General features: G+C 45.1%; 2 protein-coding genes across 4 annotated transcripts in view; one reads left to right on the forward strand and one right to left on the reverse strand.

The window, feature by feature from the left end:
- The first annotated feature begins 22,886 nt into the window (after window positions 1-22,886).
- On the forward strand, window positions 22,887-52,211 carry LOC110532096 (protein bassoon). Its single transcript, XM_036988011.1, has 10 exons — window positions 22,887-23,325; window positions 23,963-30,631; window positions 33,339-34,959; window positions 36,303-37,141; window positions 38,368-38,476; window positions 43,857-43,988; window positions 44,137-44,192; window positions 44,414-44,562; window positions 44,850-44,942; window positions 48,913-52,211. The coding sequence occupies exons 1-7, from the start codon at window positions 22,921-22,923 to the stop codon at window positions 44,175-44,177; spliced, it is 9,816 nt and encodes a 3,271-aa protein (XP_036843906.1). The 5' UTR covers window positions 22,887-22,920; the 3' UTR covers window positions 44,178-44,192; window positions 44,414-44,562; window positions 44,850-44,942; window positions 48,913-52,211.
- An 11,736-nt stretch (window positions 52,212-63,947) lies between these two features.
- Window positions 63,948-72,089, reverse strand: part of LOC110532099 (oxysterol-binding protein-related protein 2) — a 26,712-nt gene continuing 18,570 nt past the window's right edge. For all 3 annotated transcript variants that reach the window (XM_036988012.1, XM_036988013.1, XM_036988015.1), the window contains exons 11-14: window positions 67,987-68,112; window positions 67,418-67,541; window positions 67,023-67,113; window positions 63,948-66,822 (exon numbers count right to left, since the gene is read on the reverse strand). In XM_036988012.1, coding sequence (XP_036843907.1) covers window positions 66,720-66,822; window positions 67,023-67,113; window positions 67,418-67,541; window positions 67,987-68,112 — 444 coding nt within the window. In that variant the 3' untranslated portion in view covers window positions 63,948-66,719. The remainder of the gene's footprint in view (window positions 66,823-67,022; window positions 67,114-67,417; window positions 67,542-67,986; window positions 68,113-72,089) is intronic.

Raw genomic sequence — 72,089 nt, forward strand, 5'->3', positions numbered from 1 at the left:
AAGGACGGAGGGGGGGGGGGGGTGCTCTCTCTCTCGTCTCCCTCCACACTGCCATCACCCCCTCCACCACCTTACCCTGCCTCAGCTCAAACTCTTCCTGAGTTTCTGTCAGTCTCTCCCCATATTCTAAATACTCACTTCGTATACACTCTCCCCACCACCCACCACCTCTGTCTCCCTCTGTTTCCTTTGAATCACCTCCTCCCATACTCATACCTCCCATACTCTGCTGTTTGAATTCAGCCGGTAATGTCTTTCTACATAGCTGTTGCCTGACACCCCCCCACTCCACCTACGCACACACACGCACACACAATACTCCCTAATACTAGGGTGTCGCGGGGAGGAGGGAGTGTGTGCGTGTGTGTAAAGAAATATCCCATGGTTTAGACTCAGTTCTGTGACGGACTAGATACACCGTAGGCACACACCCGCGCGCGCGCGCACAGACACACGGACACACACACACACACACGGGCACAAACACAGTGTTCTGGCTGTCAGATAGTGAGTTACGCAATCCAAGTCCCTCTTTTGTTATGATAATACCAGTCTTTTAAATCCCTGAAATGGAAGCTGAACCTGCCATTGCGTAAGCCCACTACTCAGCGGGAATGGATGGGGAGTTTGCTAGCTATAGCTAGCTAGCGACACTCTCTGTCTGAGAACGCTCTCTCTAAGCCAAGTCTGTCTTTCAGTGGCAGTAATGCACTAGATAGGTGATACGGTGCCCTTTCAGGTGAAGCCACAGTCTTCTGTTTACTACTTCCCTTGTTCCTTTGTGTCTGGCATGGAGTAGTAGCGTTTTGACTTTGAATGATCCTGATCTGGTTCTGTTCCGATGTTTTAAGGGACCCACTTACACGCCCCCATATACACGCAGTCACAACAGACTGGATGAGTCACTGCTACAACCCCTTCAACCCTCCCTCCGTTCCTCCCTCTTTCCCTCAACCCATCCAGGAGCTGAAGGAGGTGTTGGATAAAATCCTTTCCTCCTGATCCAGCCTGTGTGTGTGTGTGTGTGTGTGTGTGCGTGTGTGTGTGTGTGTGTGTGTGTGTGTGTGTGTGTGTGTGTGTGTGTGTGTGTGTGTGTGTGTGTGTGTGTGTGCTGGCAGCAGGATTAAGATTACACGCTGTCTCTGAAATTCCATAAACCCTTCAGCATTTCACTGTGTGTGCGGCGTCTCAAATGGCGCCCTATTCCCTATGTAGTGTACTACATTTGACCGTTAGGGCTCTGGTCAAGAGTAACGCGCCATCTAAGGAGTAGGGTGCCATTTGGGACACAGACTAAGTCTCCTCCTCGTGGGCTAGTCTGTCACATGGACCAGCGGGCTCCGAGCACACTAGTCTCCCCGGCTGGGCTGCCTCGGCTATGTCAGCATTTCCAGTCCAGCAACGCCTGCCTGTCTCCGCTGGGCTGCTGTCTCGGTCTCTGGATCTGTAAGAGGGTGTGCGTGTTTGTAAACATGTGTGTGCATGTACAGTATTTAGCATTGGACACGTCCCATGAAGTCACGGTGCAGCTCTGCGGACTGTGTTCTCCCACATGACGCTGGCTGGTCTTCGTAATGGCTGTTCCGTTTAGTCTCTCTCCACAGCTACAGGTTTACTATGTCATTGTTGTCGTTATCTAATCCCCCCCCCCCTTATCTCTCTTTCACTCCCTCGCTCGCTCTCTCACGCTCTAGCAACCACTTCTTTGCTGTTCTGACTCCCTCTAAGTCCCTGGGTCTCTTTCTCTCTCACCCTCCCTCCCTCTCTCCCTCCCTCTTCTCTGTGACTAACACTTCTGAGGTCTGTTGAGAGCGGCTGTACAAGTGTGATGAATAATTGGATGGCGATGTCCTGTCCTCAGTGTGCGGCAACACTTGCAGCTTCAGTGCAGATCTGCTGGCCTCAGCCAAACACTTTGATGGAGTGCAGTATAGGGAGGGAGGGAGGGAGGGAGGGAGGGAGGGAGGGAGGGAGGGAGGGAGGGAGGGAGGGAGGGAGGGAGGGAGGGAGGGGAGATGGAGTGTCTCCCGTGTCGCTGCAGGCAACTCTCAGAAGCCCTGTGATCTTGTCGGACACTGAAAGGTTGACGACCGAGCAGACTGAGCAAGGACATCGTGTGTGCGTGTGTGTGTGTGTGTGTGTGTTTATGTAGCCATGTCACACCACATTCTCCTGGTGACCCTGACAACCGTGTTGGGTAAACACTTTCTCTGCCTCTTTGTCAGACAGACGGAGGAGTTCAGCGCCAAACCGCTCATGACTTCACACTTTTTAGAGAAGTGTGCAGGCTACACTGCTTGCGAAACAAAGTGGACTGTGAGGACACATGGTTTCACAAGAGTTCCATTTTCCTTCACTTTTTGCTTATCTTCAGCAATCGAAGTATGTTTTTTTTATAGATTTTATCTCTGTACTCCAGAGTTGTTTTCTCAGTGTTGTTGAGTTGAGGGGGAGCAGTATGCTCAGTCTTATTCAATTCAATTTAAGGGCTTATTGGCATGGGAAACATATGTTTACGTTGCCAACGCAAGTGACAGATAATAAACAAAAGTGAAGTAAACAATTTTTTTTTAAATAACAGTAAATATTAAACCAAAGAATAGAGACATTTCATATGTCATATTATGTGCAAAAAGTAAAGAAGGGAAAATAAATCAACATAAATATGGGTTGTATTTACAATGGTGTTTGTTATTATTCACTGTGGTATTTCACCCAATAGATATGGGAGTTTATCAAAATTGGGTTTGTTTTCTAATCTTTTTCGGTCTGTGTAATCTCATACATTTGGCAGGAGGTCAGGAAGTGCATCTCAGTTTCCACCTCATTTTGTGGGCAGTGTGCACATAGCCTGTCTTCTCTTGAGAGCGAGGTCTGCCTACGGAGGCCATTCTCAATAGCAAGGCAATGCTCACTGAGTCTGAACATAGTCAAAGCTTTCCTTATGTTTGGGTCAGTCAAAGTGGTCAGGTATTCTAACACTGTGTACTCTCTGTTCAGGGCCAAATACCATTCTAGTTTGCTCTGTTTTTTTTGTTAATTCTTTACAATGTGTCAAGTAATTATCTTTTAGTTTTCTCATGATTTGGTTGGGTCTAATTGTGTTACTGTCCTGGGGCTCTGTGGGGTCTATTTGTGTTTGTGAACAGAGCCCCAGGACCAGCTTACTTAGGGGACTCTTCTCCAGGTTCATCTCTCTGTAAGTGATGGCTTTTATGGTTTGGGAATCGCTTCCTTTTAGGTGGTTGTAGAATTTAAAGTTTATTTTCTGGATTGTGAGAATTAGCGGGTATCGGCCTAATTCGGCTCTGCATGCATTATTTGGTGTTTTACGTTGTACACAGAGGAGATTTTTGCAGAATTTGGTTTGTTCCATTTTGTGAATTCTTGGTTGTTGAGTGGACCCCAGAACTTACAACATTAAAGGGCAATGAGTTCTATAACTGATTCAAGTATTTTTTTGCCAGATCCTAATTGGTATGTCGAATTTTATATTCCTTTTGATGGCATAGAAGGCCCTTCTTGCCTTGAATCAGAACAGAAATTACAAGATTATGTTATAGTACTGTAATTGCATCAAATGGTTGTTTAATGCAACAGAATAGAGGGTTCTTATACAGTGCATTGCGAAAGTATTCGGCCCCCTTGAACTTTGCAACCTTTTGCCACATTTCAGGCTTCAAACATAAAGATATAAAACTGTATTTTTTTGTGAAGAATCAACAACAAGTGGGACACAATCATGAAGTGGAACGACATTTATTGAATATTTCAAACTTTTTTAACAAATCAAAAACTGAAAAATTGGGCGTGCAAAAATATTCAGCCCCTTTACTTTCAGTGCAGCAAACTCTCTCCAGAAGTTCAGTGAGGATCTCTGAATGATCCAATGTTGACCTAAATGACTAATGATGATAATTACAATCCACCTGTGTGTAATCAAGTCTCCGTATAAATGCACCTGCACTGTGATAGTCTCAGAGGTCCGTTAAAAGCGCAGAGAGCATCATGAAGAACAAGGAACACACCAGGCAGGTCCGAGATACTGTTGTGAAGAAGTTTAAAGCCGGATTTGGATACAAAAAGATTTCCCAAGCTCTATCACTGCAGTAATTAAATAATAAAATTGACTTGTTTTGAAGAACTGTAAAAGTCTCTCCTTTTGATGACAATAATTCTACGACACTCTCGGATCGTGTACAGCTTCGTGGAAGTTACCTGTGGCGCTGATGTTTAGGCTGAGGTATGTATAGTTTTCTGTGTGCTCTAGGGAAGGTATTCCCAAACTGCAATGCCGTCGGGGGTATGCCAAATAAAAATGTGATTCACTTTTTTTTTTTAAAGAAGTGAAATACAGATAGCCTAGTCAAATAATTAACATCCAATCACATTAACCGTTACTCTCTCGCGGGAAACCTTCACTCCTGCGCAGACATTTAGAAACGAAGCATGACAATTTGAGAAATAAACCACGGGAGTTTTTTAATGGGAATAAAGACGACTTTTGAGTAGTAAGACATTTATAGAAGTAACAGATACCATTAATAAGAAGGGGCTAGAAGCGTCTTATATGGTCAGCAAACAAGATGATGCTATATTCAATAAGTATTCCATTTGGGGAGACAGACGGCAAGTGTCCTTAAAAAAAACAAAACATCTAAGGTACTTTTAATTTCTACTGAACGACGTCTGTATAAAAACTAGGACAGGCAAGCCCCATACTATTGTGGAGGACTTTTTTATTCCTGCATCCGCGGATATGGCTGGGACAATGCTGGGGGGAAAAGGCCAAAAAACTATACAGACAATGCCTTCATCAAACAACACTGTTTCACAATGCATCAGTGACATGGCAGGAGACGTTTTGAAAAAATTTCTGCTTCGCATACAAGCCAGTGAATTATTTGCGTTACAGCTGGATGAGTCAACAGACGTGACGGGCCTGGCACAGCTCCTGGTATATGTCTGTTACGTTTATGGGGGGGTCAATTAAGTAAGACATCCTCTTCTGCTAACCAATGGAAACCAGGACAACAGGAGAGGATATTTTTAAAGTACTGGACAGCTTTGTGAGATCAAACGGACTTTGGTGGTCAAGATGTGTTGGTATCTGTAATGATGGCGCAAAAGCCATGACAGGGAGACATAGTGGAGTGGTAACACGCGTGCAAGCAGTTGCTCCCGACGCCACTTAGGTACACTGCAGCATCCACCGAGAGGCTCTTGCTGCCAAGGGAATGACTAACAGCTTGAAAGATGTTTTGGACACTACAGTGAAAATGGCCGCTGAAGTCTTGTGTATTTTCTGCATTATGCAATGATATGGGCAGCGACCATGTAACGCTTTTACAACATACAGAAGTGCGCTGGTTATCAAGGGGCAAAGTATAGACACGTTTTTTTTAATTGAGAGACGAGCTTAAAGTTTTCTTTACTGACCATAATTTTCACTTGTTTGACCGCTTGCATATGAGGATGAGTTTCTCACACGACTGGCCTATCTGGGTGATGTTTTTTGTCACCTGAATGATCTGAATCTAGGATTACATCGACTCTCTGCAGCTATATTCAATGTGCGGGACAGAATTGAGGCTATGATTAAGAAGTTGGAGCTCTTCTCTGTCTGTATTAACAAGGACAACACACAGGTCTTTCCATCATTGTATTATTTTTTGTGTGTAAATGAACTCAAGCTTACAGACAACGTCAAACGTGATATAGCGAAGCACCTGAGTGAGTTGGTTGCTTAATTACGCAGATACTTTCCTGAAACGGATGACACAAACAACTGGATTCGTTATCCCTTTCATGCCCTGCCTCCAGTCCACTTAAAGATATCTGAAGAAGAGAGCCTCATTGAAATTGCAACAAGTGGTTCTGTGAAAATTGAATTGGATCAGAAGCCACTGACAGATTTCTGGATAGGGCTATGCTCAGAGTGTCTTGCCTTGGCAAATCGCGCTGACTTCTTCGGGATCGGTGTCACATCCACGGGACTGTTGAGCTAATGCGATTAGCATAAGGTTGTAAGTGTAACCGATGTGAAATGGCTAGCTAATTAGCGGGATCCGGGCTAATAGCGTTTCAATCGGTGACATCACTCGCTCTGAGACCTTGAAGTAGTTGTTCCCCTTGCTCTACAAGGGCCGTGGCTTTTGTGGAGCGATGGGTAAAGATGCTTCGTAGGAGGCAGTTGTTGATGTGTGCAGAGGATCCCTGGTTCGAGCCCAGGTAGGGGCGAGGAGAGGGACAAATGCTACACTGTTACATAAGTAACAAGAAGATTTCCCAGGACATAGACATATCTGATATTGGTAGAAAGCTTAAATTATTGTTGATCTAACTGCGCTAGCCAATTTACAGTAGGTATTACAGTGAAAGAATACACCATGCTATTGTTTGAGGAGAGTGCACAGTTTTGAACATGAAAGTTATTAATAAACAAATTAGGCACATTTGGGCAGTCTTGATACAACATTTTGAACAGAAATGCAATGGTTCATTAGATCAGTCTAAAACGTTGCACATATGCTGCTGCCATCTCGTGGACAAAATCTAAATTGCACCTGGGCTGGAATAATACAATATTGCCTTTCTCTTCCATTTCAAAGATGATGGTACAAAAAAAATACACTGTTGGTTTTTTCTTTGTATTATCTTTTTCCAGATCTAATGTGTTGTATTCTCCTACATTCCTTTTACATTTCCACAAACTTCAAAGTGTTTCCTTTCAAATGGTATCAATAATATGCATATCTTTACTTCAGGGCCTGAACTACAGGCAGTTAGATTTGGGTATGACATTGCAGTTGAAAATTCAAAAAAAGGGGCAGATCTTTTTCGAGGCACTGATGCCCTTTGCAACCACATACTTATGTGAGAGTGGATTCTCGGGCCTCACTAGCATGAAAACTAAATACAGGCACAGACTGTGTGTGGAAAATGATTTAAGACTGAGACTCTCCAATACAACCCAACATTACAGAGTTATGTGCATCCTTTCAAGCACACACTTCTCATTAACCTGTGGTAGGTTATTCACAATTTTTGATGAACAAATAAAGTTTTATATAAGTTGGCAAAATACGTTTTAAATAAGTTTTTTTATATAAGTTGGCAAAATTATTGATTATTATTATATTATTATTTGTGCCCTGGACCTATAAGAGCTCTTTGTCACTTTCCACACGCCGGGTTGTGACAAAAACTCACACTCATTCTTATTTTAATAAATGTATCGTATAGTGTGTGTGTGGCAGGCTTACAATGATGGCAAATAACAACATTTGAGAGTGCGCTGACCCTGGTGCTAGAGGGGGTACGCAGCTGGAGGTTGAATGTTTGAAGGGGTACAGGACTATAAAAAGGTTGGGAACCACTGTTCTAGGGCAACGGTGTCTAGATGGAATTTGGATTTGTGCTCCTGGCAACTGGACCTTTGTTTGGAACACCATTATTTTTTGGCTTACTGAGATTTACTGTCAAGGCCCAGGTCTGACAGAATCTGTGCAGAAGATCTAGGTGCTGCTGTAGGTCCTCCTTGGTTGGGAACAGATCTAGGTGATGCTGTAGGCCCTCCTTGGTTGGGAACAGATCTAGGTGATGCTGTAGGCCCTCCTTGGTTGGGAACAGATCTAGGTGATGCTGTAGGCCCTCCTTGGTTGGGAACAGATCTAGGTGATGCTGTAGGCCCTCCTTGGTTGGGAACAGATCTAGGTGCTGCTGTAGGCCCTCCTTGGTTGGGAACAGATCTAGGTGCTGCTGTAGGCCCTCCTTGGTTGGGAACAGATCTAGGTGATGCTGTAGGCCCTCCTTGGTTGGGAACAGATCTAGGTGCTGCTGTAGGCCCTCCTTGGTTGGGAACAGATCTAGGTGATGCTGTAGGCCCTCCTTGGTTGGGAACAGATCTAGGTGATGCTGTAGGCCCTCCTTGGTTGGGAACAGATCTAGGTGCTGCTGTAGGCCCTCCTTGGTTGGGAACAGATCTAGGTGCTGCTGTAGGCCCTCCTTGGTTGGGAACAGATCTAGGTGATGCTGTAGGCCCTCCTTGGTTGGGAACAGATCTAGGTGATGCTGTAGGCCCTCCTTGGTTGGGAACAGATCTAGGTGCTGCTGTAGGCCCTCCTTGGTTGGGAACAGATCTAGGTGCTGCTGTAGGCCCTCCTTGGTTGGGAACAGATCTAGGTGATGCTGTAGGCCCTCCTTGGTTGGGAACAGATCTAGGTGCTGCTGTAGGCCCTCCTTGGTTGGGAACAGAAGCACCAGATCATCAGCAAACAGTAGACATTTGATGTCAGATTCTAGTAGGGTGAGACTGGGTGCTGCAGACTGTTCTAGTGCCATCGCCAATTTGATAATATATGTTGAAGAGGGTGGGGCTCACGCTGCATCCCTGTCTCATCCTACGGCCCTGTGGAAAGAAATGTGTGTTTTTTGCCATTTGTTTGCCAATCTCTCTCTCTCTCTCCTCATCTACATTCTCCATATGGTGCTAGGGTTTATATTTGAGAATCTATTGAACAAATGCATTAATTATTCTTGAACCAGATAATAATAATAATACACTTTATTTGTATAGCACAATTTGTACAGAGGTCACAACTCAAGGTACTTTGCTCTACATTTCTGGAAAACCAGGGAATTTACTGAAAGTTCCCGGAATTTTGCAACCTTACTTCCTACTCATCTCTCTCTCTCTCTCGCTCTCTCTCTCTCTCTCTCTCTCAGAAGGGACCTGCTACTGCTCCTCGTCCACATTATAGAACCTTACAGTGTATTCAGTAAACACTCTCTCATAGAAATGCTTGGTCTACTTTTACTGGAAGTTCATGTACTAGGCAAAAAGATAATTTGACCTCAGTGGCTTTTCCCAACCTAACTAACACACTGTCAGATTATTATATACACTATGGTATTTATTACCCAAGAGGACTGAGAGCCAGAGCTCTTCTCTGCTTGAAAACATTCATAGTCCCACTACTTGTCCTAACAGAAGAGTCATGGTGCCAGATCAGAAGTGGATGTTTCTCTCCCAAGACCCGTAGACACACACGACTCAATGAAGCAGGTCACGGGTAGGTAGTTCTAAAGCTCAGCAGTCAAGCAGATAGTAGTCTCAGTCAATCACTGAAGTGGGAAGACAAGCTCTTTGTGGATAACTTGATTAGTGACACTTTAACCCCGAGAGAGAGAGAGAGAGAGAGAGAGCGAGAGAGAGAGAGAGAGAGATTGAACGAGAGAGAGATTGAACGAGAGAGAGAATCTAATTTTATTTGTCACATGTGCCGAATACAACAGGTGAAATGCTAGTACAGGTTAGTGGAGGTAATTGAGGTAATATGTATATGTAGGTAGGGGTAAAGTGACTATGCATAGATAATAAACAGCGAGTAGCAGCATCGTAAAAAAACTGTTCAGCAGTCTTATGGCTTGGGGGTAGAAGCTGTTCTGACGCCTTTTGGACCTAGACTTGGCGCTCCGATACCGCTTGCCGTGCAGTAGCAGAGAGTCTATGACTAGGGTGGCTGAAGTCTTTGGCAATTTTTATGGCCTTCCTCTGACACCGCCTGGTATATAGGTCCTGGAACGCAGGAAGCTTGGCCCCAATGATGTACTGGGCTGAACGCATTAACCTTTGTAGCGCCTTGCGGGCGGAGGCCGAGCAGTTGCCATACCAGGCGGTGATGCTCTCAATCGTGCAGCTGTAGAACTCTCCTGAGGGGGAATAGGCATTGCCATGCCCTCTTCATGACTGTCTTGGTGTGTTTGGACCATGATAGTTTGTTGGTGATGTGGACACCAAGGAACTTAAAGCTCTCAACCTGCTCTACTACAGCCCAGTCGATGAGAATGGGGGCGTGCTCGGCCCTCCTTTTCCTGTAGTCCACAATCATCTCCTTTGTCTTGATCACATTGAGGGAGAGGTTGTTGATGGTGTGAGAAAGGGTGAGAGAGTAATAGCAAAATAAAAGGATTGAGAGTAAAGAAAAGGTGTGTGTGTGTGTGCTTGCATGCGTGGGTGTGTGTCCCGTTCGTGTGGCATAGCGTTTCTATAGGGCCCTGTGTGAATGATAGGCTGAGGAGTCTGAGGTGGTGTTTGCTCTCTTGGAGGTCTACCTTATCTCTCTCCCAGCTGTGTGAACAGACAAAAAGCCTTCTTTTCTCTATGGCCAGAAACACTGCCCTCACCCTTAGTTACCACCAGTGATTACAAACATACTCTCTCACCTTTTTTCTTTGACAACAATCTTTATAAGACCAGACTTTGGTAAGAGTTCAAATGGGACAATTCAACTCCCTCCCTCCCTACCCACCAGAGACCATCAGCCCACTCAGGGGCCGGTCTTCAGATGAATTATACTGGAACTGCCAATAGTAGCAGGCAATGTTAACTGATTACTAGCCCAGATAGCCATGTAGTGAGATCCCAGATGAGAACTGACAGGTGGAGAGGACAGGGGGAGTGACGGAGAGGAGGGAGACAGGAGGAGATGGAATCGGCTCTGCATCATTGTAACACCACATGAGGCCTCCTACTCTCTGCTTAGGTACACTTAACACCAGGGGGATCGATAATGAGTCGTGTCAATGGGATGGGGAACATGTTTCTAGCAGAGGAGGTTTGACTGATGGTGTTACAGTAGCTATGGGGGACTGGACTGTGGCCACCTGCCTAGGAGTGGAGATACAGTGTGGATGGAAGTCAATAACTCACTCAGCTCTGAGAGGTTCATCAAGAGGTTGGATGGGTGGAAGGAAGCAATCCCACCGGGCTTTTACTCCCCCTGTCATAGGAGACTTTATAGGCCCCCATATGGAATAGGGTGCCATTTGGGATGCAGCCCTGGTCTCCATATCACTCTCCTCTCTACTGTATATTATCATCTGACCAGCTACAGTAGCTCTTCTCTCCTCTCTACCGTATATTATCATCTGACCAGCTACAGTAGCTCTTCTCTCCTCTCTACCGTATATTATGATCTGTCCAGCTACAATAGCTCTTCTCTCCTCTCTACCGTATATTATCATCTGACCAGCTTCAGTAGATCTTCTCTTCTCTCTACTGTATATTATCATCTGACCAGCTTCAGTAGATCTTCTCTCCTCTCTACCGTATATTAGCATCTGTCCAGCTACAATAGCTCTTCTCTCCTCTCTACCGTATATTATCATCTGACCCACTTCAGTAGATCTTCTCTCCTCTCTACCGTATATTATCATCTGACCAGCTACAGTAGATTTTCTCTCCTCTCTACCATATATTATCATCTGACCAGCTACAGTAGAGATTTGCTCCTCTCTTCCTAGTCATGCTCTCCATCTCTTTATGTTTTTATTCTGACCTCTAGTTCTTCTGTTCACCCCCCCATCTCTGTGACCACTCTCTTTTCCAAACTGCTCGCTCCCCCCCCTCTCGTCTTCATTCGTCGTATTTCACTCTTCTATCCCCCTCCCTCTATTTCTTTGCTTCCCTTCCTCCTCACACACTATGGGGCTTTACCCCTTTTCTTCTCTTATTTCTCTGGCGTCTGTGTCCGGTGGGCCACTCCGGCTCTCTTCTTCTTCCTCTGGTCGTCCCTGTGCTGTCTTCCTCCATTTTGCGGTGTTGTGCTGTGCTGTAGTGCTGTGCTTCCTGGAGCAGCAGTGGTATAACTGGGGAGGGAATGGAAGTGTGCGCTAGAGCAGAACAATGGTACCCTGGGTAAAAATAGCTATCTTCCAGCTTGGCAGGGGGAGGGGCCCTGCCTCCTGCACTATATACAGTACAAAGAGAGGGGAGATTGAGTGGTCTTTATGCAGATGTACAATGTACTTCATACAGAAGAAAGGAAGGGAATCCAATCCACACGTTGAAGGGGAGCTGGGGGAATTGTATAGAAGAGAAGGGAGAGTTGTGTATGTCGGGGAGATGTTGGCTAAGTGGAGAGACAGTGGAGAGCACCGCCATATACATCCAATTGTGGATGTGTTCTGTTGTATTCTGCTTAATCTTTTTTGGGGTCTCCAGGGTATGCAGTATACAACATGGTGATCTATTGTGAGGTCTGCCGGGCTCAATATACAAGAAGGCTTAGGGTGAGGAAAACCCATCAGTTTCTGGACCAATCAGACGGCCCCGCATGTGTTCCCATTTGGTGAAGGATCGGGGAGGTACTCCGATCCAGACTCATTTTGGAGAAGAAACGGACGTCGGTGGGCGTGGCGTAGCGTTTGGCTGGCGTAAAGAGTCTGGGTAGCCGGGCAATTATGAGAAGGGCTGTAGTGCACTTTACTTTAGTCCGAACAATATAGCAAAGTGGGGCCACAGTATTGCTCTCTGTCTTAATTAAGATGAATCTGTATGAGTCCACTAGCAAATGAGAAAGAGGGATACAATTTGTGGCTTTGCTAATCACACTTAAGAGAAAGAAGAAAAAAAAACACCCACTGCTGGAAATAAACTATTAAACAGCTTGGCAGGTCTCGGAGGAAGGCTTTTATGGTTTTGTCAATACCTCATTCAATCTCGGTCAGAAAAGTAGAGAATCCCCCAACACTATTGATAGTGGAGTCTTGACAGGAGCTTTTTCATTAAATTCAGTTTTTCCCTTCAGTCATCACCAGTAGGCTGGAAGCTTACTTTGAAGTCTTACAATTTCATCTTAATGAACTTATTGCACTCATTTCAGTAACAATGTTTTTTTTACCATCCACCAGTTTTCTTCATAATGTTTTATAGCCTGGAGTGCAGATAAAGAATAGTGTGTGGAGAGTGTCATTGGAGAATTTAATCCAAACCGAATGAATTAAAGGATCATTTTTATTTTTTATAACCAAATCTCTATTACGCAAATGGAATGTTATAGAGGGGTCCAGACACCTTTCACTTGTTTTTGATAAGAGCGAATCCCTTCCTCATCCTCGTTGTGCAGTATGGAGACCCTGAAAACAATAACAAAGGCTCCAAAAAACACCGAAATATGTCCTTAAAAAAACCTCTTGATACTACCCATCCTGGGTCCGGGAGCGTTGTCATCAACTGACACTAATTAGCATAACGCAACGGACATAAATATTACAAGAAAATATTCCTATTCATGAAATCACAAGTGAAATATATTGTAACACAGCTTAGCCTTTTGTTAATCACCCTGTCATCTCAGATTTTGAAAATATGGTTTACAGCCAACGCAAGACAAGCATTTGTGTAAGTTTATCATAGCCTAGCATAGCATTATGCCTAGCTAGCAGCAGGCAACCTGGTCGCGAAAATCAGAAAAGCAATCAAATTAAATTGTTTACCTTTGATGAGATTCGGATGTTTTCACTCACGAGACTCCCAGTTAGATAGCAAATGTTCCTTTTTTCCCAAAATATTATTTTTGTAGGCGAAATAGCTCCGTTTGTTCTTCACGTTTGGCTGAGAAATCAACCAGAAATTGAGGTCACGACAATGCCGAAAAATATTCCAAATTAGCTCCATAATATCGACAGAAACATGGCAAACGTTGTTTATAATCAATCCTCAAGGTGTTTTTCAAATATCTATTCGATAATATATCAACCGGGACTGGTGGCTTCTTAGTAGGAAAGAGAGAAACAATGGCTGCATTTGTCCTTTACGCACAAAACACTCTGAGAGACTTCAGCTGACCACTGACGCAATGTTGACGTTCAGGCTCATTTTTCAAAATAAAAGCCTGAAACTATGTATTGTGACACTAGACACATTAGGGAAGCCATAGAAAAAGAAATCTGGTTGATATCCCTTTCACTGCTTAATAGGGACGCATAGGGACGCAGAGGTTTCTAAATAAGAGTCCCTTCCTGATTGGATTTTTCTCAGGCTTTCGCCTGCAATATCAGTTCTGTTATACTCACAGACAATATTTTTACAGTTTTGGAAACTTTAGAGTGTTTTCTATCCTAAGCTGTCAATTATATGCATATTCTAGCATCTTGTCGTGACAAAATAGCCCGTTTACTTTGGGGACATTATTTTTCCAAAAATGAAAATAGTGCCCCCTAGATTCAAGAGGTTTTTAAACATAAATACATCATTAAGAAACTGCAAAACTAGCAGTATAGTGATGCGGGTCTTTAGATGTTGTACACATGAAATTGTGCCAATTCTGAACTTTACCCGCAACGTTATATTCCCTTTTGTGCTACTCGAGACGTTTCCCCTATCCAGCTGTTCCATTTTCTGTGTAGCCTGTTGCTACAGGTAACTGCCAAAATAAAGGAAACACCAACATAAAGTGTCTTGATAGGGTGTTTGGGCCACCACAAACTGCCAGATCAGCTTTAATGCACCCGATCTGACACTCGAACGGAGACAGTCCAGTGGACGAGTTCTGGAGTGGATTGTGAGCATACTCCACCCAGACGAGGAACTTGCTCCAGTTGCTGGTCTGGGTGGAGACGAAACTTCTCCAGCTCCTGGTTAGCGTGCTCAGTTTGCCCATTCGACTGTGGGTGTAATCCCGAGGAGAGACTCACCGACACCACCAACAGGGAGCAGAAGGCTTTCCAATACCGTGCGATGAACTGAGGCCCACGATCCGAGACAATGCCCTAGGATCGTCTGTGTAGTCGAAAGACATCAGTATTCATGAGACCAGCGGTCTCCTTCACTGAGGGCAACTTGGGTAAGGCAATGAAATGGGCTGCCTTGGAGAACTAATCAACAACCACCAGGATAGTGGCAAGCTCTTGGGATGGAGGTAACCCTGTAATGAAGTCTACAGACAGGTGGGACCAGGGCCGGCTAGGTTGTTCCAACCTCTGCCCATCCCCAGTCGGCCCTGGTCCCACGTTTCTGTCGTGAGGACTTAATTTGGGCACAGGTGGAACAAACCGCAACAAAGGATCTCACATCCTAAATCATGTTGGGCTACCAGAATTTCTGCCTCAGGATCTCCAGTGTCCGATTAACCCCTGGATGCCCAGTTCATTTAGATGAGTGTTGCCATTGTAGTACTGATTCTTGGATACCGGGCGATAGGCTAGTGTGAAATCGAACCTGTTAAAAAACAGAGCCCACCTAGCCTGGCGAGCATTCAAGCTCTTGGCTTCTTGAATGAATACCAAGTTCTTATGGTCCGTCCAGATTACGACGGATGAGGTTCCCCCTCCAACCAGTGTCTCCACCCCTCTAGGGCCCATTTAACTGCCAGGAGCTCCCAGTTGCATTCCGCTGGCAAGAACCACTTCGAGAGAAAAGTGCATGGGTGCAGTTTCTTGTCCTCCTCGTTCCACTGTGAAAGGACCACCCCTGCTCTGGTGTCCGAGGCGTCCACCTCTACCACAAAGGGATGAGTAGGATCAGGATGAACGAGGATGGGTCCAGAAGTGAAATGTCCCTTGAGCTTCATGAATGCCCTGTCAGCCTTGGGAGTCGAGCAAAAACAGGTCTGGGACTTGAGGAACCGCTGGACCTGCTTGAGTGAGGTGGGATGGGGCCAGTCGGTGACCGCCTCAACCTCTATGGGGTCCATTCGGATGCCTGCGGTAGAGATAATGTGACCCAGGAAGGAAACCTGGGACACTTCTCTATCTTGACATATAGTTGGCTCTGCAGGAGGCGTCTCAGGACTTGGCGGACGTGCAGTATGTGTTCCAGAAGGGTTTTGGAGAAGATCAGGATGTAAGGTTGGACCCAGGTGCAGAGAAGAGACCAGACGAGGAATCAGTGGTTAAGGACGAACATAATACTTTACTGAGAATCGGTAGCCACAGGATCACAGTGCACTTGAAAAAACAACAAACTCTAAGTCTCAAAAACTCACTCAGGAAACAAACGCACACGGTAAGCAATTGAAGCTTCTGCAAAGGACAACAGAAAACACACCTCTTTTAACAGGGAAATCACAATGAGTAAATTGGACACATCCGAGTGTCGTTAATGTCTCTAGGACGGTCTCTGCCGCCCTCTGGTGACAGGTGGAACCATGACAATGACGTTGAGGATAAAGTTCGGAATAACATCATTTTAATGTGGTGTGTACAACATCTAAAGACCTGCATCACTATACGTGCTTTGTATTTTCTAAAAGTACATATTTGGGTATCTTTGGAGCCTTTGTCAATATTTTTGCAGGGTCCCCAAACTGCACAACGAGAATGAGCAAGTGATTAGCTGTTTGGGAGAAAAAAACTCCATTCATTGAAACCATAATCCCCTTTCTTTTGTAAATCTTTCTGAAATGTTTTTATTTGATTTTCCCCCTCAATGTGGGGAGAAAAGGGGACTGGGTGCATTTCCGTCTTCGGGATGTGAAATGGATGATAAAGAGATGGTGTATTATTAGTGAAGGCTTTTACCTCTCTTTTACGGTCTGCTTTTCAGAGAGTGATACAATATTTATGTATCTGTGGGCTGCGTGCCTATGACAGGTTTGTACAGTTCATACCATTCCCTGACTTTTGAAAACCTGCATGAAATGAGAGAATAGAGAGAAAATTAAACATTAGCCTCAAAATTGTGCCTGGTGTTAATGGTCAATACTGTTCCGTTCAGTTAGTCCTCTCTGACCTATTCTCTCCTATCTTCCTTGTTCTCTCTCGGTGTCTCTGTACCAGTGGTGTAAAGTACTTCAGCAAAAATACTAAAGTACTACTAAACTTTTACTTTTACTTTTACTTCGCTACGTTCCTAAAGAAAATAATACATGTTTTACTCCATACATTTTCCCTGACACCCAAAAGTACTCGTTACATTTTGAATGCTTAGCAAGATGGGAAAATGGTCCAATTCACACACTTCTGGTCATCAGTAATGCCTCTGATCTGGCGGACTGGTAAACACACATGCTTTGTTTGTAAATTATGTCTGAGTGTTGGAGTGTGCTATTCGTAAAAAAAAAAAAATGTTTAATTAAATGGTACCGTTTGGTTTGCTTAATATAAGGAATTTGCAATGATTTATACTTTTACGTTTGATACTTAAGTATATTTTAGCAATTACATTTACTTTTAATGCTTAAGTATATTTAAAACCAAATATTTTTTGACTTTTACTCAAGTAGTATTTTACTGGGTGACTCACTTTTACTTAAATCGGGTTCCAATCAGTTTGCCAATTGGGTACTTTTTCCTCCACTACTCCGTACACCATACATCTGCCCTTCAGTGAGAAAGGACTCAATGTGTTTGACAGCACAACACGCAGATGGTTTATTGTTGACATGCTGGTTTTAGATGCTGACTTGCTGTTGCCTCAACCCCCCTCTAAATTCAATAGAGATTCTCTGAACAATGTTAATAGCTTCCTGATTTAAAAAAGAAAAAATGGAATGGCTGTGGTTCTGGAATTTCTGGAACTCAACTAGCTGGGTTTAGAGATATCTGCGCATGCAGGATCCACCAGCCTACCTCCTTTCAGCTGCTGCTCCGTGCTCAGTCACTCTTTTACACAAAACCGTTCGGTTTACTACTTAGTTCTTCGTCTGTTATAAAAGTTGGCTATTGCAAACATCAAATCAAATGTATTTATATAGCCCTTCTTACATCAGCTGATATATCAAAGTGCTGTACCCAGCCTAAAACCCCAAACAGCAAGAAATGCAGGTGTAGAAGGCCAAAACCTAGGAAGAAACCTGGAGAGGAACCAGGCTATGAGGGGTGGCCAGTCCTCTTCTGGCTGTGCCGGGTGGAGATAAGAACAGAACATGGCCAAGATGTTCAAATGTTCATAAATGACCAGCATGGTCAAATAATAATAATCACAGTAGTTGTCGAGGGTGCAACAGATCAGCACCTCAGGAGTAAATGTCAGTTGGCTTTTCATAGCAAATCATTGAGAGTATCTCTACCACTCCTGCTGTCTCTAGAGAGTTGGAAACAGCAGGTCTGGGTCAGGTAGCACATCCGGTGAACAGGTCAGGGTTCCATAGCCGCAGGCAGAATAGTTGAAACTGGAGCAGCAGCACGGCCAGGTGGACTGGGGACAGCAAGGAGTCATCATGCCAGGTAGTCCTGAGGCATGGTCCTAGGGCTCAGGTCCTCCGAGAGAGAGAAAGAAAGAAAGAGAGAATTAGAGAGAGTATACTTAAATTCACATAGGACACCGGATAAGACAGGAGAAATACTCCAGATATAACAGACTGACCCTAGCCCCCCGACACATAAACTACTGCAGCATAAATACTGGAGGCTGAGACAGGAGGGGTCAGGAGACTCTGTGGCCCCATCCGATGACACCCCCAGACAGGGCCAAACAGGCAGGATATAACCCCACCCACTTTGCCAAAGCACAGCCCCCACACCACTAGAGGGATATCTTCAACCACCAACTTACCATCCTGAGACAAGGCCGAGTATAGCCCACAAAGATCTCCGCCACGGCACAACCCAAGGGGGGGGCGCCAACTCCGACAGGAAGACCACGTCAGTGACTCAACCCACTCAAGTGACGCACCCCTCCTAGGGACGGCATGGAAGAGCACCAGTAAGCCAGTGACTCAGCCCCTGTAATAGGGTTAGAGGCAGAGAATCCCAGTGCAGAGAGGGGAAATGGCCAGGCAGAGACAGCAAGGGCGGTTCGTTGCTCCAGTGCCTTTCCGTTCACCTTCACACTCCTGGGCCAGACTACACTCAATCATATGACCTACTGAAGAGATGATTCTTCAGTAAAGACTTAAAGGTTGAGACCGAGTCTGCATCTCTCACATGGGTAGGCAGACCATTCCATAAAATTGAGCTCTATAGGAGAAAGCCCTGCCTCCAGCTGTTTGCTTAGAAATTCTAGGGAAAATTAGGAGGCCTGCGTCTTGTGAAGTGTAGGTATGTACGGCAGGACCAAATCGGAAAGATAGGTAGGAGCAAGCCCATGTAATGCTTTGTAGGTTAGCAGTAAAACCTTGAAATCAGCCCTTGCCTTAACAGGAAGCCAGTGTAGGGAGGCTAGCACTGGAGTAATATGGTCAACTTTTTTGGTTCTAGTCAGGATTCTAGCAGCCGTATTTAGCACTAACTGAAGTTTATTTAGTGCTTTATCCGGGGAGCCGGAAAGTAGAGCATTGCAGTAGTCTAACCAAGAAGTAACTAAAGCATGGATTCATTTTTCTGCATCATTTTTGGACAGAACGTTTCTGATTTTTGCAATGTTACGTAGATGGAAAAAAGCTGTCCTTGAAACAGTCTTGATATGTTCGTCAATTGAGAGATCGGGGTCCAGAGTAACGCCGAGGTCCTTCACAGTTTTATTTGAGACGACTGTACAACCATCAAGATTAATTGTCAGACTCAACAGAAGATCTCTTTGTTTCTTGGGACCTAGAACAAGCATCTCGGTTTTGTCCGAGTTTAAAAGTAGAACGTTTGCAGCCATCCACTTCCTTATGTCTGAAACACAGGCTTCTAGCGAGGGCATTTTGTGGCTTCACCATGTTTCATTGAAATGTACAGCTGTGTGTCATCCGCATAGCAGTGAAAGTTAACATTATGTTTTCGAATGACATCCAAGAGGTAAAATATATTGTGAAAACAATAGTGGTCCTAAAACGGAACCTTGAGGAACACCAAAATATACAGTTGATTTGTCAGAGGACAAACCATTCACAGAGACAAACTGATATCTTTCCGACAGATAAGATCTTAACCAGGCCAGAACTTGTCCATGTAGACCAATTTGGGTTTCTAATCTCCCCAAAAGAATGTGGTGATCGATGGTATAAAAAGCAGCACTAAGGTCTAGGAGCATGAAGACAGATGCAGAGCCTCGGTCTGACGCCATTAAAAGGTCATTTACCACCTTCACATGTGCAGTCTCAGTGCTATGATGGGGTCTAAAACCAGACTGAAGCATTTCGTATACATTGTTTGTCTTCAGGGAGGCAGTGAGTTGCTGCGCAAGAGCTTTTTCAAAAAAAATTGAGAGGAACGGAAGATTCGATATAGGCTGATAGTTTTTTAAATATTTTCCGGGTCAAGGTTTGGCTTTTTCAAGAGAGGCTTTATTACTGCCACTTTTAGTGAGTTTGTTACACATCCGGTGCATAGAGAGCCGTTTATTATGTTCAACACAGGAGGGCCAAGCACAGGAAGCAGCTCTTCCAGTAGTTTAGTTGGAATAGGGTCCAGTATGCAGCTTGAAGGTTTAGAGGCCATGATTATTTTCATCATTGTGTCAAGAGATATAGTACTAAAACACTTGAGTGTCTCCCCTGATCCTAGGTCATGGCAGAGTTGTGCAGACTCAGGACAACTGAGCTTTGGAGGAATATGCAGATTTAAAGAGGAGTCCGTAAATTGCTTTCTAATGATCATGATCTTTTCCTCAAAGAAGTTCATGAATTTATTACTGCTGAAGTGAAAGCCATCCTCTCTTGGGGAATGCTGCTTTTTAGTTAGCTTTGCGACCGTATCAAAAATACATTTTGGATTGTTCTTATTTTCCTCAATTAAGTTGGAAAAATAGGATGATCGAGCAGCAGTGAGGGCTCTTCAATACTGCACGGTACTGTCTTTCCAAGCTAGTCGGAAGATTTCCAGTTTGGTGTGGCGCCATTTCCGTTCCAATTTTCTGGGAGCTTGCTTCAGAGCTCGGGTATTTTCTGTATACCAGGGAGCTAGTTTCTTATGACAAATGTTTTTAGTTTTTAGGGCTGCAACTGCATCTAGGGAATTGCGCAAGGTTAAAGTGGTTAACTGATTTTTGTCCTCTGACGTCCTTGGGTAGGCAGAGGGAGTCTGAAAAGGCTTGGTTGGGGTCTGAGCAGATTATTTGTTGCGATTGCACCCTATTTCATTGTGGAGCTAGGGGAGTTAGAGCCCTGTCTATGTTCGTAGATAGGGTGAGAACACCCCTCCAGCTAGGATGGAGTCCGTCACTCCTCAACAGGCCAGGCTTGGTCCTGTTTGTGGATGAGTCCCAGAAAGAGGTCCAATTATCTACAAATTCTATCTTTTTGGAGGGGCAGAAAACAGTTTTCAACCAGCAATTGAGTTGTGAGACTCTGCTGTAGAGCTCATCACTCCCCCTAACTGGGAGGGGGCCAGAGACAATTACTCGATGCCGACATCTTTCTAGCTGATTTACACGCTGAAGCTATATTGCGCTTGATGATCTCTGACTGTTTCATCCTAACATCGTTGGTGCCGACGTGGATAACAATATCTCTATACTCTCTACACTCGCCAGTTTTAGCTTGAGCCAGCACCATCTTCAGATTAGCCTTAACGTCGGTAGCCCTGCCTCCTGGTAAACAGTGTATGATCGCTGGATGATTCATTTTAAGTCTAATACTGCAGGTAATGGAGTCGCCAATGACTCTGGTTTTCAATTTGTCCGAGTTAATGGTGGGAAGCTTCGACGTCTCAGACCCCGTAACGGGAGGAGTAGAAACAAGAGAAGCCTCGGCTTCTGAGGAAAACCAGTTGAAAGTTTCTGTCGGCTGATGAGCGACACCGGTTGAGCATTCCTACAGCATTTCCCTCCAGAAGCCTTGAGAAAGTTGTCCAGCTGCGGGGACCGTGCGAGGGGATTTATACTAGCTTTACTATCTGTACTTACTGGTGGCACAGACGCCGTTTCATCAATGACCCTTGCCTAACGATTGCGTCTGAAGCTGGGCTTGCAGCACAGGTATCCTCGCCGTAAGGTGATCGTTCTCCTGTATATTATGAGTACAGCGACTGCAATTAGAAGGCATCATGTTAATGTTACTACTTAGCTTCGGCTGTTGGAGGTCTTGACGAACCACGTCCAGATAAAGCGTGAAAAAATGTAATGAACAAAAAAGTTGAGTGAGGGAAAAACTACAAATATAAACGGTAATTGAAAAGTAAAAAACATAAAGTTGTCAGGTAGCAAAGTAAGGTTGCATGACACAAACAGGTTGTCTAGCAATTTCATGTTATTTTTTCAGGAGGGGAGTTAGATGCCACAACAAGTTATATGTAGCCCACACAGAATATCAAACAAGCAAGAAACAAACAGGCAGTCAATAGCGATTTAATGTTATTTTTCATCATCATTGCAAACATTGGCTTAAGAGGACTCCTGGCAATATATTGCAGCATAAGTATGAAGATGACATCATCAAAACACAAATTGTTTTGCCCCAATGCAATGTGTAGACTGCGTCTTGCTTGTCAAACGGCAATATCCGTTACAAAAGACAGAGGAGGTTGTAGCCTTCATATATATTTTTTGAACGTTTGCTCAAATCGCAGCTGTTCAGAAATATTAGTCTGAGAGATAGGCCACATCATAATATCGATCAAATTGGTCGGGGCTTCAGAAGAGGGTGAGTAAAGAGAGAAACGGGAATGTGTGTGTAAAAATAACACGTGCAGAACGTGATTCAGATCTTTCGTTTTGAGAAATAATTTTTCAGAGGGGCGGGACAGGGGTAAAAACTCTGTACTGTAGCCTCAACCTCAACCAAGACATAGAGCCTACGTGAGCAATAAGAAAACATCTATTTGAGGATCAAACACAACACCAGTAAAGATAGATTGAATGATGTCTCATAGTTTTAATAGGTTTACTTCTTAGAGTAGTACTATTGTAGGTGTTGGGACTGGGCCTCCACTCAGTCCCATTGTTATGGGAACATCATGTGCCGGCCCCCCAAAATGTGTCGTAGAAGGGCGATGTCTCTCGATCTGGTGGCCGCCTGGAAATAGACAGTATGACTTTCTACTCAGAGACCCGCAGCCTTAATCCCAGGGGAGCAGCGCTGTCACTCTTTTCTTTATCTACAGAATCACAGTGGAGATGTACATGGAATGTGGGACGGATGTTCTACTCTTGTCAGATTCTTCCATGCCCGCTTTGTACCCCCCTTCCCCATACTCCACTTCCTAACTTTCTCTCTCTTTTTCTTTCTCTTTTAATTTTTTTATCAAAAGATTAATATAATAGTTTTGTTTTTCTGATTTGTTTTTCAGAAGAGGGAGTGGCTCTGTCTGAACTGTCAGACCCAGCGGCTGATGTCCGGAGGACTCGGAGACCCCTCTCCTGTTCCTCATCCGTCTCCAAAGCACCAACCAATGGGATCTCCACGCCACCTGGCACCAGCCAGTCAGCAGCCAGCTCAGAAGCCGCCCTTCCTGAAATCGACCAATCAGCAGCAGCAAGGGCCAAGAACGATGCAGCCTCAGCCGCAGAAGCCACAGACAGGCCTGGGGAGCGGACCTTTCGCAGTGAAGCAATCCGGGGACACAAAGGCTCCTGTCCAGCCCACACCTTCCAATGAGCCCCCAAAACAACCGAAGGCCACGGAAGAGACTATGCCAAAGTCGGAGGAGCTGGTGGAACCTGCCATAGACACCAAACTAACTCAGAAGAAGGGAGAGCCAATCACAAAAGACCTAAAGAAGTCAAGACATTATGACGTAAGTCACCTTTTAGGTCTCCTAGAAATTCATTTTGATATACAGCTGATAAAGCTTAGTTATTGTTATGTAGTAAAGCGAGATGTTTATCGAGGGACATTTAGTGGAGTTGAAATGGAATAAGGTATTGATAGTTTATTGCCACAGTACCTCAAATGATTTGAAAATGGCATCCAATCTTTTCTGTGCCTTCCCTCTTCTCCTGCACCTTGTTATTGACGTCTAGAAAAAAAAAGCAGAGCTGACGAAGCAGGCGCCAGCCACAGCACTGATGGATTTACTCCACTCAGAGAAAAGGAATGTGTTTTTTCTCTCACTCCATTTTAGCCGTCGCCCCTCTTGAAACATAATGTGCTACGATTGGTACAACCATGAATATGCAAAGCCATCAAGGCCTTAGTGGTACTGAATTAGTGCTGGTGTGAATACAAAATGAAAGTGATCCACTCTAATGCCCACTGTTCTCCAATGTTCAATGTGAGCATGGGTGGAATAATATGAGGAGCAGAACATTACAAATAAGTATTTTAGAATAATCATTGCATAAGATCATCTTAGGGTTTTTGAGGTCTTTTTTTCAGGTCTTTTTCCCAGTCTGCTGTTTTGTTTTTGGCTGATTTCTTATGTCCCTCCTTAGGAGACCAAGAACAGCACTCAAGACCTGTCACGAAGCCCCCAGAGCCTGAGCGACACCGGCTACTCCTCGGATGGCATCTCCAGCTCCCACAGTGAGATCACCGGCCTCATCCAGGAGGAGGAGATGAAGCTGAGCGAAAGGGGCATCAGCGGACGTGGCAGCCCCCCCAGCCCTTCCGAGATCACCAAGCTGGAGAGTTCCATGAGGCCCCTGCTGGAGTCCAAGACCCTGCCGGCCGAGGAGAGGGAGCGCGAACGGGGCCGGGGCAGGCACCACCGAGAGCAGAGGCCCCGGTCGCTCTCCATCACCCCAGAGGCCTACGACTCTGATGAGGAGCTGGAGGACATTGTGGAGGAGGAGGAGGACGGAGGGGACTGGGAGTCCAAACGGGAGCACAAGAGCAGTGCCGCTCCCAAGGACGAGAAGAAAGTGGCCGAGCCGGTGCCAATGACAGATGAGGAGTTCATGAGGAGGCAGATCATGGAGATGAGCGCAGACGAGGACAACGAAGAAGAGGAGGACATGGAGGAGGAGGACGAGGAGGACGAAGGCTACGGCTACCAAAAACCGAAAAAGACGCACAAGCACATCTCGGAGTCAATGAAAGAGAAACGCCGCCTATCTCACCACTCCAGCAGCTTCGAGGAGGAGACCAAAAGCTCCAGTGACATCTACAAAGGTTCTGCGGAGGAAGGAGAGGAGGGGGGCCTGGGGGGCCTGCGCCGCTTCAAGACCATTGAGCTCAACAACACCAACAGCTACAGCCATGACATGGAGCTCAACAATGAAAATGACCTCAGTCTGGACCGAGAGCCCGAGCTAGAGATGGAGAGCCTGACAGGATCTCCTGAGGAGCGCTCCAGAGGAGAGTACTCCTCCACCCTGCCACCCACCACCTCCAGCTATAACTCTGGCACCTCACCCACCTCCATCTCCTCCATGGAGGATGACAGTGACAGCAGTCCCAGCCGCAGACAGAGACTGGAGGATGCCAAGCAGCAGAGGAAAGCCCGGCACCGCTCCCATGGCTCCCTGCTGCCCACCATCGAGGACTCCTCTGAGGAGGATGAGCTGAGGGAGGAGGAGGAGCTGCTGCGGGAGCAGGAGAAGATGAGGGACCTGGAGCAACAGAGGATCCGCAGCACGGCCAGGAAGACCAAAAGAGACAAAGAGGAGCTGAGGGCCCAGAGACGCAGGGAGAGATCCAAGACGCCCCCCAGCAACCTCTCCCCCATCGAGGATGCCTCCCCTACTGAGGAGCTGCGACAGGCTGCAGAGATGGAGGAGCTCCACCGATCCTCTGCCTCAGAATACTCCCCCCAGAGCCTGGACTCAGAGGCTGAGGGATACGAGTCTAAACTCTACAAGTCTGGCAGCGAATATAACCTGCCCACGTTCATGTCTCTGTACTCTCCGACCGAGAAGTCATTGACGACCACGACGATCACTGCTCCCTCCAGCAGCAAGCCCCTGAAGAGTGCTGAGGAGGTGTATGAGGAAATGATGAGGAAAGCTGAGTTGCTGCAGAAACAACAGAAACCGCAGCAGCATCAGAAACAACAGAAACCGCAGCAGCAACAACAGAAACAGCAGCAGCAACAAGGGAGACACAACAGTACATACAAGGATGACACAAATGGCCAACAGTATGAAGACGAGTACGAGTATAAGCAGGCAGAGACTGGCTATGAAAACGAAGCAGCAGAGACAGGAGACATCTACGAAGAGATCCGCCAGACCTCCCAGAACATCACTAAGATGCACCAGTCCTCCGCCCTGGAGTTACAGCAGCAGGCAGACGACCAGGTGGAAGTAGACAACAGTACCTATCCAGATAAGCAGCTTTTAGATACTGGGTCAGCCTTCACTAAGCTGCTTGAGCAGACCAATGACCTGTTGACTCCTGGCACCAGCCCCACTCAGCTCTCTGCACCTGTGTCCTTCTCTGAGACCGGAGGAAGGATCCCTGATGTACGGGTGACACAACACTACTCAAAAGGGATGAAGATCCAGACGGGTAAAAATGGCATCACTCCAGTGGCGGTCGTCACCACAATAGCCGCCTACGGGGTTTATTCCCGGGATGCAGTGACCATCTCCCAGACCAGCGTTAGTCAAACGATGACTACCACCCAATCCACCATGTATGGTCGGCAAACTGGAGGTCCCACCACTTCAACCACAACCGTCTCAAATGTGTGCAGCAAGATAGCGGAGATAACACAGGCATACAGCCAGAGAGAGGTGGTTGCGAGGAGCGTGGGGGAGAACCGAGGGGTCCAAGTCAGAGACAGTGCAACATCTTCAGAGCACGTCATAGAGACCCGCTCGCCAAAGATGTCTTCGTACTACAAGAGCTCCAGCCCCCCTCTGTCTCCCTCCCCATCGCCCACTGAGAGCCTAAGTCGCTCCCCCTCCAGGAGGGTCGAGATCTCCACCCAGACGTTCAGCCCAGGCATAGTGGCTCCGTCGGCTGGCTCAGGGCCCACCTCCCCAGTGATGGTCCAGGGGACCCAGACATCTCACAGAGTCGTATCCCCACGTCTTTTCAGACAGCAATCCTCCCAGGACTCCCACTACATGGACACCGAGCACACAAGCCCTGCCAAACCAGTGACGGTCAACACAGCCACCTCACCTTTATCCTCGCCCACCAGATTCAGCCGACAGTTGACATTAGATGGCTACTCTCCACAGGCCAGTCCGCCAGACAGCCCTCCATACCACCAGTCTCCTCACCGCAGCTTCTATAGGATGCAGAAGGTGGAAAAGGTCAATGTTGGCACCAGCATGGTCACCACAGCTAGCACCTACAGCCGTGGTTCGATGTCTATGGACAACATCTCTCTCTGCAGGATCTCCACTGTCCCTGGGACCTCGAGAGTGGAGCAGGGCCAGATGATCTATGGTGGGAGCGTGGTGGATCTGAGAACAGTGGATCTGAGAACAGCCACTATACCAGCTCCCATCATCATGACTGACCACGGCATGGATCTTACCTCTCTGGCCACAGAAACACGCAAATACACCAGTGGGCACGAGGGGAGCCACCCTTCCACCATCATTCAGCCTCTCATAATGAACCTGAACACCCAGCAGCACCCCCATGTGATGGTATCAACCGCAACCACGGTGAGCGTCACGGTGGCCGCCTCCATGTTCATATCACAGCCTCAACAGCCCATGGTCTACGGGGACCCTTTACAAAACAGAGTGGACCTGGGCCAGGGTTTGGGCTCAGCCATGTGCCTGTCACAGAACAAACCACCACCCACTGACCCATCCATCCCCAAGATTGATGCCAAGCTGGAGGACCTGAGCATCCAGCAGCAGCAGCTGATGGAGCAGCAGCAGAAGCTTCAACAGCAGCAGCAGCTCTTGGAGCAGCAGCTCCAGCAACACCATCAGATGCAGCAGCAGTCCTCCTTAGGTCGGTACAACCTACCAGGCCAGATGACTCTGCTCAAAAAGGACCTTCTGGTCAGCCAAACCAGCAACTCCCCAGCCGTGGTCAGTGCTATATCCTCCTCCGTCGCCCCTGACATCTACAGCACTGGAGGTCCCCTGGAGCTGAAGAGCAAGCCAATCCCGGCAGGTGTGATGAACCTGGCAGGCGGTGGGCCTCATGGCATGATGGTCCAGATGAATGGAGCCCCACAGGGAGGACCAGTGACCCAGCTGGTGAAGACAGAAAAGAGCCAGGATGCCGTGGACCTCACAGGGGGGCAGATCAAAGCTGAGAACCAACCGGCCTGCTGTGATGTAGTGTACCGCCTCCCATTCGGAGGTAGCTGTGTTGGTGGTCCGTTCTCCCAGAAGCAAAATGTTGATGAGACAGTGGCCACTCAAGAGCCAAGACCACCCTCTGCGCCACCACTCTCCTACGAGTCGGACCAGGAGGGCCAGTATCAGGATATTTCTATGGACGGGCGTAAAGCCTACACACTACCGTACCCTGGGCGGCTACAGCCCTCGATGTCTGACACCAACCTAGCAGAGGCCGGACTCCAGTCCTACCACTCCAAGATGGACCCACACATCACGGCCTCTGGAGAGCTGGCCGTGGACCTCAGCACCATGAAGCATGCCTATGAGGGAGGCTTCCTGGGACTGGGCATGCAGTACGGCTCCTACACTGACCTACGCCATGGGGGTGACCTCACTGCTACTGCCCTGCCCATACGCAGATTCAACTCCCTGTCAAACATTAGCTCAGACTATGGCTACTCACCCCGAGACCTCGCTAACTTCCAGGAGTCCAACCTGGCCCAGTACAGTGCCACCACTGCCAGAGAGATCAGCCGAATGTGCGCTGCCCTCAACTTAATGGACCGCTATGGGAGCAATCCGGAGCTTGTGCAGTACGGTGTAGGAAGGGGAACAGGTCCAGGTGGCAGGCTTAACTCTATGAGACAAAATATGCTCTACGGACCTGATGGGAAGCCAATCTCTCAAACCCAAGCGCTCACCAACATGATCAATGCCAGGCAAGCCAGCCTCCGAGCCATGTACCCGTCTGCCATGAGGTCTGCTGATGGAATGACCTACTCCACCATCAACACGCCCATCGCATCCACCTTGCCAATCACTACCCAGCCTGCCTCAGTGCTGTGCCCACTACTGAGGGGAGTGTACAGGCCTTTACCCACTGCCAACATGACACCCGTGCCACTGGCCAGCCTCACCAGAATGCCTGTGAACCCAAGGATGCCTTTGTCTGGGCAGGCTCCATACCGTTATCCGGCTCCCAACATCTTCCCATTCACCACGTCGGCCCCTGTGAGCATGCCTGCTGCTATCACCACTACCCAGGATGCCCCAGTCTACCTAGGGAAGCCCTCTGTGAAATCAGGTGCATCTGATCCATCATCTCAACCTCTCTTTGCCCATACATCAGCCCCAGTCAGCTTGCCAACAGAGCCCCAGCAGCAACCCATGAACCTGACCCAGGCTCACCTCCACACTCAGGCCCCAGGGCAGCCCCGGGTCCAGCCTCAGAACCAACCTCCAGCCCAGCCCCACCACATGCAACCTCAATCCCATCCTCAGAGCCAGCCTCCACCCCAGAGCCAGCCCCCTCCAGCTCACATTTACCCTCCAACACAAAGCTACACTGGGCCCCAGAGCAACACCCAGCCCCCTCCGTCTGGCCCACCCTCCAGCAGCCCAGTCAACACTGCGACGGAGACGGAGGAAAGGATGCAGCGCCAGCATGAGCAGCTGTTGCAAATGGAGCGGGAGCGTGTGGAGCTGGAGAAGCTGCGTCAGCTACGTCTGCAGGAGGAGCTGGAGAGGGAGCGCATGGAGCTGCAGCGGCACCGCGAGAAGGAGCAGATGCTAGTGCACAGGGAGATTCAGGAGCTTCAGACCATCAAGGAGCAGGTCCTGCAGCAGCAGCAGGCTGAGAGGGAGAGCCAGCTGGTGATGCAGAAGGAACAGTTGGCCCAGCAGAAAGCCCAGCTCGACCAGATACAGTCGCTGCAGCAGCAGCTTCAGCAGCAGCTCGAGGAGCAGAGGAGGCAGAAGACTGCTGCAGCTGCTGCTGCTGCAGCCGCCGCAGCCGCTCAGGTGGACCAGAACGGCCAGACCCTGCTGCCCTATGGAGATCAAGTGGGCTTCATTTCCCTGCCCAACTCCTCCTCGGACATGTGTCTAAGGAACAATGAAGAGCACATAGAGACCAGAACCAACATGAGGAGGCAGAACTCCACCTCCATGCCCCGGCTGAGGGACGGAATGGAGGGTGAGAGCATCCAGTTCTATGGAGCACGGAGGATCGTGGACAGCTGTGTCCAGACAGACGAAGAGGATGGCGAGGAGAGATACATCATGTCCCGGCGCAGACGCAACAGGCGCAGTGTAGACTGCAGTGTCCAAACCGATGATGATGAGGAGAAAGTGGAGTGGGAGCAGCCTGTGAGGCGCAGGCGCTCTCGCTTCTCTAAGCACTCGGATCCCGTGGCCGAAAACAAGACAGACACAGCCTCCAAGACAGCCGCCTCATCCAGTATCGCCATCCAGACCATTCGAGATAGCGCCTGTCAGACTGAAACAAACCAACTGGGGAAAGTGTCCCCGGCTATCCACGTCACCGTGCCAGACCCAAACAAAGTCGAGATTATCCACTACATCTCAGGCCCTGAGAGGACCCAGAAGGGCCAAAGCCTAGCCTGCCAAACAGACATTGAGGCCCAGTCTCAGGGCGTGGTGGTGCCTCAGCTCAGCGTGCCCACCACCGTCAGCCCCTACTCCACAAGCATCCAGCTGGTGGGGTCCGCCGACCCGCGCCAGCAGCAGAACAGGAGGAGGCCAGACCCCCTAGAGATCAGCTACCAGACCCAGCCCATGAACCACCTCCACAATGAGTCCCTCTCCAGCCTGATCCGTCAGCCCCCCAAGTCCCCCCAGGTGCTCTACTCCCCTGTTTCCCCCGTATCCCCCCACCGCCTCTTGGAGACGTCCCTCTCCAGCGGCGGGCTGAACAAGGCCCACGTCACCCCCCAGCAGAAAGCCTACACGGTCGAGTCACCCCAGCGCCACCCCAGCATGCCCCGGCCCATTAAGAGCACACAGAGGTCCATGTCGGACCCCAAGCCCCTAAGCCCCACTACAGATGAGACAACCAAGGCCAGGCTAAACCTGTACCAGCAGCAAGCTCTTCAGAGCCAGGTAGGTCATAAGGTCAATCCTTTGATCCTCAACAGCTATTTCTGTACACATGCAGAGACCGAAAGACTCAAATCGCAAGATCACATGGACAGTTGTCTTTTTACTGTTAAGTACTGTATGCATTCTACTGTAGTATGTATCAAATTGGTAGCATAATATTAAAATATGGCCCCATAACCATACAGTGCAGTACCATGCGATGCTACACTCTTAGAATTAGTGGTGACTCGAGGAACTCTGGAGATCCTCAAGGAATCCCTGCAGTTCTTCAAGGAACCATTGCTAGTCAATGGTTTATATTAGCACCCTTGGTAAATTGAGGGGCTCTTGGAGGAAACTTTAATGCACGTGTCAAGATCATTCCACGGAGGGCCGAATGTCAGGTCACTCATTAGTAAAGAACTCCTCTCACCTGGTTGTCTAGGTCTTAATTAAAAGGAAAACCCAAAAACCCAGCAGCCACTAGGTTCTCCATGGAATGAGTTTGACACCACTGCTTTAATGTTTCAATGTAATGTTCCTGGAGGAACCTTGGACTGGAGGAACCCTGGACTGGAGGAGTGGCTTAGTAAGGGCGTGGCTTTCAGATCTTTATAGGCCACCCGTGGAAGTAAATGTAATTCCTGTTAATCTGTTCTGTTGTATTGTCATCACATGTTAAGGTTGAACACTGACAATTTTGTAGCTTCAACAAGGCTTACAGCGGTGTATGAGTTCCTCAAGAGCGTGTGCAAATCCCAAAACTGGAATAGTTACCATTTTATATGTAATAAGCATTGTTAATATTGTAATAGAATATGTAATATGCATAAATATTCAAGAAACATTTTAATTTGCAGTGTACAAACTTAACTTCATGAACAGGAATTACATTTACTCTCACGGGTGGCCCAAAATAGCTATGTGAAAGCCACGCCTTCAATCTTCTGATAGTCTGCCACCTCTTCAATATATATTTAAAAGGCTCTAGATTGAACCCCTCTCGTCACAAAAAGGTTCCGGTTTGATCCTTTACATAGGGGTTCCTCGAGGAACCTTTTTCCACTGGAACGGTTCGCGGAGAGGCAATTTCTAGAACCCCGAAAGGTTCTTCCAGGCTCCTTTACTTCTAAGAGTGTATACTCATCATAAAACAACACAACTTACACACAGTTACACTGTGATAGATCTCTAGTTTCAAAAAGCACCACAGACATATGTCCTCCAACATCTTATTAATGCACAGCTTAAGTGGACACAGTCAAATGATATCTACATTGAAAAGTTATTGATGTTTTTTTGGCAAGCAATTTTGAACGTCATCATAGGAAAATGCTGTCAATAATATCTCCATTCATCAGTGTTTGTTACACTTGCTAAGGTGGCAAATTTCGGATTGATGTTTGTCCCCCCTATATACAGATTGAAACAATTCCGAAATGTAAGTGACCATCTATCGTATTTGGGAACAATGCTTTCTTTGTTAATAATTTTTCACACAAGAAAATACTATATAATATGATGACTTTAAAAGGCAACTGGAAAGAGCAGGAAAAGTTTTTCAAAAACCCAGAGAGGCTTGTAAGGCACCTCCCTCTTTCGAATATTTATAGAATAAAAAGTATCCTGATTTTTAAGACTAATAAACTTATCATTGGAGATTTACACAAAGAACAAGGTAAACTTCATGATTTGGGGTGGGGGGGGGGGGGGGGGGGGTGGGGGAGAGAGAGAAAAAAGACATTCAAGTAAAACGTATAATCAAAATAAGTGACTGATAGGCAGGAAATGATTCAATATCTTTTCATTTTGTATTTGAAGGAGTTGTTGAAGGAGCTGATATGGTATTTGAGGTGGTCAAGGAGACTGTTAAAAAAACTGACCTCTGTAGGTGATGGAGAATTGACCTAATCTTGTATGGGAATAAAGGGGTGTGGAGATCTGTGGCAGTTCTTGTAGAGTAATGATAAACCTGTGTTTTGAATTTTGAATAGCATTTGAAAATAAACAGGGAGTAGATTCATTTTGAATTGGATGACAAACAACAGACTTGAAGTTGGTTGATTTCATAAATATAGAGGATTTGAAGACAATTTAAGAGCGGAGAGGAATTTATTTTATACCCTACTCATAGATTATGCTAGAATTGCTGAAGAGAAGTGCATGATTGTAAAACACTTGCTGAGTTTATGTAGAGCTGCTATTGTGGGAGCATCTTTATGAAATGGTCCTAGTTAATTAAACATTCATGTTGCTGACAGATACTGGGGCTATCTTCCCAGACCTTTCTTGAGACTATGGCTGTGATTCATTTGACTCCCAATGGAATCTAAATTTAATTACCACTACGTTTTATTCTTTGCCCAGTTAGTGCTGCATGCACAGTTGTGGCATGGCTGAGGATGTTACATAATAGAGAAATGTTAGTGGAAATGTTCAATTATAGACATTTGTACTGTTATGTAACTGTAGCAATGCCATTTAAAGGTAGCAAAAATATTGATACAGTATTTATCAAGTTTCAGTTTACAGCAATTTGTTTATTGCTTTTCTCTTTTGAACAGGCACATTAAGTAATGTAATGTATAATCACACTTTAAGAATGCACCTTGTATTTCGTATCATCCTTGAGGAACAATACATATCTCTGTCACATGTGTGATGCTCTATTGTGCAAGCTCTTTCCCTAACCCCTGCTCTCATGGCCCTGCCCCCTGTCTCCCTGCAGCTGGCCGCCCTGCAGCAGAGTGCCCTGAGGAAGGTGAAGAGGACCCTGCCCAGCCCCCCTCCAGAGGAAAGCCACCTCCCCATCATCACTCCGGCCCTCCCCCAGATGTACATGCCGTCCGTGCCCTCCCTGAGGGCCGGAACCAGGCCAGGTCTGGCAGCCAAAGCCAGCCTGCTGAAGGACCTCACCCACGAGCTGAAGGCTGTGGAGCAGGAGTCCACCAAGCTCCGCAAGCAGCAGCAGGAGCTGGAGGAGGAGGAGAAGGAGATTGATGCCAAGCTGCGCTACCTAGAGCTAGGCATCCATCAGCGCAAGGAGACCCTGGTGAAGGAGAGGGAGAGGAGGGATATGGCCTATCTGCGCTGCATGGGCGACCCGCGAGACTACATGTCAGACAGCGAGCTGAATAACCTGCGGCTGGCGGCCGCTGTAGCTTCCTACGAGAGCAACGGGGTGCTGACCAGACCCAGCACAGCACCAATGAGCCAGTTCACCAGCGACTTCAACACAGCCGCCCAGTTTCCTCCCACCTCCTCCTTCGTCTCCTACCAGTCCTACCACACCCTGAGCCAGCCAGCTCCAGCTCCCCAGCCCGGCACCCCTTACCAGACTGCAGCCTTCAACCAGCCCCCCTACCCTTCAGTGTCCCAGGCAGCGGCTCTCCCCCAGCCCACCCCCCTGCAGACCCAACATCCTCCCCCATCCTACCAGACCCATTCCTTCTCCTCCCACACATTCCCACAGAGTCATCCCCCCTACCCGACAGAGCAGGGTGTGCACCCACTGCCTCAGCAACAGCCTAGCCACCAGGGATTCCAGCATGCCCAGCCTGGCCAACCTCCCTACCCCACCCACACCTCTCCATACCCCAGTCAGGTGTCCTACCCAGCTGGCCCTGGGCAGATCACTCCCTACCAGCCCCAGGTAGACATCCTCACTGTCCACCAGAGACCGAGACAGACCTCGCTGGCTGACCTGGAGCATAAGATGCCCACCAATTATGAGGTTGTAAGCAACCCCACTGTAGGGGTGACCACCACGGCCCAAGACACCATCTACTCCTCCTCCAGTGGGGCACCCCCATACGGACAGTATACTGGTGGTACCACCATGGTCAACACTTATGGGCCATACTCTACGGCAGTCTCCAGTACATATGGCCAGTACACCACGACAGTATCCAACACATACGGGCAGCAGTACACTTCCACCCCGGCCAGTACGTATGGCCAGTATACCACCACCACAGCTAACACCTATGGCTACACCACCACTACAGCCAGCTCCTACGGCCAATACACTGCGACAGTGGCCAACAGCTATGGCCATGGCACTCCATCTGACCGTCTGCACTCAGTTGACAGCCCCTCTACCTACGCACAGGACGGTCTCTATGGTCCCGCAAGCCTGGAGCAGAATGTCCCAAGGAACTACGTCATGTGCGATGACATCAGCGAGCTGACCAAGGAGGGCCTGGGCGGCACAGTGGACATGCACCGGAGCGACGGCCACGGTGGACGCTACGCAGGGGAGAGCGGTCCGGCGAGAGGAGGAAGCTCCTACGGCAGGCCGGAGGACGAGCTGACCAGGGAGGAAGACCTGTATGAGCACCACAGCAGGGGTAAGAGCAGTTACCACCCACGAGGGTCAGACACATACGGCCGAGTAGTGGGCAGCAGCAGCACTAGCATGGGTGGGGGGTCCTCCTATTACTATGACGACTACACCAAACACGGTGCACAGCGCCCCGGTGTCCAGAAGCACGCCTCCAAGAGCCTGGCTCCGGCCGTCATGTCCTCCAAGCGCAGCAAGCACCGCAAGCAAGGCGAGGAGCAGAAGATCTCCAAGTTTTCCCCCATCGAGGAAGCACGCGACGTGGAGGCAGACCTGGCCTCCTACGCCGCGAGCACGTCGGGCGGCGGCAGCTTCAGCGTGGCGTCGCGGGCCAGGAAGCTGCAGGACGACATGGCCCACGGCCTGAGGAAGAGCGCCTACGAGCAGAAGAGATACTCCTATCCGGAGGAGCGCATGTACTACACCTCGGGCCGTTCGCGCTCCACGGGCTACGGCATGGACAAGATCTCGTCCCGGGACTACGCCGGCTACCGTAGCCGCTCCTACGAGAGAGACGGGGACAAGGAGCGCTCATCGTACAGGGCGAGCTATAGCCGGGGCAGACCCCCCATGCGCTCTCAGTATTCTTCGGAGGAGAGCCCTCTCAGCCCCATGGGTGTTCATGTGAGGGCCTCCTCCCTGGGCCCAGAGCTGTACGACAGCCGTAGTAGTCAGTATTATGGCCAGTACGACTACAGCCACTCCATGCCTGACGTGCAGGATCACATGAGAGACTTGCCCCGGACACATGTCTACAAGCCCGACAATTCTTACATTATAGACGATATGCATTGCGCTGTTTCGGACAGTGAAGGTAAATGAGTGCTGAATGCCAGTCTCTGCCCACGAATAAACATCCCCCACCCAACCAAAGATAAGGCTAGATGAGAGAAAGAGAGAGAGTCGTTGCATGCTGTGCTGGTTTTGTGTCTCAAGGCGCATTCTGGCTGCTCACGTGCTGACTGCTGTCTGTGCTGTCTGCATGAGCAGCCACATCCAATTTCTTCACTTAGTTCGTCAACTTTCTTTTCACTTGCATGTTATTCTGAGAGATGCACAACTTTTTTTCACACAAAACCGTCGTCTTGTCAAAGTTGTTTCATTTACTTGTTGTGATGAACTTATTTTGTGATTTTTTTTCATCAGTGTTTTACATTTGTTTTCTTGTTTTAAGTGTGTCTTGTTTTTGCATTATGCATGGGTGTAAATCTTGACTTCTCTTTAGTTTTTTTGTTTTCCTTTCTCTTTCTATTCTCGCCTTCCTGTTCTTCTTTTGCATGGCCTCAGTCTGCATGCCTCTGTCGCCGTCAGACTTGGAGATTGACTGTGATCTACTCTTGGTTTCCAAAGCCTACCATCTTGGCCAGGAAGAGACGGACTGGTTTGAGAAGCCCAGGGACCTGCGCTCTAGCTCCCGCCACTATGGCAGTGGTGGCCACTCCTCGTCCGGCCGTAGCCGCCACGTCAAGCACACCTACCACGACTATGACGAGCCCCCAGAGGAGGACCTGTGGCCCCAGGACGAGTACGGCCACAGCCGCCAATCTTCCACCTCGCGAGACCATCGCCACCACGGCAGCACCAGCTCTGGGAGACACTCCGCCTCGTCCCGCCATTCAGACGAACCGCGCACCTCACGCTCCTCCAAGGGCCACCCCAAAGACCCGTCCATGCGCCACGACTCCCGCCAGATGTCCTCGTCAGGGAAGAGGGGTGACCCGCGCTCCCAGGGGGGGTATCACTCATCGGACTACTCCAGGGACCCGTCGGGCCACCACCACAGCCAGGGCCGCTCCTCCAAGTCCTCATCCTCGCACGATGGGCGGACGTCCTCCAGGAAGCAGCAAGAACTCCAGGGTCACCCTCCTTCCTCCTCCAGGGGCCAGGGCAGCTCTGGCCGTGTGCCAGGATCCGCCGGTGGGCCCCCGGGCTCTAGGGGGCAGGGTCCTACCTCCCAGCAGGACGGGCTACAGCAAGGCCAACGCACCCAGCTGCAGCAGCAGCCCCAGACCTTGGCGGCACGACAGACAGGCTCCACCCCTGCAGGCACCACCCCTGGGGGCCAGCAGCCTCTGGGCCTGGCCCAAGCCCAGCAGGGTCTACAGGCCAAGCCTGGTCAGCTTGGTCCTGGTCAAGCCGGTCGCCAGCCACAGGCAGGAGGCCCACTGGGGCAACTGCCACCAACTGCGGTGAGTACAGGATTGTGACATAGTGCATTGCAAGTGTGGTTACAAACAATCAGTGACTCTGGATTGAAAGTGTCATGATTATTCAAATCTACCATCTACATGAGAATCACTGTAAATGTGTGTAGAGTATTATTTCACGCTTTGGTGGCATCTCCCCTCCCCTCTCTCTCATTCTCTCTCCACCTCCTCTCTCTCTGTCTCTCTGATAAGGCCTAGCACATCATTGTGAGAAGAGGTTTTATTTAAATGTGTGTGAAATCCTGTTGGCAGACCTTATCTGGTCTTGTGATTAGCACTGTGGCTGTAGATAGTGGCAGTGTAACAGCCTCTGTCTAGTCCACTCAGATGGAGGAGAGAGATTCATCCCCCAAAATGTCTTCCACTGCAAATCATTCCCCCTCCTCCCGTTACCGTTTGTTTTCTTATGTCTCTGAATACATCAACATGTTTTTAATATACAGAACTATACATGCAAAATATTTTTGGCTATGTGTTGTGTTTTGCATCTAACCCTGTACTCTAGGCCATAGAGAACCTGAATTATAGGAATTATAGGATCCCTGTGCCTATACTGATAACGTAAAATGAAATATTCCATATTGTGTATGATCATCCTTCTTATGTGCAGACTGAGATATGGTTCTGAAAGAAGGTTATATGCTCCAAATTGAAATACAGTTGTTAGAGAATCATATACATCCAATCACATTCATCCCGTACCACATTAAATTGAACTGTCATGGCGCCTCTTCTCTCTGAAAGGCCCGAAGAGTGATTAAACATAATTTATTCAAAATGCTAATTGAGGGTTGAAATGAATGGAATGTATCCGTTTGCCGGGTAAAGTGAATGCAAAACCTATCCTGTGTTGTTATTTGGCAAACGTCCACAATGCTAAGCGAATTATGTTATATTTGTTCCATTAACCCCTTACAGAGATCATATTCCCAGTTTGTAAATCTAGATGCACGCTTAGATGCACGGCTGGTTGGTTTGCAGGGAGAAAGCATGAAACTGGTTTCAGCCCAATGATCTCTGGCATTGATAATACTCATTCTGCATCATTCTGTCTTTCAAAGGAAGTTTTGGCATGGTATTTTACAGTCGGTGGTTAACATGATATGAATTACATTTTTCAGTGCATCAGAACAAAATGAGCCATGTACAGTCAGTTTGCCACGTTTAACCGTGTTCCTCGTCTCTTTGTCTCTGTCTCGCTCTTCCAGCAAGCACCTGTCGCAAACACACCCCCTGTGACTGCCATAGGGGCCAAAGCTGTCATAGGAGGGGCAGCCCAACCTGCAAAAACACCTCAACCCCCACTCACAGGAATAGGTAAACACCCCTGTATGCACTCAAACTGCTCCTGCTCTACCCACTGAACATTTCACTGAGAGTGATTAGTACACTTGTTCTCTCCTACACTCTAAAACATTCTGGGTTGTTGGGATGACCCAACTGCTGGGTTGAAGGCATTGGGTCACTGAGTTGGCCCAGCCGCACACCTAATAGACCACGATTCCTGAAAATAAGGGATTACTTTTCAAAAACGACCCAGCTGCTGCGTCAACCCAGCATGAAAGTGAATAAAAACCCAACTGATGGTTGAATTAACCAATGTTCGGGTATAACCCGACTGGCTGGGTCAAAATAACCCAGCCTGTGTTCTTTCCATTATTCACCCAGCACTGGGATCCCAAATAACCCAAATGGGATTGTTTTTAACCAAGCATTTTTTTGGAGTGTAGGCATACATTAGTCAATCTCCCACAGACAAAACAGACAGACAGACCAACAGGAAGACAGACAGATGTACGCACCCACACACACACACGCACGCACGCACGCACGCACGCACGCACGCACGCACACGCACACACACACACACACACACACACACACACACACACACACACACACACACACACACACACACACACACAGAGAGAAAGAGAGTGTTACGTAATCAGGTATCACGGGTGTCCTGTTTAATCCCAGGCATTAATTCTGAGAAGGCTTTGGAAAGTTGATGGATATCCCTAACTTTGGAAACACAGAGGGAAAGTTCATTTCAACGTCAAGTTTCATTTGTCACATTCCCAAGTATAGAGAAATGCTTAACTTGCAAGCCCTCCCCAACAGTGCAGTGTTCAATATAATATTTTTCACTAAAAAAATAAGAAATACGGGAGGAAGCTGTCAGGGTCAGTGTCAGTTCCAAATGTACAGTCGTGGCCAAAAGTTTTGAGAACGACACAAATATGAATTTTCACAAAGTCTGCTGCCTCAGTTTGTATGATGGCAATTTGCATGTACTCCAGAATGTTATGAAGAGTGATCAGATGAATTGCAATTAATCGCAAAGTCCCTCTTTGCCATGTAAATGAACTGAATCCCCCAAAACCATTTCCACTGCATTTCAACCCTGCCACAAAAGGACCAGCTGACCTCATGTCAGTGATTCTCTCATTAACACAGGTGTGAGTGTTGACGAAGACAAGGCTGGAGATCACTCTGTCATGCTGATTGACTGGAAGCTTCAAAAGGAGGGTGGTGCTTGGAATCATTGTTCTTCCTCTGTCAACCATGGTCACGTGCAAGGAAACACGTGCCGTCATCATTGCTTTGCACAAAAAGGGCTTCACAGGCAAGGATATTGCTGCCAGTAAGATTGCACCTGAATCAACCATTTATCAGATCATCAAGAACTTCAAGGAGAGCGGTTCAACTGTTGTGAAGAAGGCTTCAGGGCGCCCAAGAAAGTCCAGCAAGCGCCAGGACCGTCTCCTAAAGTTGATTCAGCTGCGGGATCGGGGCACCACCAGTATAGAGCTTGCTCAGGAATGGCAGCAGACAGGTGTGAGTGCATCTGCACGCAATACTTTTGGAGGATGGCCTGGTGTCAAGAAAGGCAGCAAATAATTCACTTCTCTCCAGGAAAAACATCAGGGACAGACTGATATTCTGCAAAAGGTACAGGGATTGGACTGTTGAGGACTGGGGTAAAGTCATTTTCTCTGATGAATCCCCTTTCTGATTGTTTGGGTCATCCGGAGAAAAAGCTTGTCCGGAGAAGACAAGTTGAGCGCTACCATCAGTCCTGTGTCATGCCAACAGTAAAGCATCCGGAGCCCATTCATGTGTGGGGTTGCTTCTCAGCCAAGGGAGTGGGCTCACTCACAAATATGCCTAAGAACACAGCCATGAATAAAGAATGGTTCCAACACATCCTACGGGAGCAACTTCTCCCCACCATCCAGGAACAATTTGGTGACGAACAATGCCTTTTCGAGCATGATGGAGCACCTTGTCATAAGTCAAAAGTGATAACTAAGTGGCTCGGGGAACAGAACATCAATATTTTGGGTCCATGGCCAGGAAACTCCCCAGACTCTGAGAACTTGTGGTCAATCCTCAAGAAGCGGGTGGACAAACAAAAACCCACAAATTCTGACAAACTCCAAGCATTGATTATGCAAGAATGGGCTGCCATCAGTCAGGATGTGGCCCAGAAGTTAATTGACAGCATGCCAGGGCGGATTGCAGAGGTCTTGAAAAAGAAGGGTCAACACTGCAATTATTGACTCTTTGCATCAACTTCATGTAATTGTTAATAAAAACCTTTGACACGTATTAAATGCTTGTAATTATACTTCAGTATTCCACAGTAACATCTGACAAAAATATCTAAAGACACTGAAGCAGCAAACTTTGTGGAAATTAATATTTGTGTCATTCTCAAAACTTTTGGCCACGACTGTACAATGTGCAGGGATACTGGAGCATTAGACGTAGATATGAACATGTCAGCAGGGATTAGGAGAAAGCGACTGGTAGCAGGCTGAATAATAATCAGAATAATAATACTAAACAGTATGGCAGCAGCATAAGTGGTGGATGGGTGGGTGTTGTGCAAGGTGGTGAGTGTCTGTACTGTGTGAATACTGCCTTCAGAAAGAATTCACACCCTTTGAATTGTTCCAAATGTTGTTGTGTTACTAGGTGGGGTTTAAATGGATTTAATTGTCTGTTTTTTTGTCAATGAAGTGGAAAAAAAATTCTAACATTTGTAAAAACCATTATAAAACTTAAATACTAATATATCTTGAAGTATAAGTATTCAGCCCCCTGAATTAATAAATGTTCGAATCACCTTTGGCAGCAATTACAGTAATTTAGTCTTTTTGAGTAAGTCTCTAAGACAAATTTACACATGGGCGGTTTTATTTGGCACCCCAAATTTATCTGCGCAATAATTTTGGACATAAAAGACTGTAAAAACAACAGGAAATCAGCTCCAAGTGATTTCAATTCAAGAAATCTTTTCCCGGGTATCCCCTCTCACATATAATATAGAGAGAGAAACAGCTAAAGTTGGAAATTTACAGTGCCTTGCGAAAGTATTCGGCCCCGTTGAACTTTGCGACCTTTTGCCACATTTCAGGCTTCAAACATAAAGATATAAAACTGTATTCTTTTGTGAAGAATCAACAACAAGTGGGACACAATCATGAAGTGGAACGACATTTATTGGATATCAAAAACTGAAAAATTGGGCGTGCAAAATACATTTTTTCCCATTCCTCCTTGCAAAACAGCTCGAGCTCAGTGAGGTTGGATGGAGAGCATTTGTGAACAGCAGTTTTCAGTTCTTTCCACAGATTCTCGATTGGATTCAGGTCTGGACTTTGACTTGGCCGTTCTAACACCTAATTATGTTTATTTTTGAACCATTCCATTGTAGATTTTGCTTTATGTTTTGGATCATTGTCTTGTTGGAAGACAAATCTCCGTCCCAGTCTCAGGTCTTTTGCAGACTTCATCAGGTTTTCTTCCAGAATGGTCCTGTATTTGGCTCCATCCATCTTCCCATCAATTTTAACCATCTTCCCTGTCCCTGCTGAAGAAAAGCAGGCCCAAACCATGATGCTGCCACCACCATGTTTGACAGTGGGGGTGGTGTGTTCAGCTGTGTTGCTTTTACGCCAAACATAACGTTTTGCATTGTTGCCAAAAAGTTCAATTTTGGTTTCATCTGACCAGAGCACCTTCTTCCACATGTTTGGTGTGTCTCCCAGGTGGCTTGTGGCAAACTTTAAACGACACTTTTTATGGATATCTTTAAGAAATGGCTTTCTTCTTGCCACTCTTCCATAAAGGCCAGATGTGCAATATACGACTGATTGTTGTCCTATGGACAGAGTCTCCCACCTCAGCTGTAGATCTCTGCAGTTCATCCAGAGTGATCATGGGCCTCTTGTTCAGATATTGGTAAGTGGACTGGAGGCAGGGCATGAAAGGGATAACGAATCCAGTTGTTTGTGCCCTCCATTTCGGGAAAGTACCTGCGTAATTGCGCACCCAACTCACTCAGGTGCTTTGCTATATCACATTTGAGATGGTCCGTAAGCTTGAGTTCATTTGCACACAAACAAATCATACAATGATGGAAAGACCTGTGTGTTGTCCTTGTTAATGCAGACAGAAAAGAGCTCCAACTTCTTAATCATAGCCTCAATTTTGTCCCGCACATTGAATATAGTTGCGGAGAGTATCTGTAATCCTAGATTCAGATCATTCAGGTGAGAAAAAACATCACCCAGATAGGCCAGTCGTATAAGAAACTCCTCATCATGCAAGCGGTCCGAAATGTGAAAATGATGGTCAGTGAAGAAAACTTTAAGCTTGTATCTCAAATCAAAAAAACGTGTCTATACTTTGCCCCTTGATACCCAGCGCACTTCTGTATGTTGTAAAAGCCTTACATGGTCGCTGCCCATATCATTGCATAGTGCAGAAAATACACGAGAGTTCAGAGGCCTTGCTTTAACAAAGTTAACCATTTTCACTGTAGTGTCCAAAACGTCTTTCAAGCTGTCAGTCATTCCCTTGGCAGCAAGAGCCTCTCTGTGGATGATGCAGTGTACCCAAGTGGCGTCGGGAGCAACTGCTTGCACGGGCGTTACCACTCCACTATGTCTCCCTGTCATGGCTTTTGCGCCATCAGTACCGATACCAACATGAGCAGCAGCTAATTTTGGCTACATATGGCCTGTTAGTGGAGTTCCCGCGAGAGAGTAACGGTTAATGTGATTGGATGTTAATTATTTGACTAAGCTACCTGTATTTGACAATTTGTTGTTATTTCGCTGAACACTAGATGGTTGAATTTTATTTTTGGCCGTGAAACGAGGCTACTCAGGCGAGAAAAAAACCTCACCCAAATGTATAGATTTGTTGAAAAATATAAACGTATTGTTCGATTCTTTTTATAAATTTTAAATGTGAATCACATTTTTATTTGGCGTACCCCCGACGGCATTGCGCGTACCCCTGGGAGAATACCTGCTATAGTCAATACAGTCCCATCACCTCGCTAACAGTTGCATAGACAGTTCTGTGGAAATAGAGACCCGGGTCAGAAACAGTCTGTAAAGCGCAAATTGGGAATCAGATTTATGTCAAAAGCTGGTGCGGTCATCTCCAGACAAATGCAATGGCTTCAGACTGTTGTGATAGTGTGCACTAAACCGGAGTATGGCATCAACTGGATTAAAAAGAAAGTATTTGAATTGAAAAGTACACCAAACAAGGTTTATACTAATCAGGATTCAACTATATTTTAAGATTCTTTCTCATACTGTAGATACATTTTCAGAGAATCAGTTTCTAATCATCATCTACCCCCCCCCCCCCCCCCCCCTTCTCCCTGCAGGCTCCAAGGCCGCCCCTAGACCCAGTGGCATCGGGAGCGCAGCAACAGGTCAACCGGGGATGGAGGGGGATAGTCTCCTCTCTAAAGTGCTACCAGGAAACCCTGCAGAGGCAGCAGGAAAACTAGGAGAAGGTGATATGCTGGATCTCAGACTCGTTTTTACTCTCTCTCTCTCTCTGTGGAACTTTCATGTTATTCCATCAACGTCACCTTTACGGTGCATTCTCCTTGCTACAATATGCCTAATCTCTCTCTCTCCCTCCCTCCCTCCCTCCAACAGCTATCTCCGGTTTCGGCAAGAAGTTCACCTCGTTGTGGTGAGGTGTTGAGATGATGGTAAGTGTTCGCCTGCATTACCAAGTAAAAAGACTATTGATTCTGACTGTGTGTGGGTGGGTGGTTCCGTTTTTCCCCCGGATCACTTTGTGCACATTGTTTGTAGGCACTGTGTGCAGGTTTGAGTGTCTCTCCTGTGTCCTGAACAAGGCTTTTAGAACAGGATGACAGCTCACCCCAGTAAGTGACAAGTGGGAGTCTCACGGATCGTGTGATTTCAGGTGTCTGTAAATGTTAAGGAGGACGTTGTGAGGCTTCGTACCAGAAAAACCTAGGAAGACCCCTGCTTTGTTTTACTATGAGAGAGAGAGAGAGAGAGAGGGAGGGAGGGAAAGATATAGCCATCGATAGAGGAAATCTGAGCGCACTGGTGAGTACAAAATCTCTATTCCCTGCCTAAAGCTTCCTCATTTTCAGAATTTTACATTAAAAAAACTACTTTGTAAGGTATTTATTTTCCAATGAGACCCGATGGCTTTATTGTAGTGTAATATGGAAAAACATAAATGACACTGAACTTATTAGTAAGTAGTACATACAGTATTGTGTATATTTCAAGTTGCAGAATTTTAAAATGTAATTGGAAAAGATTAGCGAACCTAACATGATCATGATCAATCAGCTCAAGATTGATTGTTTTTTCCCACCCTCATTCAGCCAATGAGGACAGGAATCAATGGATGCTGAATGTCCCAGGCCTGAGCCCACGATTGCAGAGAAACAATGCTGCTTTCTCTGGCAGGCCAGACAGTAAGTAGTGCACACAGACTCATCGAGCACAGCTAAGATTAGAAAAAGTAGGATGGTGGGCACCTCTTAGTGATACACTAATGACACAAGAATTATCACAAAACAATCATCATTATTTACTAATATAGTTAGTTAATTATGCAGTGATGGTGTGGGAAAGATTTAGTTCACAGCCAAGGTAGATTCTAGATTCTTTCATCTCTTAATATGTTGCAGTCAAGTCACTCCTGCTATTGTTTACATATAGTAGGTCTATACTGTTTACTGCAAAACAGCACTGCACCTTGCGCTAACCTTTTCATGAACCCTGACCCTTGACCCATGGGCTCTCTGTCAGGCTCTGCATGAGTGCACTGTAACAGCCATATTACTGTAACAGCCATACACTGGCATTGACACTGTGATTCTCTAGGGCCAACTGCAGGTCACGTTTCAATGGGCAACCAGGGCTATAGAAGAGTCTGCCGAATGGCCTTCGATGTCCAAATGTATGTGACACAACCTTCATGAAGAGTTTTGATCTTACCTCCGAGGGTTAATATAAGGCACATCGAAAGACTCAATGAGATAGCATGTAATCCAGGGCAAATTCTACCTACACCTGTCTGTGGCATTGTGCCATTGGTTTTGGCAGTGTTAGCACTATTTTGTTATCTTCTACCTCTTCTTCCAGTTTCTAGAGAGAATGAAACATCCCATATTTGATTACAGTAGTTTGTAATTGAACAGCAGAGTATCTTGTGGTTCAACTGCTGTCCCTTTATATCACAAAGCACCGGGAGACAAATAGTTAAAGAAAAACACCACTCAAAAACGATCGTTTGGTATTTTCTTCATTAGTCCACTGTTGATACATCCCCAAAATGTTTTGCATGTCAGCAATCAAGCGCAGCACAAGATATTGGACTCTCAAGAAGCAAAATGTCACTTTCATGAAGCAAATGGTCACAAAAATGTTTAGTGGATTTTTCCTTTAAACAAAACACTCTACCCTCAAGCACGTATAGTTAGGGTATTGTTACTTTCTGGCTAGCCCGCTGTTTTTAATAATGCATCAGTGAATTAGATGAAGGGGGCTATCCGGTTATGAACAACACTCATCATATTCACAGAGAACAGAGCACGCTCTTTGACTATGGAACAGCTCTTTGGCCGGTAACAGTATCCGTGGATGGATATGAAATTGAGTGACGTGGTAATGTGTGCCAGAAGATTGTGTATCCATCCACCTCCGCCCCGGGACCCCTTATTCTCCACTCCCCCACCCCACAGCATACACTGTATACTTCTCAACTCCTCACTGTTCATCCGTTACAGATGGCTCTGGTTTACCTTTGTTTGCTAAAGTAACCATTCTTTACCTTCCGTTCTCTCTCTACCAACTCTTCTCTCTGCCTCCTCCTCTTCTCTCCAAATCCTCCTCATCTCTCTACCTCCTCCTCATCTCTCTACCTCCTCCTCTTCTCTCTACCTCCTCCTCATCTCTCTACCTCCTCATCTCTCTACCTCCTCCTCATCTCTCTACCTCCTCCTCATCTCTCTACCTCCTCCTCATCTCTCTACCTCCTCCTCATCTCTCTACCTACTCCTCTTCTCTCTACCTCCTCCTCATCTCTCTACCTCCTCCTCATCTCTCTACCTCCTCCTCTTCTCTCCACCTCCTCCTCTTCTCTCTACCTCCTCCTCATCTCTCTGCCTCCTCCTCATCTCTCTACCTCCTCCTCATCTCTCTACCTCCTCCTCTTCTCTCTACCTCCTCCTCTTCTCTCTACCTCCTCCTCATCTCTCTACCTCCTCCTCTTCTCTCTACCTCCTCCTCTTCTCTCTACCTCCTCCTCTTCTCTCTACCTCCTCCTCATCTCTCTACCTCCTCCTCATCTCTCTACCTACTCCTCTTCTCTCTACCTCCTCCTCATCTCTCTACCTCCTCCTCATCTCTCTACCTCCTCCTCTTCTCTCCACCTCCTCCTCTTCTCTCTACCTCCTCCTCATCTCTCTGCCTCCTCCTCATCTCTCTACCTCCTCCTCATCTCTCTGCCTCCTCCTCATCTCTCTACCTCCTCCTCATCTCTCTACCTCCTCCTCTTCTCTCTACCTCCTCCTCTTCTCTCTACCTCCTCCTCATCTCTCTACCTCCTCCTCATCTCTCCACCTCCTCCTCATCTTTCTACCTCCTCCTCTTCCCCCATGGTGCGTAATATATTTCATATCGCGCAGCAGTAATGTATGATGGCTTTGCTACGTTGAAAATGACAAACCAGCATTGTCATATGACCTCTCCAGAGTAATTAACTAGGCCCGAGAATAAAGCTGTGGAACCAAGGCAAGCAGTGTTGGAGGAGCAAACGGAACAACCACAACGTTTGTTTATATTATAGCATCATTGCCTTTGTGACAGAGGAGAGCATCCCTGATTGTTTTTGAATTGTGTTGTGAAATTGTGACATCGGAGCCCTGCTCTCCCATGGTGCCCGTTGAGGTCACGGCCTTTTAGGGTCACAGGGCGACTTGGTTGTTTTCACTGGGATGTAAATGTAATGAATACGGCTAGCAGCTAACTGTTCCCCACAATACGTTTCGATGTGATATCTAAACTTACTGTAACGTGACACCTGAACAGATCCCTCATGCTTAACATAGCATAATTGAAGATAGCATTACCGTGTGGATCACCTGGCATCTACTGAGACTCGCAGGAAGGCAGGAATATCACGCACATCAAACTGTGCAGGAACACACAGACATTTTAGGAATTGACCACTACGCTGACAGAGGCTTCCTTCTACCACAGTGGGGCAGCAGTGCACAGAATATGAGAGAGAAAGGGAGAGAGCGAGACCATGTTACAGTACATTACATCATAGCAACCCAATGAACCCAAAATAAAAAAAACCCTAGTGTTGAGAACTGGAACTTTGGTTTTGAATGGCTGTCCCCATGGGGTCCTGTTAGACAAGCTCAAGGAGAACGCCTTAACAGGCTTTACCGTAGCTTCCCCTAGTGTATCTGATTAACAGGCCTTCATTTAGCACAACACCCAGTCACATCTCCTTAAACACATACTCCCACTGGCTTATGGTGTACATCATGCTACATGAAACACAACTACAGCACCCATAATGCTCTGTAATCATATACGGCTGTCATCTCAGTGGAGACGTTCCCGGAAGCGAATACAGCGTCTCCTTAAATAATACATCTAAGCGTGGTTGATTTCCTTCTGGAGAAGATGATTTTGAGGCCCGTGTGTGACTGATGCATTATCCGTCGACGACGACATACAGTATGTCCGTCGGGTTCAGCTGTCAGAAATGGCAGTGTGCTGCCTGAGTCGGAGACTCATGCTGTATCTGTAGTGCAAGGTGTTGCAGCCAACCGCGCCGTGATGACTAACCTCCTCATGTGACCACAGCCCCAGTCTGTCTCTCTCAGCATTAGCGTTCTCGTGGACAGATATTGGTGCCGCTGATGGAATGAATGGAGCCTCATGCACAGTGGACCATCTTGTGTTTAGAGCTGTCTGTGAAATGGACTGTTCTGCTGTGTTTATGTCCGATTCGGTGAGAGAGAGCCTACATGTAGCCTGCCATGCCCTTACAGTCACAATATTCAATGGATGGTTGTTACTGTTAATATTTTGTTAAATGTGTTTTACTGAGGATAAACTGAGTGTAATGTAATAGAGGTAGTATAATTACATAACCTGCACAGACCTCAGCACACTGTACAGTTCAGTCCTGTTTTTCTTCTGCTCTTCTGCCATCTAGTGTTGAATCATGGGATTTCACTCTGTTCTAATCGAATGCTAATCTAATCGTATGAGAGGGTTCATTTAGAACGCTTATTTCCACAGAATGATTTAATTAAGTTGTTCATTGGAGATCCATTTAATGTATTTACTGTTTCATTCAGGCTATTGTAAGATACTCATAGGATACCAGTCACCTGACTTTGTGTTCACGTTCTCCAGGTCGTTTTGAGGCCACCAGGCTGCAATGCCCACAGCCAAAGAACCAGGCCCCTGACACACTGGGACCCCCAGAACACCCTAGGGCTGTGGTCTGCACTGAGGTCACAAGCCCCGAGGACCATTCCAGAGAGCGGCTAGCTGGATAGAGAGCCTGTTCCCCCTGGTCTCTGCCTCTGTCCGGGTTTTCAGCACCAACTCGCAAACAGCCATTATCCTTTGGGGAATGGGCTCTGTACTAAGGAATCTCCATCCAGCTGCTCTGTAAGAGGATGGGAGGGAGCCACAATACTGTGACACCCCAGCACACTGATGATGCTGTCCTCTAGTCCAGTGGTTCCCAACCTTTTTTCGGGTAACTGAATTTTGATCTGCCCGGAGTACCCCTGAAGTACCCCCTCATGTGCATTTTACCAGTCGGCCTACTATCTCATGAGTCTTCTCAAGTACCCCCCTGTTGATAGGCCAAATACTCCCAGGAGTCCTAGTACCCCTGGTTGGGAACCACTGCTCTAGTCTGTGGGCTGTTGTGCTGCTGCCTGCTGGGGGTGGAATACATCCCAGGGGGCGTGGCCATGGTGGCAGGTTTAGGATCCTTGATTCCGTACGCCTGTGCTCAGACACACTCTCCTTTCATCTCCGAAATAAAGAAAAGAAAACTGAAGCGCTTCGTAGGTTTTTCTGGTACTAAATACTTCCTGTTTCATTTGGATGCTGATAACAATTTAGGGAAGAAGAAGAAGAAAGAAAGAAAAAACACAATAAGGATGACTAGCATGACGACTCCACGGTTTGTTCTGGTTTTATCTTTACATTCCAGAATGAAAGAAGGCACCGTTTTTTTTTTTATGCTGACTCATTCTTTTTTTTTCATGTGTCTAAGAAGTGTATAGTGGATTTAGGATTTTGAATGCATGGAACTTTATATCCAAGACCTTACACTGTTCACCATTTCAATCACAGAGGCCATAAGACACTGGTTAATAATAAAACTCATTTAAAATAAACTCCAAAAGAAGACAAGGTGGACATAACACTGAATCTGGCTACAGAGTGGGAGAATCATCATTCGGGAGGTTTTGGTTGCACCATGAGAGCCGAATGTGGCTAGTTTTTTTTGTTTTTTTGCCATTACCGAGCCATTAATTAGAAAATAAAAAACATCCCCGGAACGTTTGGGTTCATAGTGTTTCTGAACCTTCCCACAACGTTTGGATCTCTGGTGTTTGTTTTTTTACAACAGTTTTTTGTTCTCGCTCTGTATTTGCCTGATTTTCTGTTACATGATAGCGGATTCGCCTTAATCATGCCATTGTTTTTATTTAGAGTAAAGTGACTTAAATATCTTATTTTTGTACTCCATGTTGTGTCCATAAAGCTTATTTTCATTGCAGACTTTTTTTTGTATGTGATAATGATGTCAGCTGGAACAATAGCTGTGAGATTCATTTAATATTTTTGTATGTTGTTTCACTTTTAGGTTTGAAATGATTTATATGATTTATTTTTCATACATTTATGTGTTTATGGTTGCCATAATAATTGATTACGTTATTTATTGATTTATGATTATTAATAATGAAAATGCAATAGTATGTGGAAGGAAGTCAGTAAAGAGCACAGTCTTGTGTCATTTAAAAAAAATCAGTGGTCAGGAATGTGTTGCCTCTGTCTGCATATCTGAGTTGTGCAATTTTCTGCTATCACATCTTAACAGGGCCACACCTGGGTCAGATTCACTAGGCACCAAACCGAAGAAACAATGGACTGAAACAGGGAGGGACTACCTGAAATTGTCCAATAAGAAACCCTACTTTTCATTTTCCGTTGTAAAACGTTTTGCAACAGTGTGCTCTAATGAATACGACCCTGGAAATCCATTCTTGTACTTTGTTACTGCCCAGACAAGGCACATAATATCTGCCCATTTTGATATGTGAGCACTGCAAGACAGCAGAGAGGCACTGAATACAAACCAGTGCAAATCACCATTGAATCTGACTTGAAGTACTTTAGCATTCTTTTGTTGACTGTCATCATCGTCAATGGGTTTTCATGTTCTCTGGCTAACTACAAATGTTTTAATATCCAAAAGAACACAAAAGGGAAAAGAGATAATACTTACTGACAAGTAGTACATATATATGTGTTTCAAATATACTGAAGTTGACACACTGGAGAAACCTAGTCTGCGCACTCTCACATATGGCGATATGAGTTATGTGCACGTTCAAGGTGTTTGGAGCGTTAGACGCTGAAGGGTCAAAGACACAGTTGGTTCAGTCACCGATAGTTATTTGCCTTTTGTTTTTGCGACCAAACTGCAAACCCCAAGATGTTGACAGTTGTCACAGAAACCTCTCAGGTCAGTGTTCTTCCTGCTGTTCTTTGCAGTGCAGTGTAGTTGGACTGGTCAGGTGGGACTGGTCAGGCACTCCGATGCTACAGAGGCCTACTGATGGGATCCCAAACCTGATGTATATTGTCTCTCTCTCTCTCTGTGTGTGGACGCTGGGATAAAGCATGCTCCGGCAAAATCTCAGTAACAGTCACTTCTGTATAGTTACGTTCCTGATGTCTGTGTGTATGTGTGAGTATGCGTGTGTTTCTCATCATCCTATTACAAAACAAACCAATATTTGACAAATAAAACATAAGTGTGTGGTCGACAGCAACTTTTCCATTTCAAACATTCTATGCAATTAATCATATTTAGGGGAAATACTAGGGAAGAAAAAAAACAACTGAATACCACTATCGTTGTCATGCCTGAGAAAAATACTGCTTTATTGTAGCGTTCCTGCTACAAAAACAAAATTGACTTGTTTGTATTTAGCTACAATACTTTTAAGTCAGGAATTTGATTCAATGTTTTTTTTTGTTGTTGGCATGTTTGAGTCTCCTCACTGAAAATTGGGACCTGTTGCCAAAGGATTAACTATATAGGCACCCTAAAAACGGCACGCTATTTCTATTTGTGCACTAAAGGCTATAGTGAATCGGATGCCATTTTTTTTAATGTAGAATACTGTCATGAAAGTCTGCCATCTTATTGCTTCAAGCATGGGTTGCTGGGTACAGTGAATGGTCTTCTACGTACAGTACAGCAGTTTGTGCACTTCTTTTTTCGTAAAGTGAATAAAGCTGCTGAAGAATTAAGCCAATACTATGAAGAGATTAAATATATCAATTATATATACAGTACCAGGCAAAAGTTTGGACACCAACTAATTTTTTTAATCTACACTGTTATCTACACTGTAACTATGAAATATCACATATGGAATCGTGTAGTAACCAAAAGTGTTAAACAAATCTAAATATATTTGAGATTTTTCAGAGTTGCCACCCTTTGCCTTGATAACAGCTTTGCACACTCTTGGCATTCTCTCAACCAGCTTCATGAAGTAGTAACCTGGAATGCATTTCAATTAATAACAGGTGTGCCTTGTTAAAAGTTAATTTGTGGAATTTCTTTCCTTAATGCATTTGAGTCAATCAATTGTGTTGTGACAAGGTAGGGGTGGTATACAGAAGATTGTATTTTACCAAATAGTGCTAAGTCCATATTATGGCAAGAACAGCTCAAATAAGCAAAGAGAAATGACAGTCCATCATTACTTTAAGACATGAAGGTCAGTCAATACGGAACATTTCATGAACTTTTAAAGTTTCTTCAAGTGCAGTCGCAAAAACCCATCATGCACAATGATGAAACTGGTTTTCATGAGAACAGCCACAGGAAAGGAAGACCCAGTTATCTCTGCTGCAGAGGATACGGCTAAGTAACACGAGCAATGGACATTAGACCGGTGGAAATCTGTCCTTTGGTCTGATGATTCCAAATTTGAGATTTTTGGATCCAAACGCTGTGTCTTTGTGAGATGCAGAGTAGGTGAACGGATGATCTTTGCATGTGTGGTTCCCACCGTGAATCATGGAGGAGGTGGTATGATTGTGTGGGGGTGCTTTGCTGGTGACACTATGTGTTATTTATTTATAATTCAAAGCACACTTAACCAGCATGGCTACCACAGCATTCTGCAGCGATACGCCATCCCATCTGGTTTGCACTTAGTGGGACTATGATTTGTTTTTCAACAGGACAATGACCCAACACACCTCCAGGCTGTGTAAGGGATATTTGACCAAGAAGGAGAGTGATGGAGTGCTACATCAGATGACCTGGCCTCCATAATCACCCGACCTCAACCCAATTGAGATGGTGTGGGATGAGTTGGACCGCAGAGTGAAGGAAAAGCAGCCAACAAGTGCTCAGAATATGTCTCATTCAAGACTGTTGGAAAAGCATTCCGGGTGAAGCTGGTTGAGAGAATGCCAAGAGTGTGCAAAGCTGTCATCAAGGCAAAGGGTGGCTACTTTAAAGAATCTAAAATAAAATAAAATATTTTTTATTTGTTAAACACTTTTTGGGTTACTACATGATTCCATATGTGTTATTTCATAGTTTTGATGTCTTCACTATTATTCTACGATGTAAAAGAAATAGTAAAATAAAAAATTGTGGTTCTGGTACTGGTACTGTATATAAATATACAGTATATGTAAAACAAATACTATATATTAAATATATATGATAATATATAACACAAATATTTCTGTAATGACAGGCACTTTTCATGATCAAAGGGGTTGACCATGTGTGTGTACACTGCCATTACCTATTAATATAATATGATACACGTGTAGTTTGAACGTTGATGGGAGGCTGCTGGCACTACAAAGCTTGTTTCCTTTTGGTGTGACCCACAGAAAACCATTGTAGGCTATATCCACTCACCATTCATCTGGCTTGAAGGACCTTGGGAGGCTATAGTGTGAACATCCCTTAACCCACAACTCACTCGGTACACTAACTGCTATTTCAAGTATGGGCGAATTAGTTCATTGTAAAAAATATATATATATAAAAAAACATTTTAAAAAAGTGGAGATATTTTTCTGACTTCTTATGACTTACGTTTATGGAATATCTATACAGAAATATTATTTTATCAGACAGATGAATAGAGTCATTGGTACGCTGTCCATATCTCTATGGACTTTATGGAATAGAATCATGATCGTATCAATATTGACCTAATGGAGCTGGTGCAAAGGCCTGCTGACAGTCAATAGACACTGGCATGGAAAAGCACCTCACAGGCTCACTGCCATTAGAACAGACTAGTGACATATAGTCATTGTCCCCTGACTGGAATATTAGATATGTGTAAATTAGATATAGATATAATAGAGGTCATAATAATACAGCTGTAAAAAAATAAATAGAAATAAAGGGAAATGATATTTATCCAAATCCAATTATGACTTGTGTATGTTTATGTTTGAAGGAGTTTGTAAATGTGTTCAATCACTTTGCCTCAGGAAAGCACACACAAAATGCACCGCGGCGAAACGAAAGGGGACGTTAATATGCATAGTAGTAAGGGCTTATTATTCCAATGTTGGTCAATCAAGAAAGCCATCTTGTTACTGTCCCATCCAGTGCTACATCTACTCTGGATTGCATGGGCTTCAGACCACAGCATTTTGCCAGGGACAAATACAAACACTCATGTCTTTTTTTTACGCCAACCAAAAATGTTGCTTTTAAAGTAGCATAGCAAACTGTGACGATCTGCCCTTACTGTGGGTGGTTGTGGATGGCTACGCACAGTGAACAACAAAATTATTTATTACTATGGATGAAGAGAAAAGGGTGACAGACAGGTTTAGGAAGGGAACGTTGAAAGGAAGAAATAAAAAGCTACAGGAAGATGTTTCACAACCAACCAGGGAGCAGTCATCTTTTAAAATAGTGAAAAGTAACAAATGCATGAGCTAATGCAACCTAACGCCCGACTCCACAGCCTCAGGCCTCTCCTTTCACCTGGCAACCATATTCACTGTAAATACCCGTCAGGACCATAGACCACGCTGTACAACATGTAAAATGTCATACAGAACACCATCACAGGCACGGGACGCCATAGTGTGCAGTGAAGCCACACAGGCCGACCTCGCCAAACTTGTGCTTTTGTGTAACAAAAAAAAATACAAAAAAAAAAGAGCAGTTATTGCTTTTTTTTTTAAAGCATTGTGTATGTGGCTGGCTCGTGCAGACTGTTTAAAAAGAAAAGTTGTATTCAGAAACATATTGGTCAGTGTAGAGTTTCTATACATGTTGTGTTTGTAAAATGAGAAGAAGAAAAAAAACCTCAAAAGGGATATCCTGGCTTCCATATACAAACATGTTTGGGGGGTGTATCAAAAAATGTAATCTAATTGAAAAAAAGCTACAGAAAATAAAGGCAGAGTCCCTAAACGAATAAGATGTTACATTCACTGTTGTAAGTGCAATGAGCTATACTTCATGTATCCATTGTAAAACATTGTGTATGTTTCAGTGTATTCCTGTAAACAATTGTATTAGACTTGGTGCATCATGTCATGTAATGTGATGAATGAAATTATGACCTTACAATACATTTCAAATCAGGAAAGGAATAAAAGAGAACAAAAAGAACAAACAACTGTTGTGTCTAGTAATCTGTCTAGAATTAGTTAGAAATAGTCAGGTCTCTGCTGCTTCTTCATATTCAAATTCAAGGTTATTATCATTTTGTAATTTTATAACAGTTCTTATTTATATTTGTTTTTTAAGATTTTTTTTAACCAGAAATTCAGTTTAGTTTGTTTGTTTTCAGACTTGATTTGATAAAAAAAAAAACATTTCTATTTCATTTTTTATATTATTTAGTTTGTTTTATTGTTAGGGAAAGAGGGTTGATTTAAGCATGGGAGGCGAGAAGACATTTGTGTTGTAGGCGTATGGGCAGGGGTACTCGAGTACTATTCGACAAGGTCCCATCACACACATTTCCTAGCTGGCAAACGTCAACATTGATATGGTCATTTATCAGGAGGCATACTACACGATAAAGAGGTATTTTACTGGTTAAAATCTGGTCGGGACATTTTATAACCAGATCACAACCAGCTTAAGACATATTTATCGTATTTTTTACGTTATTTTTTGTTGATATCTGTTTTTTTGGTTGAAATCTGATTGAACTACTGACCAGTTATCAAAATTCTTCGTATATAAACATGGGCACAGTGTTTGTGGGCCATGTACCCATTGCATATAAGAAACTAGAGCATTACAATTATACATTTTTTAGTAATGTTTTTTTTTGAGCCAGCAGGGTCTGCATGATTCAGTTTAGCACACTTGGCAAACAGCTGGCAGCGCACATCAAAGCGGGTTAGGGTCTCGAGGCATACCGTACCCAGTCAACACGCTGGGCTCAGGCCTAATCTGAGACTCGGAATAATCCACATGGACTCTGAGAACTTCATGCAGGCCAAGGCCTTCCCAAATCCGGCAGAATCACATTACTCTGGTATATTCCAGGTATATAAATGGTACCCGGGCCGAGTCCACTTCAGCTCATCCGGCCCGATTCATTTTTCAGGAGTAGGGCCATTTGAGGTTTTTATTTGGCAGGTGTTGAAATAGCAAACTTTTTTTTTTAAAGAAAAGTGATGTATTTAACCCCCAAGTCATGGAATTTGCTAGGTCATTAAAAGCTCAAATGTGTGACAGTCTCTTCCATCCTACAGCTATCAGAGATTGTCTCTACTCTCTACTCATCTCGGATAGCTTAACACTTTTGATTTTACTACAGTGGTTTTTGTAGTCGCAGTCCAACCACATAGAAAGTGCACATTCACTTCAATAATATTTGTTCCAGGCTAACAGCAAGAAAAACATGCACAATATTACAGGATACCCTTACAGAAATGCACTGCCGTTAACATGGTTGTTTAATTAATGATATATGGTAGCTTGCTGTGTGTGTTGGCTTCTAATGGTAATCTCTTGTCTGTGTTAGCGAATTGCACTGTTTATTGTGCTGCACATTTTCTTCTGTTCCACTGAATGCTGTTTTGAAGTTCCATTATGACTAACTCAATTTGTTCTCAGAATTTAACAAATAACACGTAGCCTATGTAAACTCAGCAAAAAAAACGGTTTATTTTCAGCAAACTTAACATGTGTAAATATTTGTATGAACATAAGATTCAACAACTGAGACAAACTGAACAAGTTCCACAGACATGTGACTAACAGAAATGGAATAATGTGTCCCTGAACAAAGGGGGGGTCAAAATCAAAAGTAACAGTCAGTATCTGGTGTGGCCACCAGCTGCATTAAGTACTGCAGTGCATCTCCTCATGGACTGCACCAGATTTGCCAGTTCTTGCTGTGAGATGTTACCCCACTCTTCCACCAAGGCACCTGCAAGTTCCCGGACATTTCTGGGGGGGAATGGCCCTAGCCCTCACCCTCAGATCCAACAGGTCCCAGACATGGTCAATGGGATTGAGATCCGGGCTCTTTGCTGGCCATGGCAGAACACTGACATTCCTGTCTTGTAGGAAATCACACACAGAACGAGCAATATGGCTGGTGGCATTGTCATGCTGGAGGGTCATGTCAGGATGAGCCTGCAGAAAGGGTACCACATGAGGGAGGAGGATGTCTTCCCTGTAACACACAGCGTTGAGATTGCCTGCAATGACAACAAGCTCAGTCCGATGATGCTGTGACACACCGCCCCAGACCATGACGGACCCTCCACCTCCAAATCGATCCCGCTCCAGAGTACAGGCATCGGTGTAACGCTCACCCCTGGTGAGACAAAACCACGACTCAAGTGAGAGCACTTTTTGCCAGTCCTGTCTGGTCCAGCAACGGTGGGTTTGTGCCCATAGGCGACGTTGTTGCCGGTGATGTCTGGTGAGGACCTGCCTTACAACAGGCCTACAAGTCCTCAGTCCAGCCCCTCTCAGCCTATTGCGGACAATCTGAGCACTGATGGAGGGATTGTGCGTTCCTGGTGTAACTCGGGCAGTTGTTGTTGCCATCCTGTACCTGTCCACAGGTGTGATGTTCGGATGTACTGATCCTGTGCAGGTGTTGCTACACGTGGTCTGCCACGGAGAGTATGATCAGCTGTTCGTCCTGTCTCCCTGTGGCGCCGTCTTAAGCGTCTCACAGTACGGACATTGCAATTTATTGTCCTTTATTACCCCATCTGCACATCTGCAGTCCTCATGGCTCCTTGCAGCATGCCTAAGGCGCGTTCATGCAGATGAGCAGGGACCCTGGGCATCTTTCTGTTGGTGTTTTTCAGAGTCAGTAGAAAGGCCTCTTTAGTGTCCTACGTTTTCATAACTGTGATCTTAATTGCCTACCGTCTGTAAGCTGTTAGTGTCTTAACGACAGTTCCACAGGTGCATGTTCATTAATTGTTTATGGTTAATTGAACCAGCATGGGAAACAGTGTTTATACCCTTTACAATGAAGATCGGTGAAGTTATTTGAACTTCTACGAATTATCTTTGAAAAGACAGGGTCCTGAAAAGGGGACCTTTTTGCTGAGTTTATTTTATTTCAATATCATAATACAATCCACCAGGATTTACAAAACCCTATTTATCGCATTTATTTCCATAAATAATCCAAACATAATAACTGAAAATATGACTATTCTATTTTACCTTGAAGATTTTAAGCAATTAAAATAATGTGCGCAGTATATTAGTTAAATTTCAGTAGCTAAATAACGAGGTAGGTATATCAGTTCCAGCTAAAACTTGGATAGGAATCTGTGCCTCGAGCGCAGTTATTGAGATGTCTGTGCGCAGGCAGCCTGCTTGCTCAAGCGCATCGGTCAACATTCCATACAGCAGCTGGGAAGAGCGTTTGGTAAGTGAAGTGGAGGAATGTTGGAGAAAACTTCGATGAAATATTAGCTTGCTAGCCAGTGGGTGCCCACTGGCCACGCGCACAAACGTTGATGCCGAGCTCCGGTGCCAGCTAGAAGAAGACAAAATCAAGCCTATTGATCCATCCCTCTGGATCTCAAACCTAGTGGTGGTAAAAATAAAGAAATCACGGGGGCCTGCGTACCTACGTGGACCTTAGAGCAGCAAGCAAGGCAATCATCCCAGACAAATACCCCCGTGCTCACTGCCCTATTCTACGGCTCCAGTGTTCGCCACAGGATCCGCAACCTCACAGCATTCATCACCCATTTAGGGGTCTACGCTTACAAGCGCATGGCGTTTGGATTAAGCTCTGCCCCCAGCTGCTTCCAAAACATCATGATGTCTCTCTTCGCGGAGTCCCAGGAGGGGCCATCTACCCCTATGACATCGTTGTTCACGGGCCCACCACAAAGGTCCATAGTCAGCGCCTCCACAGTGTGTTCTCTGCACTGGCAAAACACCACCTCATTCTCAATGGAGAAGTGTTTATTCTCCACCCCTCCCCAGTGTCCCTCATGCTGCAAGACGGTCCTGCAGCTGACCCTGGACAGACTGCCTCATCCGGTTCAACCACCCGCTCACAATGCTTGGGCCAGTCACAGCCAACCAGCAGCGGATGAAAGACCGCTTTGACAAGTTACGGTGGGTTAGGCCACCTGTCATAACCGCCTCTGACTGGGTCAGGATCAGACGGCCCAACCGCGACAAGCTCCAGTCCTTCTGGTCAAACGTCAGATTGGACCAGCCACTTTCCAACTGACCCGCTTAGGGGTCACACACTACAAGCGCATGGCGTTTGGATTCAGCTGCCCCCAGCTGCTTCCAAAAGATCATGACGTCCATCTTTGCTGGGTCCCAGGGGTGGCTATCTACCTCGATGACGTTGTTGTTCACGGGCCTGGTACTCTGCGCTCAACTTTAGTCGCTGTCACTAGCCGGCTACCACCCCCTTACTCTTAACATGCACCTAATAGGCTGCTGCCCTATGTACATAGTCATGGAACACTGATCACTTTAATAATGTTTACATACCGACCTATCCTATTTAACTATTGCTGTACATATACTATTGTTATACCACCTTTATATTTATATTCTGGACTATGACATTGCTCGTCCTAATATTTTTAAATTCAATTATTTTACTTTTTAGATGCATGCATTGTTGTGAATTGTTCAATATTACTGCACTATTGGAGCTAGGAACACAAGCATTTTGCTAAACCCACAATATATGCTAAATGCAGTGTATTCGTAAAGTATTCAGACCCCTTCACTTTGTTACATTACAGCCTTATTCTAAAATGAATTAAATTGAAAAGCATAGAAAAAAAAGTATCTACACCATACCCCATAATGACAAAGCAAAAATAGGTTTCCAGATGTATAGAAACCTGAAATATCACATTTACATAAGTATTCAGACCCTTTACTCAGTACTTTGTTGAAGCACCTTTGGCAGCGATTACGGCCTCGAGTCTTCTTGGATATGACGCTATAAGCTTGGCACACCTGCATTTGGGGAGTTTCTCCCATTCTTCTCTGCAGATCCTCTCAAGCTCTGTCAGGTTGGATGGGGAGCGTCGCTGCACAGCTATTTTCAGGTCTCTCCAGAGATGTTCGATCAGGTTCAAGTCCGGGCTCTGGCTGGGCCACTCAAGGACATTCAGAGACTTGTCCCGAAGCCACTCCCGAGTTGTCTTGGCTGTGTGCTTATTGGTCGTGGTCCTCTTGGAAGGTGAACCGTCACCCCAGTCTGAGATCCCAAGCACTCTAGATCAGGTTTTCATCAAGGATCTCTCTGTACTTTGCTCTGTTCATCTTTCCCCTCGATCCTGACTAGTTTCCCCATCCCTGCCTCTGAAAAACATCCCCACAGCATGACCCTGTCACCACCATGCTTCAATGTAGGGATGGTATTGGCCAGGTGATGAGCAGTGCATGGTTTCCTCCAGACATGAAGCATGACAAACAGTCCAGAGTTCAATCTTGGTTTCATCAGACCAGAGTCCTTTTAGGTGCATTTTGGCAAACTCCAAGTGGGCTATCATGTGCCTTTTACTGAGGAGAGGCTTCCGTCTGGCCACAATACCATAAAGGCCTGATTGGTGGAGTGCTGCAGAGATGGTTGTCCTTCTGGAAGGTTTTCCCATCTCCACAGAGGAACTCTGGAGCCCTGTCAGAGTGAACATCGGGTTCTTGGTCACCTCCCTGACCAAGGCCCTTCTCCCGATTGCTCAGTTTGGCCGGGCGGCCAGCTCTAGGAAGAGTCTTAGTGGTTCCAAACTTCTTCCATTTAAGAATGATGGAGGCCACTGTGTTCTTGGGGACCTTCAATTATGCAGAAATATTTTGGTACCTTTCCCCAGATCTGTGCCTCGACACAATCGTGTCTCAGAGCTCTATGGATAATTCCTTTGATCTCGGCTTGGTTTTTGCTCTGACATGCACTGTCAACTGTGGGAGTTTATATGTGGGGCAGCAGGTAACCTAGTGGTTAAAGCGTTGGAATAGTAAGCAAAAGGTTGCAAGATCGAATCCCCGAGCTGACAATGTATAAAAAAATATTTAAAAAATATATAATAAAATTAAAAAATATATATATAAAAAAAGAAAAATCGGTCTTTCTGCCCCTGAACAAGGCAGTTAGCCTAGGAACAGTGGGTTGTCATTGAAAATAAGAATTTGTTCTTAACTGACTTTCCTAGTTTAAAATAAAACATAGACCAATGTGCGCCTTTCCAAATCATGTCCAATTGAATTGACCTCAGGTGGGCTCCAATCAAGTTGAAGAAACATTGCAAGGATGATCAATGTAAACAGGATGCACCTGAGCTCATTTAAAGTCTCATTTCAAAGAGTCTTAATACTTACAAGGTATCAGTTTATTTTTTATACATTTTCAAAAAAAAAAAACGGTTTGCTCTGTCATTGTGTGGATTGATGAGGGGGAAAAATATTTAAGATTTTAGAATAAGGTTGTAACGTAACCAAATTTGGAAAAATTGAACTGTATGTGTATGCAACCAATAAGACTTGATTTGGAGCTATTGAAAATAAGAATTTGTTCTTAACCGACTTGCCTAGTTAAATAAAGGTAAAAAAATATTCAGCCACCCGTGTCATAGACTGTTCTCTCTGCTACCCGTCGTGGTAATTTCTTGTATTACTAAACATTGAGAGAGCAAACCACACACAAGTCAGAGTTATATTATAAAGTCCATCTTTAATTAAATGAGCTTCACCATAGCCCTTTTTGACTCTCAGATCAATTCAGATCAAAGAGTGTTTACAAAATGGCAATCTTTTATTGCAAAGATCCACCCCCTAGCCGACATGACAAACCACAGATAATAGGAACTTCACAAAGTGCCTTTTACTTGAAAGCGGAGTATCCCATAGCCAGATATAAATGATCATTCAATTTGGTCTCCTAAACGAAGTTCTTCTCGTTCTTGGTACAACATAGTACCAAACCATTACCTCATCCAATGGCATACAGTGCCTTGCAAAAGTATTCGACCCCCTTGAACTTTGCGACCTTTTGCCACATTTCAGGCTTCAAACATAAATATATAAAACTTAATTTTTTTGTGAAGAATCAACAACAAGTGGGACACAATCATGAAGTGGAACGACATTTATTGGACATTTCAAACTTTTTTAACAAATCAAAAACTGAAAACTTGGGTGTGCAAAATTATTCAGCCCCCTTAAGTTAATACTTTGTAGCGCCACCTTTTGCTGCGATTACAGCTGTAAGTCGCTTGGGGTATGTCTCTATCAGTTTTGCACATCGAGAGACTGACATTTTTTCCCATTCCTCCTTGCAAAACAGCTCGAGCTCAGTGAGGTTGGATGGAGAGCATTTGTGAACTGCAGTTTTCAGTTCTTTCCACAGATTCTCGATTGGATTCAGGTCTGGACTTTGACTTGGCCATTCTAACACCTGGATATGTTTATTTTTGAACCATTCCATTGTAGATTTTGCTTTATGTTTTGGATCATTGTCTTGTTGGAAGACAAATCTCCGTCCCAGTCTCAGGTCTTTTGCAGACTCCATCAGGTTTTCTTCCAGAATGGTCCTGTATTTGGCTCCATCCATCTTCCCATCAATTTTAACCATCTTCCCTATCCCTGCTGAAGAAAAGCAGGCCCAAACCATGAAGCTGCCACCACCATGTTTGACAGTGGGGATGGTGTGTTCGGCTGTGTTGCTTTTACGCCAAACATAACGTTTTGCATTGTTGCCAAAAAGTTCAATTTTGGTTTCATCTGACCAGAGCACCTTCTTCCACATGTTTGGTGTGTCTCCCAGGTGGCTTGTGGCAAACTTTAAACAACACTTTTTATGGATATCTTTAAGAAATGGCTTTCTTGCCACTCTTCCATAAAGGCCAGATGTGCAATATACAACTGATTGTTGTCCTATGGACAGAGTCTCCCACCTCAGCTGTAGATCTCTGCAGTTCATCCAGAGTGATCATGGGCCTCTTGGCTGCATCTCTGATCAGTCTTCTCCTTGTATGAGCTGAAAGTTGAGGGACGGCCAGGTCTTGGTAGATTTGCAGTGGTCTGATACTCCTTCCATTTCAATATTATCGCTTGCACAGTGCTCCTTGGGATGTTTAAAACTTGGGAAATCTTTTTGTATCCAAATCCGGCTTTAAACTTCACAACAGTATCTCGGACCTGCCTGGTGTGTTCCTTGTTCTTCATGATGCTCTCTGCGCTTTTAACGGACCTCTGAGACTATCACAGTGCAGGTGCATTTATACGGAGACTTGATTACACACAGGTGGATTGTATTTATCATCATTAGTCATTTAGGTCAACATTGGATCATTCAGAGATCCTCACTGAACTTCTGGAGAGAGTTTGCTGCACTGAAAGTAAAGGGGCTGAATAATTTTGCACGCCCAATTTTTCAGTTTTTGATTTGTTAAAAAAGTTTGAAATATCCAATAAATGTCGTTCCACTTCATGATTGTGTCCCACTTGTTGATTCTTCACAAAAAAATACAGTTTTATATCTTTATGTTTGAAGCCTGAAATGTGGCAAAAGGTCGCAAAGTTCAAGGGGGCCGAATACTTTCGCAAGGCACTGTATGTCATGGAAAAACAGAGTGTACAAATCATTAGGAATGTCAGTGTATAAGGTACTCTCACACAATTAAACACCACACAAAGCAAGTTAAAATCTACTTTTTTTTTTAATGTTGGTGCATTAGTCTTAAAGTTGCTAGTTAACAAATTAGAATTTGATGAAATGTGATGAAGTGTGTGGACACAACCCGAAGTAGTGATCAGTTTTACATACATTCCCTGTACACACGGTGAAAAAAAACAGACACTTCTTCTGACCTAAACATTTCAAAGTGTTATGGACAAAAATAAAGTAAAATGGGCCAAAAACTCATCTGATAAACCTAAAAACACCTTAAATATTAAATGAAATGCAGGTTAAAAAAAATCTAATAAAAAAAAAAAAGGGTTCAGAAAATTGGCTTACTTAAATTTAGGCACTAAGTATAACCATGGAAAAAAACGTATCAATCAACTTAAGACACAACGCAAGGCTTCTTGGTTCGACGTATCTTTTTGCCACATTCCGTTGCCCATTTCTCAAACCACCAGCAACTCCACAACAACAAAAAAGACAGTTGTTAAAGCAATAGACGTAATTTTGTGACGTGTCGGGCTAAAAGAAAAACATAAAAAATAAAAAAAAAGTAGCAAACTGAAGCGAGAGGCACAAATACTCCGTCAAGATCAAATTGCTCTAAACTGTCAAGTCATCTTTACACTCTTTACTTAGACTCTACCATGGTGATCCACAAACCAAATGGACACAATCACTTATGAGATGGGCTCATCTACAGTCAAGGAAGCTGCCAATACAGTCATCTAAATGTCGGTTTGCCTGCCGGTGACAAAACTAAAGTATTTATGTGTATTATTATACATGTAAAAGGTATACAGAGACACTAAGCGCTATTGGTTGGTTGCATAGATTTTGACAGTCGTTTCAAATGCACAGTGTAACATGGTAAATCCAAACTAAATCCCCCTACATTTCAATATCGTATAACGTCAAGAGATTCCGTTTGGACTCGCATGAAGAGCATTCCCAAAGGTCAACATGACATGTTTTACTAGACAGACACTAGAGAGTCGTCTGCTGCTTTGAAAGTCCTCCAGAGCAGAAACGCGTTGGTTTACACTTTGATTCATGCATGCAGATCTAATCTACAAGGCTAAATGTTCACCGCAGTACAATTAACTGCACATGAATCCCCCCCCCCCCCCCCCCCCAAAATAAATATATACCCCTATCGTATATTGCATGAGTGTGACTATTTCTGTTAAAAAAAAATAAAAAAAAGATTAAATGCCACAGTCTCTTATAAATAAGAACTTACACATAATGGCTCGTCATTGTGAAAGAGATTGGTGATGTGAGAGTGTGTGGTTTAAAGCCACAAAGAGTTCCTAACACGAGGAAGGCAACAATATGCTTACAAGGGAAGCTGGTAATATTACGCAATGACTTCTACTTCATATAGGCTATAATTCCATTCAATTCCAAATTCACTTTGAGCTGGTAGGACAGATTTATGATGATTAGCTAGCTATGTTTATAAAAAAAAAGTAGGTATTTACATACATGTATATCTTACATGAAAAATGCTTTATCATGCTCTGGCGATAACTATTATTTAGTTCTTGAGGTAACAATTATCAATTCATTTATTCATAGCCAAATGACTGCAAGCACAGCAAACCACCCTTGCCAGTTATACCTGTAGTTAAAAGGAACCATATGGCTTAAGATGCTGTACAAATCACTACGGTCATTCATACACACACTCACACACACACACCGTAGTGGAGGCTAGTGGGAGGGGCTATAGGAGAACGGGCTCATTGTAATGTCTGGGATGGAGTCAAACGTGATTTCCATATGCTTGACGCGTTTGATACCGTTCCAATAATTCCATTCCAGCCATTACAATGAGCTCTTCCTCCTATAGCTCCCACACCAGCCTCCTCTGGTACCTATTATACTCTTCTTATAATCTTAGTAACGCTCATTGTTATTTTCTTACTCGTGATTACGAGAACACTCTAAATTGACTGACTAGGTAAACAACAGCAGCCGGGCCAAACGTACGGTAGGTCCACCGCCACAGAGCCAGGGGTAGCTAACACTGTTAGCTAGCTAGCCAAAAGCCATGCAGAAGAGTAACAAAAGGAATATTTTGTGATGGGGGAATTACTAGCCGACTGCCCGAATCAGGGGCTGTATTCACAGACTGAGCCGTGGCCAATGTGGCTAGATGTGTGTGATTGGCCTATATGGTCACATGATCATTCTTATCTATACATACAGGTTACATTACAGTGATGAGAAGCTTGTCCTCTGGACGTATATAGGGGACAGCCAGACCTGGGTGGAATACTCCAGGTGTGCTTTGTTTAGCTTGTCAGGCGCAACGGAACCAATGAAATCAATCCGAAAGTGCAAACTCCACATGCCAAACAATTTAAATCAAGCTCAAGTATTTTGAATATTTGATATAGGTACTCAACCCAGGTCTGATAGGGAGGGGTACCCACAATGCACTCCTGTTCAAGAACTAAACAGTCTCCTCCAGACTCACAGTATCTGTTCATGTCTGCTTCCGCCTGTGCTGCCACCAACATGTCCCAAAGAACCCGTTATCAGTCAAAGGAGCATTCACATCCCTGATTTCACCGTTGACCGTTCCCTTTCATCACTGTCAGGAGACTGGGGAGGAGAGGGTTGTGCTAACACAGACGCATGTGTTGTACAAGGAGAGGTCTATCACCGCTTCAGAGTTCCAACGGGAGACCGTGTGGTGCTTAGAACAGGGGCGTGCCGGGGGGGGGGGGGGGGGGGGGGGGTTGGTTCAGCAGGTGTTCATAGAACCTCCCCCCTGGATCAGTAGATATCAGGAAGGTCAGAGTATTTCCTATCAAAGTAGCCCCCTTTGTAGAGCCAGTCCTGAGAGGATGTGTAGGTGTTTGTACCTGACTGGAACCATCTGGAAGACACAATAAAATACAATTATGGTTTACTTAAAAAAAATATACATACATACATACATACATACACACATACATACATATATATATATATATATACACACACACACACATACACACCACTGTTTACCTTATTATTATGCAAGTATTTTATGAAAAAAATGTTAATCTTAAAATGTGAGGACACCCAAGTTCTCACCGAGTGGACCATTCCTCCTCGTCCTTGGAACGGTCATTCCGCGCTGACCTCTGTTTCTCCTCCAGCCTCGCCTTCTCTCGACTGGCCTGATCTGCACAAACAAGAACATAGGATCTTCTATTACTCATTTGATACATGGCCCTCCTGACCACTGTATTATTCTGTAATTAAAAACTGACACAACCATAAGTTCAATAAACCAGACTAATACTTTGGCTATGTGGATATTTTACTGTCAATGGATTTTAACCCCGCCACCCCACACACACACACACACACACTAAGAACAGAAAGGACTCTGAAAACAAATAGGACATGTGAATGCACCACCCAAAGGGAATGCTAGAGGGCAGCCTCGTCTAGCAAGTGTGGGGATGTAGCAGAAAGACTATTACCCATATCTCCGTTCTCCATGGCTCTGATGTCGGGCCGCAGGCGGCAGTCTGTGGGGGCCAGGGTGGCCTGCATACCAGGCTCCAGCTCATTCAGCGACATGGCAAAGTTAGTGAAGTTATACATCTGGAAAAACAAAATCCTACAGAATTAACACCATCAAAATCAATGTGCGTGTGTGTGTGTGTGTGTGTGTGTGTGTGTATATAAACTTAAGTAGGAGTGCTTCAGGTATTCCAGAACAACCACAGGTGCTCTTGGAAGGGAATAGTAATTGAAAAGAAAAAGGCAAAATTATAGTCCAGGCACACGTGTGGGTTTGAAAGATTTCAAAGCCTTTATTTATGGGCCAAGTCATTAAAATACACCAACGGGCATCGGCTTAGGCCTTCATCAGTGTGTGGAGGACAAAGCAATGAAATATCCTAGACACACCTGTGCCTAGGTGATCACAGGTAATTGATATATTGGCCACTAGGGACCTGCATAAGAAACATATACGCTCAACTTGTATGTGTGTACGAGCATGTGAATGTACACGTTTCTTTGTTTACGCGCCGGCGTGCGTTACCTGAGCAGAGTGTTGGGGTCGTGACGATATCCTCCACAGCAGGGTGCTGCCAGGGATCACAGCTACCGTCTCCAGGACCTCAGGCATGTTGTCTGCATCGTCGCCGTCGACCCCCTCAGGCTCCTCCTGTGTACAGGTACACAGACCACACCGGTACACACAGACCACACCGGTACACACAGACCACACCGGTACACACAGGCTCTCGCAGACACACGTCTGATATAAATAGCCCTTTTTTCAAAACCAAATGAAATGTGTATTTTTCCTCGTGAATAAAAGCAACAACAAAAAACATCAGAAATTACTTAAGGGATGTTTACTTCGTGTACCATGAGTATACCATGTCTACTACAAACAGAATACTGAAATGAACATATTGTTCTCACTGGTTTACTATATGGGTCTTTCTAGAAACTAGGGTACCGGCGAGGATTTTCTGCGGTGGACAACTTGTTTCCGCTGTTGATAAGTCATCGATAATAATCTGCCAATTTTGTTAATGTCAATACATTAAGGGGGGGGGACCCGGGTTCGATGACAGATTGTCACAACCGGACGTGACCAGGAGTCTCCCATAGGGCGGCGCACAATTGGCCCAGCGTCGACCGGGTTAGGGTGAGACAAGATCAGAATTGGATCGCAATTGGATATCACGAAATTGGGGAGAAAATGGGGCTATAAATAAATAAATAATCCTGGATCTTGTCGTTGGACAGTTTTTATGGCATCGAGATCTCGCAAATGCTTGGGCTCCCGAGTGGCGCAGCAGTCTAAGGCACTGTACCTGAGTGCTAGAGGTGTCACTACAGACCCTGGTTCGATTCCAGGCTATATCACATCCGGCCGTGATTGGGAGTGCCACAGGGCGGCGCACAATTGGCCCAGCGTCGTCGGGGTTCGAGTTTGGCTGGGGTAGGCCAACATTGTAAATAAGAATTTGTTCTTAACTGACTTGCCTGGTTAAATAAAAAGTTTTATATATATATATATATATATATATATATATATAACTTTTTATTTAACCAGGCAAGTGTGTATTTTTTTTAAAATTTAATGCGCTGTGACTACGTAATATTTAGTGTCCTTATGTCACGGCGTGAAATCAGTTTTCATGGGCACACAAAACCAAAATATGTCTGGGTTAGTAAAAATCAATTGCTTCTAACCGAAAGTCACCTTAAACTTAAAACCAATATTGATATGGTCATTAACGTGGTTCTTCAATAATTATGCAGAATACTTGCCAGGTGAATAACAGCTAAAATGCGGGGAAAACGTGTTTGCAAAGAAAGTTTTGGCGTCCCATTCATTGCGTCGGTGAAGACAGTTGTGCCGTGATCTAATATCCCTAGTAAATTGATGTTGATTATGTGTTGTCTGCTTGATTTACAGCAGGATCTTGTTCGATTTCACAGAGAATGCATCAAGATAATGACTGAATGTTTTCATACATTTCTGTGCCTCAAGTTTGACAGTCTACTGTGTGCAATTGTGTTGGACAGACTATTGCACAACACCCGACGCTATATTCCTTTCCATTATTCTGGATAGTAGAATGACAAATGACATCGTAGCCAAGTGAGCTTAAGGTCAACACACAGCATTTAAAAACAGTCTGCAGTAATCTAAATTAATTCAGGGCTTGTAAAATGATATCTAGGCTAAATATAAGCCTTCCACAACCATAAGACCCACTTATCAAAATAGTTTAACTTTCCTTTTTGCAGTAATCATTGATCTTGCTTTTTATGAAAATGACCTTTTTGTTACAAATTTAACCAGAACCGGCCACAAAGAATTTTCCATAATGACCTAATGCATTATGGAAAATTAACACGTCTCTCATGCACAAGCGAACTTGCTAATGAGCGGCCAGATTAATGTTTATACTTCAAGTCCAGCGAGGGTTGCCATGTCTGTAGTTTTCCTGTCAAATTGGTTTATTTTGAAAACAGTGTCGCGGGTGAAAATGTATCGGTCGCGGGTTGTGTTGTTTTGGTCTACTTCTAAATTAAATCGCGGCTACCATAGCATTTCTCTTTTAATTTATTAAAAAATCTATTAATTTCACTGTGACCTGCTTCTGCTGGCTATCAGGCAGTTGCTGAGTGAGTGAGTGAGTGTTGGGAGGAAGGGTGCATTGGCCGCTCGCTCGTGACCATTTGATCTGAATGAACTATGCCTCGAAGGTGTCAGAAACACGATTTTAATAATACTACATTAAAATTGTCAAAACAGACTGCTGTTTAGCCTATATTTATGTCATTAGCTACATTTTCTGTCGCCTCTTTCATGTCAGCATTGATGTGGACATGAGGCTGTAGCCAACACGCATATAACCTAGGCTAAACTTTTACATGCAGGCTAATTATGTATGTACATTTATGCAAAATGTATAAATATTATTATAATGTTGGCTTCTTAAAAAAAAAAAAATATATATATATATATATATATATATATATATATATGTGAATTTCTTGCTCAATTGACAGTCCCCTTTTATCTATTTCAGTAGTAGACTACTCACATTAGTTTGTTGTAAATCACTGACTGACCCAGGTCCTAGAGTAGACCCATGTTGGCATATCAAAACATTTCAAATGTCATTTGGGACAGTTCATCATAAGTTTGGGACAATTCTGGGACAGTGATGAAAAGAAAAGTTAGTTTCGAGCCCTGTAGGTAGTAGCAGGCTAGCTAACATTTGCTAGAAAGTTGAAGTCTGAGTTGCAGATTAACTTCATTACTGACTATCAAATTATAAATAGTAGTTATTGATTAATTAGTAGAATAGAACTCTTAATGTACCGGACTCATGATGGATCTCCTCTCTCTCTCCTTTCCATCTTGCTACAGAGGGATGGATAACTGGGACATTGGGCTGGAGCCACACATGAATTCAAACTTTTTTTATTAAATAAAATTAGCCAAAAAGGAAACTTGGGGCTTTTCGATTTTCAGTATTCATACTCCAGTTGAAAATTTGATTTTTATTAATACTATTTAACATTGTGTTTAAGTTAATGAAAAAAGACATCCTACAGCTTAACCATTCACTATCAACCACTTCTACAGTTCAGACTAAATCATTTGGTGTGATGAACCAATAGTTAGCTTATTGGATAAATGCGCCAACTCCTCTCTTGCTGCAAAAACATTTTTTTTTTTGGGGGGGGGGGGGCTAGTTTTCAGGCCTAGTGGGCAGGTTTTGAGTGGTCTTTAGGCTAGAAATTGTAGCTAGCCGTGGCAACCCTGAGACAACGTCAATCTATATTAGCTAGCTAACAAGGTAGAACAGTTGAACTGCCATGAACATACACCTGTGAACAGCATGCTAGCCTGTCCACTTTGTTTAGATGTGGAGATTGAGTGGTCTACCTACCTGGATAAGAATATGCTTATTTCTCAGAATGAGAACGAGTTGTCAATTCGTCATATAAATGCTTTTTAAGCTCATGATACATTTATAAAAACAAAGACTAAACAGCTAGCACATATCACTTTGTGGCTAAAATGCGGCTAGCCTTAGGCTACTTGGCACCGTAATGTTGTGCCAACAGAAACCGAGCGTTTTTCCAGAATCAATGTTCCTTAATACTCCCGTTTAGTAGTCTGCTCTGTGCGTAATTTTGGGAGTCAAGACAAAGAGGGCGTTAGAAAGGTTAAGTTCTCCTCTGTTACAGTCAAATAATGTCTCAATCTGTTTCGGTGTCCATAGGACCGATTCTGTTGGACAAAACCGGTCGCTGATAACCGCAGAGGGGCGATCTCTGTTGTGTCCTGGAAGGTGCATACTGCAAAGCACGGAAAGCGCGAAGGAGACGAGACCAAAAAGACATGAGAACAAGCGGACATAAGCACTCATGAAAACAAACCAAAAACTAGATACTTGCAATACAGGCATTTGGAAATCCGCGCTACTAAATACATTTGAATTAACTCGATATGACGCCAGGCCCTATTCACAATATAATCTGGTGCTAAAGTTATGAAATGACACATTTTAAAAGGGTATATAGTCCTAGGCCTATGTTGTTGTTCGGTGGAGTTACGGGCTAACTTGGCATCAATTCACTTTTATTTCTCTAAATACACAA

The sequence above is a fragment of the Oncorhynchus mykiss genome, chromosome 9 (assembly GCF_013265735.2).
Source record: "Oncorhynchus mykiss isolate Arlee chromosome 9, USDA_OmykA_1.1, whole genome shotgun sequence".
Lineage (NCBI taxonomy): Eukaryota > Metazoa > Chordata > Actinopteri > Salmoniformes > Salmonidae > Oncorhynchus > Oncorhynchus mykiss.

Excerpts from the sequence above, each read along its gene's own strand:
- LOC110532096 (XM_036988011.1), top strand. The coding sequence starts at position 22,921 with ATGTCCGGAGGACTCGGAGACCCCTCTCCTGTTCCTCATCCGTCTCCA. Across the intron at positions 34,960-36,302 it reads GTATGAGCACCACAGCAGGG|CCTACCATCTTGGCCAGGAA; the intron begins GTAAGAGCAGTT and ends TGGTTTCCAAAG. Across the intron at positions 43,989-44,136 it reads AGCAGGAAAACTAGGAGAAG|CTATCTCCGGTTTCGGCAAG; the intron begins GTGATATGCTGG and ends TCCCTCCAACAG.